The sequence below is a fragment of the Platalea leucorodia genome (assembly GCF_965183815.1).
Source record: "Platalea leucorodia genome assembly, chromosome: 6".
Classification (NCBI taxonomy): domain Eukaryota; kingdom Metazoa; phylum Chordata; class Aves; order Pelecaniformes; family Threskiornithidae; genus Platalea; species Platalea leucorodia.
Window position 1 is genome coordinate 27,976,589 of NC_138828.1, and position 60,948 is coordinate 28,037,536.

The following is a 60,948-nucleotide window of genomic DNA, read 5'->3' on the forward strand; positions in this document are numbered from 1 at the left end:
TAAGATGTCCAGAAAAATTTTACATCTTGCAGTCCGCATCCCTTGTGAGAATTAAGTTTTATCTTCCATGAAACCTCAATAGCTACTCTTTGCCAACACTTGGGCAATAAAATCCACATTTAGTAAACGTGATCTTCTAAAGCTTCACACAGCAGCGTTATAGTCACAATTGTCAAAATCCACACTTGTCTCAAGAAGCACTGAGAAGCAGCTTGTCAGAAAGGGGACTGCTGGTATACAACGCGCCAGACAAAGGCAGCCTCATGTCTAACGCCGCTAACCTCGTGGTGAGGGACAAATACCCTGCAGCGCAGTAGTTTTACAGGTACTATACACAATGCTAATCTCAGCACCATGAAATAACATCACCATTCAAATCAGTAAAAATTCAAATTTCGGATGATGTTTCCAGAGAAGTTGTGCCTGCAGTGTTCGTTCAGCAACTGGTACCACATCTCTGCACTGGGGATCTAATGGCTTCTCTGCCTTATACTGATATATTTCTTTTTAAAGCTTATATTTCTTTGGATCAGATAGGTGTGATAGACTACCTATAATCAAGAAACAAAGAAGAAGATACAAAACAGAAGAAAGCAACCAATACCGTATGTGTCTGAACTAGGTATACAAGGTAGTTGATGTAAATCCACCCCACCTTACCCTGTCAATCTGTTTTATGTTACTTCCACTCATCCCCACCACATCTCAAATTATATGGCAAGATCTCTGCTGTGTAGACTTGGCCCTAAGTCTAAGCAGTATTTATATTGTGCCTCCTCAGAGGAGAAAGGTTGTAGCAGCAGCAGTTTTATATTGTATTCACATTTGCTCTCCTTTATCCCTGGGCTGGTCCCAGGCACAACAGTTCGCACCTAGCTTCATATGGACTCGGAGAGCTGCTCTGGCAGCCAGGAGTTCCTAGTGTGTTGAAACGTTACAGCCTACTCACTTTTGCTCAGGAAAGGGTACTTACACTGAACAGGAAAGCAGAAGCTTTTTCAGGCAGTAGAAGTGCCATCCCAGTGACCTTCTGTCAACAGAGGAGTCTTCCAGTCATGGGTTAAGCCAACATTACAGCTACTTTACACAACCAGGTAGCTAAGCTAGAGACCTGTCTGCCCATCTTTTCTGCAGTCTTGCAAAGTCTCCATCTAGGAAAAAAATAAATAGGCAGCCTTTGACAGGCAGCACAAACAGAGTATGTTTTGTCAGTAACGCCATGTAAATCTAGCAACAGATATAACATGTTGACACAGATATAATAATGTGCAGCAGGAGCACAAGTATGCCTAGCCCTCCCACAGGTATCCAGCGAGCTTTTCATACTCGGATCTGCAGTGACTGGACACATATGGCAGGTGCAGGAGGTTTTCAGATTGCTCCTGCATCCCTGCTGCTGCAAAAAGATTTGCTGGCTTTATTTCAGGCATTTACCAGACTCTGCAAGCCCTTCTAGGCTTGGAATTGATAACTGCTGGATTGCGTGCAAGAAGATGCTCATTAGAGTTGATGTTAAGGGAACTATCGGCACTCCATGTTTTTAAAACTCTGTTCTTTCCTATCTCTGGATTTAGGAATAAAATTTAAGGCACATATTTTTGCACACAGTGGTTATTGTGTCTTCAAAACAAAACATATTATAGCAATAACCACATACTCAGGACACTTGAAATGGGGGATAAAATATTCAAGCCAATAAGAGACATTCAAGTATTACGCAGGCTGAAAAGGTGTTATATTTAATATTCCCCTCCAATGCAACTCAAGTTTGGGTTTTTTTTTTTTATTAGCACTCTACAGAGATCTGCCCCCAGTCCCATCAAATGTGATTGTTATAGTTTCCTCATCAACAGATATTTTAATTAAAATTTTGACTCATGACAACTATACGATAATGAATGAGTGAGTGAATTAAAGAAAAAAGAGCTAGAATATCCTCATCTCTATGTTTCCACCAGACTAATACCTATCAATCTGCTACTAAATATGGCAAATATTATCCACATATGCACCCTGATCTTTAGTGGAGCTTCGTTAATTTTTAATAAAATTCCTCTACATCCAATAAATTGAAAATACAATTTCAACCTATTCTTAAACAAAGATGCAGAATAAGTACACTGAATATTTTCTTCAGGTATTACATTCAGATTTTAGTTCATGTTAACTTTGGAGGTACAAATTCATATTTGAGTTGGACTGACATTCTCAGCTACTCATCCGTCATTATAAAACAAAACGCAGTAGTAGCTTTTTTTGACAGCAATTATACAAATGTTCACTGCAAAATTCGTGTTCCTACCAGGAAAAGCATGAATAACCTTACTTCAACTCCTTTTTTACAAATCTTTCCCTCTAACTCCTCCTCAGTTCAAATTATTTTGCTCAACCACATACAGTATCTTGAAAAATCTGCAGTAGTAAATTTGATTAGTGTCAATTCTAGCATTCCTCAAAACCTCAAGGACTTCAGAGACTTGTGCCTGTTCAGAAATGTTTTCAGCTGTTGATAGAAAAGGTATCATAACATTATGGTTTGCGAAATGATTTCCTGCACTTATTTAGACATGCCTAAATAAGTGAAAAGAAATCATCAGTTTGTATCATTCAGGAAATGAAACAATTCACAGTTAGAATAAAGCAGTCTCCCGAGCACCCCCAGGACAGCTCATCTCTAGTATCGCTATTGCTCATTATTTGAACCTACAGTAGATAAACAACAGACCATGAACTGTAACATCTGCACAATTCAACCCAAATCTTTTTTTGGATCCCCTTGTAAATATGATTCACATTCTGGCTTTTAAGGAGAGTAAGACAGACATAACATTACCACCACCTCCCTGCTTCCATTTTTACTAATTAACATGACTTCATAAAGTTGATAAATGAAGCACATACCTCTGCTATTCAAGATGGGCTCCATGCTTCCTATACTTGAATCTATACGCCTCTCTGAATAGATATTTGTTTGAAGTGACCATCCACATGTACATTCTTCAAAAGGCACTCACGTATCTAACTGCAATCTTGATCTTGCTTCTGTCACCTTTACAAGCCTCTGCCATCATTTTTATTTGACACTTGCTATTCAGGTTTCAGCTTCACCTGATCTGCAGTTTTCCCCAGATAATTCCACCCTCAAAAAAAATGCAGGGGAAAGCAGGTGTGAAACAATTCACCAGCCAAACCGTCAACAGAAAATATCTGTATCTGAAGCCTATTAAACTGGTAAAGTCATCATGGATAAGGAACTCTAAGGATTTGAACACCTTGATCTCCTAGCTCTGCCATAGAAACTTCCAGCACAGCCTTGAGCAAAATAGGCTGTCATTCCCATTATCTGCAAAAATGCAATAATAAAGCTACTCCTACCTCCTAGCCTACAAGAAACTTGGCAGGTCCCGAGGCATTCAGGACCTGCCCACACAAGGCAACGCAACACCATGCTCAGTGGACATTTGAGCCACTTATGAGAGAGCAGCAAAGCTCCGCACACAGCGCGACACCGAGGTCCCCAGCACCACAGCACTGCCTCAGCACGGTGCTGGCCCCACGCTGATTTGGTGCGGTGCCCTGCTGACACAAAGAAGCTGCTCCCAGACTCAGCTCAGTTGGTTCTCGCTCAAGTAGACCGTGCTACTTGGCACAGCACAGGTATGCGCTGAAGCTGCAGCCATCCAAACACACAGCCATGGTGAGACCACAAGCTGGTCCTGCACAGACACTCATTCTTACCTCAAATTAACCTACAAGTATGCTGTCATGCAAGAACGCAAGAAGGTGACCCACATTATTCATTTAAACCACTTTCTGCGGAATGGGTTGAATTGTGGCTTTGCCAGGAGAACTTTAACATCATCTTCAGAAGGACCAAGATTTTAATTGGAGTCTTCACAAATGGGATTTTTCTGATCAGGATGAGAGCATGAGATCCAAGTGATGTTTGACAGAAAGGGATAGAAGGGAAGAACCTTAAGAAAGTGGACAACATTATCTCTCCTGGACCAAGCAAATGATTTTAGAGCAAGATGGTCATGATTTACAGGACAGTTGGGAAGTTTACCTATTTACAAGAACTGAGCAGACACAAACTTCTAAAATGTGCATGTAAAAAAGAAATATGCAACACCTAGCCTTTAAATAAGAGGATGTAATTTTCTGAATTAACAACTTGATACAGTAAGTCTTACAAGATCTGTAACATTTTTATTGATAAAAAGGGAGAAAAGAGATCAGTGAGGGAGTTGTTAGATGATATTTTGTTTATACTCGGTGTAAAGAAGCAGTTACACAACCTATTAAGGTTCACCAGTTTCCTCCCTTCCTTCTACTCATATGCTTACCTCCCACAGACAGGTAGATAACTCCATCAGCTACTGGGTATTTTCTTTGCTCGTAGAAGTGGTGATACAACTAACTCTCCTTATAATTGCTCCCTAATTTGGCAAGTAATTAATCACCAACAAGAATGATGGCAACAGCCATCTCTTCAGTGGATTGTTATCACTACAATACTTTACGCCACTAAATTCACACGTGGTTCAGCTCACACTTCACTTAAATATTCAACTAATGAGAGCTTTCCGTTGGATATTCCTTGCTGTAACAGCAGCCTTTCCAGATCACAAGAAATCTCTGCAACAAATATTTAACTCTGCAGTAGTCTTAACAATGAATTATTGTTCTAGGTTTTTTTTTTCTTAAAACCACCTGTATCATCCCAGCTATTAGCAGTTACTTCCAAAGCAGCAACTGAAAAAAAAAAAATGAAAATAAGGTGAAATATGGACATGCGTTGAGACCCTCGCAGGATAACCTATATTACCTCTCGCCTTGCCGAGCCCACCACCACACACAGACTGAACTAAACTTTGCACAGAAAAGTCAGCTGCATGCAACAGCACTTGTTAGTTAAGTCTGTAGTGAGAGCATCTATCTGAAAATAAATTCCAAACATCCCAGCACAGCCAGCAACATTTGGGCCTACACTTGATGTACAACCTTTGTCACACTCCTTGAGGATGCAGTCCAACTGATTCAATCACATTACTGAACTCACGCTCAGAGGTCTATGGTAATGACATGTTCTCCATTCTCAATCATTTACAGCAAGCAAAGGAGAGCGTTTCAATGTCTTTTCTGCAAAAGACATTGTCCACATTACTGAGGAACCAGATTATCACTCAGGAATAGCAGGCGTAGCACTGCTTGAAGTCAAACTTTGACAAAAAAAATGGTGTGGGATTTTTATTTTTTTTTTTTTTTTACTGCCCTACATGAGAACTTTGGTCACTACAAGACATCCAAGCAACATAAAATTGACCCCTGAAAGCCAGCATGGCATTCTGACAGTGATGCATTGCTGTTCTTTATGTCAAGGGAGCGCACATCTCAACAGCTGGCTGATGCAGGAATTGGACACACATCCTTTTGCTGGAACACAACCTCCTGATGGGCCTTGCCTTCATTCCAGCTTGTCAGGAGAATTTCTTCTACTGCACTCAAACATATTGTAAGTGTTTTTCCTGTCTGGTGAGAGGACAACTCTTCATTTGTTTCCTCCCAGTGTGCAAGATGCAGCTCCAGAGAATCTTCCTTGCACATGAAGCATTCATAGATAAAAAATGTAATTTAAGGCAATTGATTAAATAAGCAAAATAAGCTACAAGACTCCCTGTTAATAGAAGTGGTTTTTAAAAAGATGACCTAACTCTATGGGACACTTTCCACTTCAAATACGTAGAATCAAGATTCCACATTGAATTTTTTTTTCATAAATTTATTTTGAGATGGTTTAAAATACATAGTTCGTGACAACTCTATTATGACAGTGAAAAAAAAGCACTTAGTAAAAGTGTTGTTGAATATTGGAATGTAAATCTCTGAGCTCCTTATCTTATGAAGTAAGTCTTTTTGTGTGCATAAAATACAGTTCAATGTTAAGTATTTTCTAGAAAATGGGGGACAAATCCCAGAGTAATCTTTAGACAAAGTTATTTCAGATGCCTAATGCCTGTAAAATTATAGATGTGCCTGGTCCTAAACTTCAGGATCTTTCAACATTTCCGTTACAAAAGCAGTTTTGCAGGGGCTTATAACTCAGCCATAAAAATTTGATTCAGGATGAATCTTGGTATAAGAATGCTCAGCCTAGAATATACCTACAAATTGTGCCCACAGATATGGGAAAGAGTATTTTCGTCCAGACTCTCTCTCTAAAAGATTCTATTTGCACTTACAAAATTCATATTTGTATCATTCACATACATGGGCTCAGTTTCAAGAGAACAGCAAGCAAGCTGTGTTTCTAGCTACCTGCCCTGTAAGTCCGCACTGGGCAACTGAAGAACAAAAGCCCTCACTTTGTACGGGAAAGTGATGACCATGTGAAAACTCAAACAGTATTTTAACATGTTTAAAAAATATAAAAATAAAAACGGGCACTTTCAGAAAAGAAAAAAACAACTAAAATCTGTTGCCAAAAGAGATTTGCCTAATCTACAATACTATTTTAACATTAAAATAAGAACCACTTAGATACTGTACTAAATTCCCAAAATTACTATTTTTTAAACCTGATATGGAAACAAATAAGAGGGCAGGCCACCCTGATGAGGCCTTCCTGCTGGTCTTGGGCAAAGGAATAAGGTAAATTGAGAAGCCAGATCTGATCCTAAAAAGTCTCTTCAACAACATGAGACTCTGGCAAGAGCAAAGGGGACAGGCTGGCTGGTTATTTTAGCCAAGTGCACGTGTGCTACTGCCTGCAGCTCACAGCTGCTGAATTAGGCAGTGGTAGCAAACAGACACACGGGCAGGCATCTTTAGGCAGAAAAGGATACAAGCAGCAACGTTTGGATTCGTATTTCAAATGCACCAACATCCAGTGGCACTCCAATCCAGCGCTACAGCAGCAGACACAGCTCTGCTTTCACTGTACTCAGCCATGAATTAAAACAAACAACAGAGGAAGCGTTTGCCCGTTCCACAGTGTGGCACCCTAGGAGACTGCCAGCTAGATTAGGATTAGGGCTGCCACTGCTCTGAAAGTCTAAGGGAAAGAGAAGCAGCTGCGGTTGAGGAGCATGTGGGTGCCTGAAACCAGCCATCCTCACTCCTGCTCTCTTCTTGTACATTTTAAGCACAGCAACAAGCTACCTTCCAGAGATTAGCCCCATGGCATAGTGAAGAGACAGCTAATCCTTCCCTCCCTCTTCAGTTTACAACCTAACCAGAGAGACAAAATGCACACAAGCGTGACCAAAAAAAAATCCACAAAGAAAAAAAATAGCAGGGAGAACAATTATAAATACCCACATGTAATCTGTCTATAGGAACAACTCAAGTAACAACCAAATCATATTAAAATCAGCAGGAGACCAGGAGGAGGAGGAGGGAGGGCTCAGCTCAACTATTTCTCAACTGTTTGGTGCCGTTTAACTTTTGCCACTTTCAAGTGCCCTTTACAGACATCCATCTTTCCTTTCCAGCAACAGCCCATTTCTATTATGTTTGTGGGTTCTGCTAAAGAGAAGAGGAGCAGGGCTCTGCCAAGGAGATTGTTAGTCATTGCTGTGTGCCAAACACAAGTCATAAGCCAAATTATGGTTTTCCATTGTTTCTGGGGCTGTGCTCTAGACAGCAACAGTCTTCCCCCCCCCCAACCAGTGCACGCATACTCGACCCTCCCCTCCCCGGCAATCACGTATGACATGAGTCTTCCTCCACTCTGTCTCTGCCAGGAGGCTTCCATGCCCCGGGACGTACTTGGGACATTGCCAGGTGGCTCCTCTCCTACCCTTTTATTTGTAGCTGGCAAAGGTATTTTAGTAAAATATACGGACTCTTTACAGTTCACATTTGGCACTTAGATCTCTACCTTTGTTGAGCTATGTATCAATAGCCAGGCACCTACCCACCAAGGAGCTCCTAGAATTTTCCAGAAGTTGGAATGCCGTCACAGAAGGAAAGGGCGGGGGGAAACAAAAACACACTATTTTAAATGGCAATTCTGAATTTTGCCATTTAGGATGAGATGCAAATCCAAGTCAAAACAGCTGCTGACCCACCTAAAGGCAAGCCAAAAGAAGAAAACCCACACCCAGGATTGGGGTGGAGTAGGGTGAGGGGGTGTTATTTTTAATAATGTAATCAAAATGCCTCCTCTACACTTGAGAACAAGTTAAAACCTAGTGGGCAGTCAAGATTCCATTCATTTCAGCAGATAACTGTCTAAGTTCTGCTTTTCCTCTTCTTCTCCCAGGTCCCTTTCATCATCACACTATTATGCTGTATCAATTAACATAAATAATGCCACAGCAGCTAGGTCCCCAGTAACTTATCATATATCTCACTAATGAAAAAATTAAGATAAGTGGACATATATGTTACTAACACTGAATTCAAGATACCATCTCTGTTATTTTATACACTTAAATTCATATTTTACATGAAAAAGCCTATACCACTGCTGTACAAGTGTATTTTAACAGATCTGTGTGCCTAAAGGATCCGTTGTAATTGTGTACTGTATACGGTCAAGCACGAAGAATAGCTTATGTGCCTGAAAGCTTGCCTATTTTATACTCCCAACCCCAGCTCAGCTGCCTGACTGAGGTACATTTCACTGGGAGAGACAACATACCACCGCTGTAATTTGGAAGCAACGGTGAGTTTACATCCATAAATCAATTGAAAGCTGATAATGAAAAAGATTTGTGTCTTTTGAGACGAGTGTCTTTTGAGCTAATAAGAAAAAAGCACAGCACTACAAAGTACACGCAAACCTATACAGGACACATTCATAATATGGGGAGCACGAGTAGAAATACTCCAGAGTGCACAGAGACCCCAGCTGAGATGTAGGTCCTAACATACTAAGTGATGCACATATAGCAAGACCCATGACCTCAGCAGTCAGGTACATCATTATACAATCTATGGAACAACATTTTGCAACAGAAAGGCATTTTTCCATTCAAGAAAGAACCAACAACATTTGTAGTTCCATATAACAAATTTTGCAAAGAGAACGACAAGTATTTCTCATATTTACATGGAACAAATATAATTAGCCTACTAGAGTCTTTTTGATAATACATTCTGAAAACACATTATTTCCTAGATTTCTGTACATGCTGTGTCTGTGTATTGGAGCAACTAACCACACCAGCCTGAGGTGTGGACTCCTGAGGACGAGTTCCTCACTTAGACCCAGCCCTTGTTCAGAGCACAGACCCCCCACAAGACTCCATGCATGTCCCACATGAGCAGCAGTACAAAATGCTTAACAGCAGCCTGCTGGGAGGGTTAGAGAGAAAAATTTTGGCCCTAATGTTTAAGAGCAGTACAGAGTTATATTTTAGAGCACTATTTCAAAAGAAGTGGGGACAAGGAAGTCCAGAAACAGAAGATGAGGGGGAGATCATTTTTCAAATAGGGCTGCATGTAAAGCTTTCCCCTGCACCAGCTATGACAAGAAGTCCCACCGGCACACACGCAAAACAAGGGCTTCTTGGTAAAAGCCTTCCTGAATCAGACCTGTCAACTTCTGAGCAGAAAGTCAAGAACACAAGCTAACATGAGGAATTAACTCCATGGCACAGTCATCTGGAGAGCTGATTGGTTTTATACAGCTTTTCTCCATGACTCCCATGGGAGTTTCACCCACAGAAGCAAGGTTTATGTCCTGGATGTGCTGCTGTACTGAACTTCGGCTAGGGGAAGGATACAATCAAGTATAACCAGCAGCTCCTTGTTTCTTTATATTTCTCTTCAACAGCTGAATTTTTTTTCAAAGGTGTAAGGTACTTTCTTGAATGGAAAACTGTCTTTCTGTTGCAAAGGCAAACAAACTGTAGGGTCTCTACATTTCTTGAACCATTCTCTACACCTTCCCAATTAACTGACCTCAACTAATCAATACTCAGTTTTACTCCTCCCCACCCCAAGACGAGCATGGATACTATACTTCCCAGGGTCTGCACAGTAGCAGCTGAATAAAACACAGGAGCATACTGAATCTACAGAGTCTTAAATTCTGCAAATCTTCAGTAATACAGGTAGAGTCCTGACAGGCCATGCTCAAAGATGTCAGAACATGACCATGGATGTATCCTTCATGTGATCAAATACAGCTGTATTTATAAAACAGTAGCATCCTGAAAATACAAGGGACTGAGATCAAAGCAAACATGGAAGAAGAACAGAAAGAGAAAAGGAACAGCAAGACACAAAGAAAAGAGCACAGGGTCCAAAGAGAATAAACACCAGCAACAAACTAACCAGGGAAGCCTGGTGCCCTTGGACCTCTCGGAGGAATCGTTGCATCATCTTCATGTTGAAGACTGAACTTGAACACGCACCCTCCAAGGTCAGCCTGTGAAAGGCCTGCTAAAGACAGGCTCTGGCAGGAAATGGGGCAGAGGGGAGCAGGGAGACCAGGTGCTCAGGCTTCACCCCACTTCGAGCAGCAAAATGACTGTTGTTGCTCCAAAACCTCTTTGTGCTTTATTAAAAAAAAAAAAAAGATTACATTCTTCTGTGGTACAGGGCTATGAATCACTTGTCTTCAGGTGTCAAATTATGGAGATCTGAAGGAAGAAATAGCCTTAAAAATCACCATGGACAAAGACTCTTCAGGACAGAGCACATGTGATGGCCTCACTGATCGAGAAGGACCTCAAAGTGTTCTGTGACACAGAGCACAGAAGTACAAATCTCAAGATTATCCAAAGTGTTCAGTTCCATGTTTTGGAAACTACAAAGCAGAAAGCATAAAGTCTTTATTGTAAATACTTATGCATTCTTTCAGTATTTTTCTACTTGAGATGCTGCTACATTCACAACCGATTCCACCATTATGGTTTGGGTGGGTTTTGTTGTTGTTGTTGTTGTTGTTTGTTTGGGGTTTTTTTTTTTGGATAAAGAATGCCAGACATTTTCTGGTTAAAACTGCTCTATCCAAAGCATTCAGAACACTAACAAATCATTTGCCTTTGATGGTACACACAGAGTATGCATTTGTGTGTGTACATATATTTCTATATATTTTTATTTTGTACCTGATAAGAATATTGTACTTGGAAACAAATATTTACATCACAGTACCTACTCAAACTAAAATTGGATAACTGGATTTCGTGTAACATTTAGATAGCGTATAATAAAGCCAAGTGCTCAGTTTCCCGTGCAAGTCCACAAGAAAATTTTAGAGAACTCAAATTTGTTTTAAGGTATCTGTTTACACTCTAAAGAAATATTCACGCTTTAAGTAAATATCATTACCATTGGCAAAATTGGAGTATTCCTGGAAGCCTTCATCTTTATCCAAAATCGGCAGTTTAGTAGAAGAGATTTTTAATACAGTCAGTACAGTACACGTTCCCCTGACATATTAAGGTGCATATGTACAGCTCCGTGGAACACCACCAAAAATAAAACCATTTAGGAGGGAATGCACAGGTAACAAGAGGTTAAACTGCGCTGTTTGGCCCATTTCCATTTTAACTTGCAGTAGATTCTGACTATGAGAACAAATCAAAATTCAAAACCAAAAACATTTTTCAAGTAAAGCCACAGTAAATTTTTTTTAAATACTCCCAGTATTCTTGGCTGCAAAAATCCCTTCTGGCCAAAAGACAGACTGAAAGCAAACCAGAAAAACAAATTATAAATATGCTTGCATGGATACCAGATTAAAGGAACTGCACTCACTTTTGGTGTGAATTACCTAGAGTAGCGTGCATCCCCATTTTATATTCAGCCTGAATGCCTCTACTAGCCTACATTGCAAACTCTTTTTTTTCATTCGGCAATCTTAACACATTTTAAGCAGATGTATCATCAAATGTATTACATGCCAATCTGTTTATCATTAAAATGAAAAATCAATATGTCTGATTCAAGCATAAACAGGAGTTGAATGTTCAAGCTGTCATTGAAGATGACATATAATTATAGAATATGATTTGTACTCAGCAAATCATTATTTCCTGAAAAGGGCAACAGACAGTAGCAAGAAACTTTTCACAGCAAGTCAGTATAGTGCCACTTATAGCCAGGGAATTAATTTTATGAATGCAGAAAGATACCTATGCAGCCAAAAGGAGCAATAAGCAAACAATCACTGTTAAATTTAATCATTATGTATGTTTAGCTGATGAGAGAACATGTAGCTTTATGTTACTGGGCTGAGTCCAGATTTTTATTTAAAACAGGAGTACTGAAAATAAGAACTTCAAAAAATACTACGAGGTTTCTGTTCTGGACCATTAATTTTTCAGTCAAATCAAACTATCATTTAATTGAATCCTGATGCTAGAACTTGGATTCTACATGAAAAACTTGAAACTAAAGCACATAGAATAATTTGTTATGTTGAGCTATTCAGCCCAACATGTCTAGGGAAAAAAATAAGGCAAACTCAAAATAAAGTTAGTCTACTTTTTGTGATGACACAGAACTAATAACTAGAGGAAACAAACCTTTGTCCTGGCCAAGAAACTAAACCATCAACTACCATTTCTTTCTAGCGGATGCTTAATTTAAAAACACACTTGCAAAATGACAGAAAACACTCAGCAGGAATGCAACATCTATAGGTACTACTTGCAAAAAACCAAGGATGATCAAAGGCAACTAGCAATTTTAGGCATCCTCTTTGGGCCAGTACAAAAAAAGCTTGTCTTTCGGGAGGTGCAGATAACAACCTCCAAACAAAGAAAACTACCTCTAAAACTGTGTCAAATCAAATATTTAAACACTATAAGGATGAAGCAAGGGGCCACTTCACTGCTGTACTCATCATTTGATACCTAAAAGAGAAACACTTCAGAAAAGGAAACAGGAGCCCTTCTCCTCCGATTTTGAATTGCAACTTACAGAAGCCTCCAAGCCTGGCATTTTGGGGGTTTCAGTTAACATTTTGCTCCTCCTTCTCATCATGAATCTCATCGTTCTTGTTCTCCCCAACTGCTAAGTCGCTAGTTAGCACCATCTGCATCATGAAAGAGGAAAGTCCTTCCATGTCATTCCAGTAACCAGCTGTGAACTTTTTCAGACAGACAAGAACATGCTGAAAGTATATGGCAGCCTTCAGCCAGGGAGCTGAAAGTATCCTGGTTCTGCTGAACAGTTGACAGCTTCTATTTGCATGTGAACCAAAGCATCTCACTCTTAAAATAGTCTTGGTAGACCAGAAACCATTTGAGATTTCAAACAATGATAAAGAAGCCAATATGCTGCTAAGTCATACATACTAACAGAAATCTGAAAATCCCTATTGAATCTTCCTAATATCAGTCATACAGACTAGGACAAAAGATAGGTGGGTACAGAAAGAGGGGAGGGGGAGAAATCAGTATGCTAATTATGGTCTTGCATTTTGCCTCCAAATCACCTGTGTTCTTCTCCAGTTAGAGAGTTCACAGGTGCAGTCTATCAAAAAAATGATATTTCTGCTTTGCAGATAGAAGACAACGTTGGCCTCTTACTTCAGCACTTTCACATGCAAAGATCAGCTAGGATGACAAAGTATCATTGTTATCCCAATCAGATGATTAGGAAGAGTAAGCTGTATAATTGCGCCACTCCATAGTATCTTTATTTTACTGACACTAATAAGAGTGCTAAGCACTTAGCACATCTACAGATTGTATCAGCAACATCACTGCCAGAAGTTAAGCACCTGAGCACTAATTTTGCCACTTCCAAATGTGTTCTTATTATTTCCCTCTTTCCCCTCAGGTCAGACTGTTTACAGAACTGAAGGGTACACTTTAATATCTGTATTAGAGGTGCGCTTAACAAACACCCATCGGAGATGCAGCAGCTTCCAGATACCCAATTGATATTCAAACCTACACACCAAACAAAACGATTTTCAAACAGTGTGTGTTGAATTAGCACGATCAGTTTCTTTTATTCAGCAAGAAGACACAGACATGCTTTAATCTCGAAAAACATTTGTAAAATACTTGGAACTAAAGCTGTTGTGTAATACCCCTAATAAATATAACAGCTCAATGATTTAGAACTCCAAGTTCGCTAAAGATCTTTTAAATGCTAGCCTGCTAACATAAGCTTAAAATTCCCTAATACACTAAAATTCAGATTTACTTTGCCCAAAAACAGTATCTCCTATGTTACTGCTAAAACTAGGACTGTCTAACCTTTAGGAGGAGAACATTGAAGAGTTTTACATATTTAAGGTAGGGATACAATAAGAAAAGATAAAGCAAATTAATGTTTTCAGTTACTTGCTTTGTTATAAAAATTGAGCACAATTCTCTTGTGTATTCATTTACATATATTCAAAGTATTAACACTATTAAGTCAGAAACGTAGTAATTTGGATGCACTCGGTACCATATCAGAGACCCTAACAATAAAGCTTTGGGGGGGGGGGGGGGGGGGGGGGGAAGACCTCATTTACCTTCCTTTCTTGCACCAGAAAAAAAAATAGTCAAGAAGGAACAAAGGGCTGTTGTACCAAAGAGCAGAAACAAAGACACCCTAAAAAACCCAGGTGCCACCTTCCCTTGAAAACTTTATGCCAACTAGAGAGCTAATGAAACAATAGCACAAAACAGGAAACTCAGTGCCTCAGATACACACAGAAACTGCCAAATCTAGGAGTAAGGGAGGTCGTGAGACTACAGAAAAGCAGACGTTTTATGCATAGTAGAAATATTATTAGCCAAGAACAGTCCATAGGCTTTTACCTACCGCATCAGCCACGGGTAAAATCCTCTTGATTGTAGGCCAGCCTAGTCCACTCCTTAAGCACGTGGGTTCTTCCTAACTCCCATTTTGTCACATTAACCAGTCAGAAAACATAGTTGGTATCCCACCAGCAAGGACAGTCTGGTCTCCTCCAGCTTGTACAACACAGCCATTAGAAGACACAAACCAACTTGACAATCCACACAACAAAGCCACCTGAGAGACAGAGAAATGGGCTAAGACATCAACTCTATGGATTTAAGGTATCCACAGCATACCTTCTTAAACTAAGTTACTTATCTTTAAAGTCCTTTTCTAGATACAAACTCAAAGCCTAATTCTGCTCATTATTAAGACTTATTAAGAAGTATGAGTAACTTTAAACATTACCTCACTGGAAGAGAAAAAACTTCCAGCAAACATCAAATCCATCAAAAGAGCCGGGAGCATCAGATTTTTCTGGTAAATATACACGCCCACACACACCCCCATATGCGTGTACACTCACACTACCCTTAGCGATAGGAAAGAGATGGAAAAAGAAAATAAAACAAATTACTAAAACCAAAACAAACCCTTCCTCCACAATATATTTTAGGATGGAGCAAAGCCTGTCTAAACTCTCAGCGTCCCAAGACAAATAGACCCTCAACCCCAACAAAAAAAGTCCTCTCAGAGCAGGTATTTAAAGTGCCAACACCTGACTGGGGTTAACAGGTGTTCAGAGTTATGGAAATGGTGCTGTTGATTACTCCTGGGTGTGTTTTCCTCTCATACTCACGGTTCACTCACACTGCCTGTTGTAACACCAGCGGTTTTGGTTGCCTGTAACAATGCTAAATTTTAAGCAGGAAGGCAGCACTTTTCTGTGTTGAAGAAGTGTTCTGGGAAAAAAAAGTCAGCCTTTGATAAGCCAGTAACTTATCAGAAGAAGAGAAAAGCAAAATACTTTTCCTCTATTAAGAAATTACATGCTAAAAACCAAAAAATCTCTAAGCTTAGAGAACTTTCAGTGTACCTATGTTTTTTCAGTAATACATAGTATTTGGGAGAAGGTGAGGTTCTGCACCGGGGTGAGTTTTCTTTATCTCTAGGAAAATGTGTAAGGCTAAATTCTAAGCGGCATATAAACTGTGTGTAAACATCCCTAGAATGGGAAGCTGGAGTAAATGTGTGAGACCAAAAGTCTGGAGAGCTGACATAGGAGAAAGAGACCAGAGAAACAAGGAAAGAGTCTCAAAAAGTGAGTCCTCTGGCAGGGCGCTGGAAGAGGAAGATTGTCATCAACTCTGTAGTTCATCCTTCCAAGTCAAGCACAAAAAAACTTAAGGAATGCCTAAATGACCTAAAGATGCCTTCCTTTTGTATTATCGTATCATCTGCAAATACAGGATTACTTACTGTTTCTACGATAGCTCAGCAGGCGTGACAAACAGCGCAAAAGTGGACCGCGTTGTGTTTCATTGTGCTTCAGCAGATTAGGAAAACCCACAGACAGGTTTTCTAAAGAAATAGCCTGTCATTTGATACAGACTGGGCAGCCACCGCCTTCACTTCACGCGAGCTGATGTTGCCTGGCCTTTTCAGGTACCAGGCAGAGCCAGAGTTTGGCAAGCAGTGAGGCTGCTGCCCATCATGCCTGTTTCTGGGCCCACTGCTGCTGTTTCAGCCTGTCCAGGCACTACAGAGCTCCCTACCTGCTTGTTCCCAGGAAAACTTCTGCCATAGCAGCAGCTGTGGCTCCTGCTTTAGTATCTGGAAATCTTTTTCTCTCACCCCCCTGTCTGTGAAGTGCCAAGAAGGAGCCCAGCTGTTCAGCATTTCATTGCTGATTTCTTTGGGAAGGCCTGGAGAAGCCACAAGTGGGCTGCCCTTCTTTTCTGTGAGAGAAGAGGAGCCTTTTTAACTGAAAAAGAGAAAAAAGAAAAGCAACTTGAGACTTTTCCTTGCTCCCTTGCCCTGTGTGAACTGAAGAATCTCAAAATCTTCACATTCACCATATTTTCAGCACCTCCCTGCCCTCTCGCAGGTCTCAGAGCAGCAGAGGGAGTGTCTCTGCCTATTACTCACCGCAGGGCTATACATGAGGCAAAGCCCATATTTCAGGCTTCTCATCTTTTTGCAGAGACAGTGCAGTGTGCTACTGAGCACACTCAGAAGAGATCTTATCGCGCCTTTTAAAAGGATTTTTCTCCCAAACCAAGCAAAGTGGGAGTGGCCAATGTCATCTATATTCATGCCATGTTTTATAGCTCAAACATCAGATCACTCCTGCTGTAACCCAGTTTGTAAAGTGTGTTGGGAGGGAATGAAAGCAAAGCAAAAAAGTTGGGTTTTTTTTCCCACTGCTTGCAGATCAAAAGGCTTACATGCTGTACTTTCACCACAAAGCAAATGTTTGTGCTATGTAAACTCCCAACAATTGAGATTATAATGAAAGCACTAACAGCCATTTTTGTTGACCTACAGCTCACTTATAATCACAGGTATGTTCAGTAGCTTTTAAAATCTGAGAAAACAGAAATAACTTCCTCGCTGTTCTTATTACGCGGTGTTTTCTGAGCCTCCCTGCTTTAACTCAGGCTTTCATTTCATGGCAAGGTGGTTGCCACAAAGTGTTTGTGGCCCCTTGTGTTCCCAGTGCTCTGAGGCAAAAAGGAAAATAAATTAAAGACAAATGGGCTGTGTGAAAATGTTTGGCCTCAGAAATCAGGAGGGAAAACAATAACCAAAATCAGCTATAGCTGCTCAGTAGCAGGCAGAGACAGAGAAATCAGCTGCAGAAAGATCTCCTTCTGTCTCCAGCAACTTTTGTCTGCCAAATTTAAAAGGCCTCTTTCTTTTCTTCCCAAAGGGTACATGGGGAATATATTCATTTAAATAGCGTGATGCTACACAGGGGAAGGCAGCATGGCTCTTATCCCCAGAAATGGTGGCATGAGTAAACCCTGCCCAGGATGGTAAAAGCCTGCAAAATAAGGCCAGTAGACAGCAGATGGGAAAAGTGAGATACAGTGGTGTGGAAAGAGTTCAGTTGTGAGATCGATGGCTGTAGTTACCACGAGCGACTCCATAAACACATATTCCATGATAGCCCATGAAGCATAGCTAGTTAGGGTCAACGGCGCAGGGATGGCCCAGCTGAACAGAGAACTGTTTTAAATGGTACGCTGTCCTCGTGAGATTGTATCAATACCATCAGTGAAAGCGGTTGGAAAGGAGCCTGCTCCTCGCTGCACCAAGCTGTGCCTGTGCTCAGCAGGGTGGTACAACGCTGGCAGGACCAGGGGTCACACTGCTCTCCTGGGAAGCAAGGTTCCCAAAAGGAGAGAAACATGGATGAGAAACCTGCTTGCGGGCTCTCCTTTTTTGTCTACTGGAGTGGTTTGAACATACGGAACACTTTTTTTTCTCATGATTCCCAAAAAGAAGTACTAAGTACATCTTACCTTTCCTCTTCAAATCCGACCTCAAAGTCAGAGTCTTCTCTGCCTAGGGGAAATAAAGACACTCCTAAAGTGTACCTATAAACTTGTCTTTTAGTTTAGGGTTTTGGTTGTGTGTTTTTTTTAACCTGGCGATCTTTCCAACTCTATTCTGCATTTTATTATACCCACATTCTGTTTCCAAACACTTTTTGATAAGCTGTCCAAACATGCCTGAAAGTACGGCTTTATGTGATTGCCACGATGTCATCAAGAGCCATTTTATCTAACCTACCACATTAAGCTAACCATAAATTTGAATAGCAGATCACGTCATAAATTCCATCAGAACAAATATTTTTCTAAAAGCATTCAATATTTTCTCTGATTGGGGATGTCAGAACGGCTTCATATAAAAGTAGTGAAAGGGGAAAAAAAATAATAAAGTAGGGGAGCAGCCCTCAAATGGTGAAGAAAATTTACCATTATGTTTCCAAGTGAAACACTTTTTAAAAGCAGTGTCTAATAAGGAGCCAGCTCTTTGACACGGTGTATTACAGTGAGTAAGAGAGCTTGGCCACACTCCCAGACAAAGAATGACCCGCTGGGCGCTGCCGCCTTTGCCCTTCCTTCAGCAATTTCCCCATATGATGCTTGATACTTTAACCTTTCCGAAGCACTGAGACTTTCCAAAGGCTGGCACACGGCTTGACCAGCCACCCTGACCGCCCGGCAGCCGCTTTTGGGTAGAGGGAGCGTGGCCGAGGGGCTGATGCCGGGGCAGCAAGGCCTTCCCAGCGGGGCAGGGGTGTCGGGGCCGGAGCCTCCCCTCACAGCGACAGAGGTTACTCGGCCGTCCCAATTCAGTAGACGGGCTGCTTTTAAGCTCTGTTTCCCTTGCTTTCAGCCAGCTCCTTGGGCACTGAAACCTGCCTTGATGCTGGCCACGTCCTGTCTCCTCCTGCCACAGAGGAAGGCAGCGGCCGGTGTCCCTTCAGCCCAGGAGCGAGGCCTCCCTAGGCCGGGCGGGATTTTCCCCTTCTTCTCCCCACCCCACTGCTGGCGGGGATGGGGGTGTGTGATACCCCACACTCCTGGACGGGTTCTGTATACGTCCCAGCCATGGGCGAGGAGCCCACAGGCGAGGAGGCACAGCGGTGGCAGTGGGGCTGCCGGGAGGCCGCCCCTGAGGTAGCCATGAGCCGCCCAGGGCCAGCCACTGCCGTTTCCAGCTGCCTCCGAAGGCCAGGTAGTGGGACAGCCCCGCCACGTGCCAAAACCTGACTGTTGCACCCCAAAATCTCACCCCAAAACTTCAAAGCACACACAGCACCCTTTCCCAAACCTTCTTACCAAAAAAACCCGGCAGCCACAGAGTGGGAGATGCGCTCTGGGGGCCTCCATGGCAAAGCGGGGCAAGCGCCCTGAGGGACTGCGGCCGCGGGCGACCCGCAGCGGGGCAGGGACGGCCCAGAGAAAGCAGAAAGAAGAGAAAACAGTTTGCTGTAAGGACTGATGTGAGATTAGACACAGGTGGATACTTACCGTGTGCATCTACCTTTTGAGCAAGCACACCAAAACCCAGGAACAGATCAATTGCAGGTCATGGCACTGACGGCCACAAAACCGTGCGTGAGAGGAGAGCAAAGCCTAAGCAACGCACATGTACCTCATCTTCAGTAAGCTTCTTCACAATTACGTTATGCCCAACAAACAAAATAAAAGTAAGTAGTGCTCTCTTTTGTAACGAAACCACAACATGCAGATGACCGGGGGTCATTCTGGCATCGTTTCTCCCCCTTCTCCTTCAGAAACGTTCAAAGGCCACCGACGGCGACCCCGCGCGAACGCGTGAAGCGGAGCGTTTCGTACGGTGAGGGGTGGGCTGGCAGCGGCAGAGGCAAGTGAGACACAGGAGAAGCAGTCACTTGACGAGTGTGACAGAGGCTCCCTGAAGAGGCTGAGCACAAACACTGCCGGTACTCACAGCATGAGGGAGGGGTCCCTCCGCGCCCGCCGCCACGGGCAGGGGGTGTGGCACCTGCCTGCTTTCCAGGCGAGAGCGGCGGGGAGGCTGTGACGCTCCAACACTGGCAGCACTGTTGTGCTCTACCTGTTTTTTGAAAAATGTGACATCCCCTTCAGCCCACACCTGCAGCACTTACCAGAAGGTCTAATTTTACCAAGTATGGATGAAAACGAATTAAGCAACTACACAGAGACGCTGGGTTTCCGTAAGCTTTGGAAAAGGTCTTCAAAGCAACATAGAAAGCCATGTCAAAAAGTGCTATCCAAGTGGCACCCCTTCTAGGGTTTCTCTGCTAAGCTCCCAAATCCCTCAAATTTGAGTCCAGCTCCTGTAAGATAATAAGGGGTGGTTTCATTCACTCCCTTTGCTACAACATGACACTGCTGCGAAGGAAGTCCAGTGACAGTATTGCAAAGCGTCAGGCACATAGGGAGAAGATAGACATGTTAAGTATACTGTGCCGGACACGGGATATGAGCAAGCTATGGGCTGAAAAGTCCTGTCACAAATGACTGAAGCCATACAATGAGGCTTGAAAACGAGTGCTAGGCCGTCTAATCCTTATTGATAAGTGTTGCCACCCTACAAACCAGACTTGGAGGAGCTGAGGCTCAACAGAGAGTGTAAGACTTGGGTATAACCAGACAGTCCTGTTGGCCGTAACTGAGCAGCCGACCCAGTGGGAATGGGAGAGGGGTGGCACACACAGGCAGCGGGGACGTCGTCAGCCCTGCTCGAGGGGGAGACATGAACTGGTGAGACTGGCATTTGCTCAGAAAGGACAGTGCCCCTTCAAAACTAACAAGGGTACAAAACGCTAAGCAAAAGCCTGCTGAGCATTCACAGCCTGGGTCCGGCCGGTGCTGCGAGGTGGACAGAATCAGAGATGCCGAAATAGGTGCTAATCTCGCCCCTCAGCTTTCTGGCACCAAAATAAAGAGCAACCACACATAAGGAGCGGGTGGGGGGAGTAAAAGAAAAAGAAAGAAAGAAGAGAGAGAAGGGGGGGAGGGAAGATGATGCCCGTAAAGGATGGTTTGCTTTGTCCTGCAGAAGCAGCAGCCAGAGCAGGAAGAAGAAGGAATGTGCATGTGTGTGTGCACCATGTGGGACAAAGGCAGCGTATTTCTCTTCAGCCAAGAGCACTGCTGTCATCTGCCAGCGTTGCACGCCTGTGTACGAGCAACACCAAACACTATTTGCCTTCCAGTGCCTTCGACGATAGGTTTTTCGTGTCGATTTCCTCATCTGAATTTTCCTTTTGGCTCCCCGGCTCCAAGTGTATACATCTAGTTTTGATGACACTCAAACAGCTGGCTGCAGACAAGCCACAGGCTTGCGTGTCTGGTGGAGTGTAACACACGCACGCACACACACACACACACACACACGCACACCTCCTCCTGACCTCTCTCCCCTCTCCTCTGCAATCCGCTGCGTTTGAAATGTTTTCTTTTGCAACTCCCTTCCCAGGCTCACCTCCCCGGCCCCCGGGGGCTGCTCCCCAACCTGCCCTCGGTCCGGCTGAAGGGGAGGGGGGGCCGGGGGGTGCCCTCGGCCTCGGCCGCCGGGCGGGAGCGCGGTTTCACGCCGCCGGCCCCTCCGCAGCGCCCGCGGATGCTCCGCGCCCGCGGGCCGCGGGTGGCTGCGCCGCTGGACCGAGAGCCGCGGGGAGCGGGGCGGGGGGCTCAGCACCGGGCTGCGGCTGCAGCGGTGGGAGCAGGAGGCGAGAAGAGTTTCTGAGTGGTTAAAAAAGTTCGGATAAGCAGACTCTGTTGCTGTCAAAGATTCCCCCCCCTTTTTTTCCCCCCCTACCCCCCCTCCCTTTTTTTATTTTTAAGGCAGTTGATGTGGTAATTAAGAATTTGGTGAGAGCCCGGTCAGGTCACCTCGTTTCTCAGATCAGAGCCCCATCAGAAATTCTTTCAAGTGTCCTTCTGCGTCGCCAAAGATGACAACAGCAAATCAATAAGTGCTTGAAATGAAAGGGGTTGCTAGCTAGCCCCCGAGGCTACAGATTTTCGCACCGCCGGTCTTTTTTTTTTTCTTTTTTTTTTTTTGGTCTTTTTTTTTTTTCCTTCCCCTGAACTTCTCGCATTCCTTTGCACTGCCTCTCCTAGGAAGAGCTACCTTTTTATCCCTAGTCTCATGACGAAGGTAAGTGCCCTGTTAGCATCTCTATGGCAGGACGGGCCCCGCCGGCTCTGGCTGCGCTTCCCCGCTCCCAGCAGCCGCTCGCTGCCGGGAAGGGGCGAACCGAGAGCGGCCCCGGCCGAGGGCAGCCCTCCGCCCGCCCGGGGAGCGGCGGCGGCCGCCTCGCCCCGGCTGCCAGCAGCGCCGGAGCCAACCGGGAGCTACTTGCGCCTCCTCTTCTCCCCCCCCGCCCCCAAACAACAAAAAAAAAAGGAAAAAAAAGAAAAATTAATAGAAGAGGGGTAAGGGATCAAAGGAGAGGAAAATAAATACGGGAGTCACTGCGCGAAGGTTAGGTTACTCTGTGTGAACAGAGGTTGCTCCGCTCCGGCTCGCACCGGCATCCCTACCCCTAATGTGCCCCGCTTTAACAACCTTCCTAGCGACCGACGTCCTCGGGACGTTTTAATTAGGTAATTCATTAGTGAGTCAATACAGACATTTATATATTCTTTTAGATCAAGTGGTTAAGCGCTAATTTCGAAACGATTATAAAGCAGAAGAACACGCGAGGCAGAGTAATTTTAATTTATATGCAAATCAACGGGTCCATTTGAAATGTTTAATTTTTTAACAATTATTGTATTGTAGCATCGGGACGAACCGCCTGAATGTGCAATTTTGAAACCAGATCTGGACAGGAAGAAAATATTCGAGCAGCCCAACAAATCAATAATGTTTGAGTGTGTTAAACATAGCCAGCTATAGGTATTTACATACTCGTTTGCTGTCAGATAAGGAGCTCAGGGAGGTGGGAGGAGAGGCTGGGGGGGAGACGGGAGGGATTGCTTGCGAGGGCTGAGATCATAATCCGGGAATGAAGAAAGTCAATGGCCGCGAATTGCCCCACCGCACACTTTCGAGGATAGCTCCCTTTTCCGCCGGTCCGGCAGCGCTGGCGGCCGGTGCGAGGCACCGAGGGATGCCCGAAACACGGCTCGGGGTTTAATTTAGTCACCGCTAGACACGCTGTGCCTTTTTGTTGCTGTCGTTGTTGTTGGCTATTTTTTTTTTCCTTCCCCCGTCCCCGTGCAAAAGCCTCCCCGGCCGGCAGCGGGGAAGCGGCCCGGGTCCTCCTTCGGCTCGCCCGCGCCGAGACCCGGCATCAGCCGGGGAGGAGCCCCGCGGCTCCCGCCGCCGTCGGGAGCACCGCTGGCTGCTGCGCCAGGTGCCTGCAAACGGATAGTCGCGATAGGCATTTACGAAAACAGCTTTTCCGCCTGTCGGGGGGAGGAATAACCCCGGCGCTCTCTCCAAGGCGCCGGGAGAGCCGGCGTGCCCGCCGGGGCCGGGGCGGAGGGCTGCCAGCCCGGTCCCCACGCCCCGGCCGGGCCGCGGCCGCCGCCGCTCCCCGCTGCCGCCCGCCGCCGAAACGCGCCTTCCCCGCCTCGGGGTTTTTAAAGCTGTTGTCCCCGCGCGGGCGGGAGGGGGGAGCCAGACTATAAATACAGCCGCCGCGGCCTTTGCTCGCCCCGAAATCTATTATTACATTTATTGCTTCGACAGAAGGGGGGGGAAAAAAAATTTAAATCCGCGTATTAAGTCGGCTCCATAGTTTCCAGACACCCTGGAACCCCTCTTCCGCGGCAGCACGTCTAATGTATTCCCTGGTGATTCTGGGCATTAATTAGTTCTTTAATAGGAGTATGACTAAAAATGTAAAAGAAGGATTAGGAGCGTGAAACGTATGTCCAGCTCCTTCCACACACTCGAGGAGGGAATGAAAATCACCCTGTATCTTATGTTTCTCCGGGAGCCATTTGCATTTCCCACCAGCTGCTCACTTCAGCCGCTCCGGCTGCGGGGCGGCCGCGGCGCGCAGCCGTCCAGCGCCGCCGCCCCGCTCCGCCGCCGTGCGCGGAGGCGCGGGCGGCCCCGCTCCGCGGCCGCGCTGCCAACGCGGGCGCCGCAGGCTGCCTTGCCTTCCCCGTCCAAAACGCAGCGGGGCCGGGGGGTGCGGGGAAGATGCGTGGCGGGTTTGCTCCTCCCGGGGAAACGCGAGTGCGAGGTGGGAGCCCGGAGTCCCCCTGGCTCCCGCGCCTTCTTCGGACGCGCGGGGAAGGCGGATTTCACCCGGCAGAGCCCTCCCGAGGAGAGAAGCGCAGGTAGCCAAGGACACGCTTAATTTATTTCTCCCTAGAAAAACTCCCGCACGATTTCATTTCTTGCGGGAGGAAGCAGCCCTCCCGCTTGGCGTGGCGTCGCGTTCAAGGGGCTTTTCCGTGCGCGGCGGTGCCGCCGCGGGCGCTGGGCTTCCCCGGGAGCCGCCGCGCCCCGACCCGCCGGCAACTTGGCCGCTTCCGAAGCTCCGCTTTCCCCCGCCGGCAGTGATTGCCTAGCCCCCTGCCCACGCCTATAAATAACTAAAATTCACTCCAGGCTGAAATAATTTAAAAATAGCCACAAATAGATCAGGTGCAGCCTCCGAGTTAAGAAAGCGCCTGTTTTATTTTCGCCTCGTCCCTCTATAAACAAAGCCGCGGAAATGCTGCGAGAAAAAGCGATCGCTTTAGTTTGGTCTAGATGGAGATATCCGACTTCGTTATTTTCTTAAACACGGAGAACATCGCAAAATCGAAAAAAAATTTCCCCCTGGCGCCAGCTGGATGTCGTTTGGGGAAAAGGGGGAGAGAGCCTGCCGTCGTGTTTTCTCGCTATCGTCCGTAAACGAGGCAGGGCGAGGAACAGAGAAGAGCGGCAGGGTTTCGGCTCCCCCGGCCCTGCGTTAGCGGTGCGGGCAGCAACAGGAACCCTCGGGATGTAAAAAAAAAAAAAAAAAAAAAAAAAAAAGAAAAAGTAAAAAAAAAAATTACAAAAAAAGTGGGTTAAAAAAAGGAAACCGAGACCTCTCACAATGGGCTGGCGATCCCTCTTCACACCTGGTGCAAGGACAGCCGCCGGCCCGGCCCGGGAAACTTCGGCCACAGTTACTTGTCCCGGCCGGGCGGGGCGGGGCGGAGCGGGGCGCGCCCTGCGCGGGCGCGGAGGGGCCGCGGCCGTCCTCGCTCACCTCGGTTCTCCGCTGGCTACCTAGCCCGCCGCCGCCGCCGCCGCCTTTTCTCCTTCCCCCTGCCCCTGCCGCGCCCGGGGCCGCCGCTGCGCCCCTGCCCGCGGAGCGCCGCGCAGCGCCGCGGAGCCGCCCGGCCCGGCCCGGCCTGGCCCGGCCCCGCGGCGGCGGCGGGGCGCGTTCGGCGGAGCTTCTGTGACGTCAGGGCCCGGGGAGGCGGGCGGGGCGGGGCGGGGGCGCGGAGGGCCGGGGAAGGAGGGAGCCAGCGGCGGCGGCGGCGGCTCCGCGGCCCCGCAGCCAGCGCAGGAGCCCGGCGCGGCCCCGCTGCCCCCGGCGGCACCGGCACCAGCGGAGCGAGCAGCGGGGCGGACAGCGCGGCCGGCCCCGGTGAGTGCGGGGGGTCTCGGGGGGCGTCGGCGGGACGGGCGCGGGGCTGCGGACGCGGCCGGTCCCGGTCCCGGCTCCGCACAGCCCGGGCCGGGCGGCGGGGCCGCGGGCCGGCCGGGCCGGGTGCTGCGGGCTGGAGTTGCTGATGTCCGCCCGGGCGGCTGCGGCCGCGGCCCGTCCCGCGGGGCTGGCGGCGAGGGGAGCGGGCGCTGCCCCCGCGCCCTTTCCCCGCCGTCCCGGCCCCGGCCTCCCCCGGCGGGGCGGGCGCGGGGGAACCGGCCCCGCCGCGCCGGGCCCCGCGGAGCGGCCGCGCAAGGCGGCGCCTTCCCGCCGCGGAGCCGCGCAGCCGGGCCGGGGGACGGCAGCGGCGCCGGCCCGGCCTCGGAGCGCTGGAAAATCGGGCAGGCGGGCGGGCGGGTCTGGCGCGCCGGCTGCCGGCTCCGCGGCCGGGACCCCCGGCACCTCCCGCGGGGGAGCGGCGGGGCGCGGCTGCCTCCGCGGGCGCGGCGGAGGGGTAGGCCCGGCGCAGAGCCCCCCTTTCGTTTGAGAGCCACATGCAGCGGCCGCGGGCCTCTGGCGGACACCCTCCCGCCGAAAGCACGGACCTCAGTATTTCGGGCGTTGCTGAGATATTTGCCCGGGGACTCTGTTTTATGGGGGGTTGTGTGGGTTTATTTTTTTCTTCTCGAAAGAATCGCGATAGATACCAATAAGAAAAAAAAAAATCCCGCGTGACACCGCTTTTTTGTCCGCGCCCTGCCGTGGCTGCAGCCGGCGGGCTCGGCGCAGGTTGCCGCCGAGCGGGCCCGGCCAGCCGCGGAGGGAGGGGACGCTGGCAGGGCTGGGGCGACCGCTGGGGCGACCGCTGGGGCGGCGGGGGCGCGGCGGTGCCGAGGGATTTAACGGCGAGCGGAGGAGCGCTCGGAGAAATGGAAATGGAAAAGCAAGTGGCGTTGGTTTCGTTTGAGTCGCCGGGCCGGAGACAATAGGAAAACGCTTCTCGCTCCCCTTGGCCCCGCGCTGCCATGTGGTTTGCAAGAAAAATTAAAAGAGGATACGGAGAGGAGCAAGGGAAGGAGCAGTTCGGGCAACCGAGAGCGAGGAAGGAACGGTAATCCGCCCGGGAAAGGCACTTTTCTCCGAGGAGACCGGCGATTCAGGAGAGAGGAAAAACTTCCCCTCGGCGGCGGTGCGTGTGCGTGGGGGAGCTGCGTGCCTCCACCCGTGAGATAAATCAGCCACCGAGGCCGGCGGCGGGAGAGGGCCGCTGAATTTGTCATGCAGGACTGATCCTGACGGAGACCTATCCCGATTTAAGGACCATCGGCGAAGAATTAAGGTCCCCTTAATCGCCTCCCCGATTAAGTTAGGCGCAGCCCGTGTGCTAGGCCCGGCTGCTGGAGGGAGCGGAGTTGCTCCCAGGCGTCCTTCGGCTGTGAATAGAAACCGCCGTGTCACAACGAGACCCGGAGGACTCCCGAGAACCGCACCTTCCCCTTTCCCCCCTCTTTTTCCCTTTTCTTTTTTTTTTTTTATTTTCTTTTCCCCCCTCCCGTTCCTCCCCGGTCCCCCGGTCCCGTCCTGCCCGCCCGGCGGAGGGCGGCGGGGCCGGGGCCGGCGGGCGCTGCGGCTGCCGCGGCTCGTCCCGAACGTGCCTCGGCTCCGGGCTGCCGCATTTCTAAGCACCAGCTAATAATGCGCCCGGTTCAGACATTAAAAAAGAGGCGAAGAAGAAGAAGAAGAAAGATTACCGAAATGATGGTGACATGCAAATTTCCCCCGAAATTATCATAAGTAAACATTCGAAGCCTGGACTAATAAAATCCCATCTGTGTTACTTCATATCGAGTTAGTAGAGAGCTGTGATAATGAATTTTGTAATATCTCACGAACAGACATCTCAATCAGGCACTAATCCCGTGATTTTACTGCCCAGCCTCTCAGGCCGGGGGAGGCGCCGGCGGCGGCCGGAGAGCGCGGAGGCGCAGGCGGGGCCCGGGGCCCGGGCGGGCGCAGCCGCGGCCGCGCATCCCCCGCCGCGCAGGGGGCCCGGCTGCCGGCACCCGCTGCCCCACGGCACCCCTGGGACCGGGACCGGGGTGCCCCGGGGCAGAGCACGGCCGCCAGGTTCGGGGACCCTCCTCCGCGTCCCCAGATAACGAGGGGTGGAGGGAGGCCGAGCGGCCCGACGGGCTGCGAAACGGCCGCGGGGGTTTGCACCCACCCCGGGGTGTGACTCGGGTGGGACCCCGGGTGGAGGCGGGGAGAGGGGGCTCCGTGCGGACATCGCCGGGGAAAGGCGGGGGTCCCGCCAGCGTCGCTGCGACGCGGCTGCCGGGCGGCGGGGTTTCTTTTTTGCATTTATTTTTTCCTCCCGGAATTATTGTTTTAAAAATCCGGTGCCTTCGTCTTTTGCAGATAACGGGTAATGGAGTCCAACTGCCGAAAACTTGTCTCCGCCTGTGTTCAGCTAGGTAAGAGAAACCATCTCCCGCCGGGCCGCAGGCACAGCGGCCCCGCTGCGGCGCGGAGCGGTGCGCGGGTGCGGAGCCAGGCGGGAAGCGGCGCCGCCCCCGCGGAGGGGCGCGCAGCAGCGGGCGCTGACCGCCTCTCCCCTGTCCCCCCCCGTGTCCCCGTCCCCAGGGGCGCAGCCCGCCGCCGTCGAGTGTCTGTTCCCCAAGGAGGCGGACATCAAAAAGGGGGAGCTCGGCGAGGCGCCGGAGGGCCGCAAGGAGCCCGCCGGCAGCAAGCTCTTCGGGCGGCCGCCCCCCGGCGCCAACGGTAAGCGGCGGCCCCTCCGCGCCCCTCCGCGCCCCTCCGCGGGCCGCGCTGCCGGGGCGGCGGGCGGGGGCTGCGCGCCGGGGCCGCCTGGGCGGCGCCAGGGCGCCCTCTGCTGGCCGACGGCCGCGCGGCCTTGCGCGGCCTTGCGCGGCTTTGCGCCCGGGCGCCGCTTGCGCCCGAAGATGCGCGGCCGCGGGGAAAGGGGAAGGGGCTGCGCGGGCGGCCCCGCGGCTGCAGGCGCGCAGTAACACCCGCCGCCCGCGCGTCCGTCCCCCCTCCAAAAAGCGCCGCTGTCAGCGCGCTTTTCGGGTACTGGCAGCGTCGTGCTCCTGTTTATTTTTATTTCCTATTTTTTTGACACCCCCCCCGCCCGTAAACACGCCGCCAGCCCTCTCCTCCCCCCAGAGGCAGGCCCCCCCCGCAGCGCCCCATCTGCAGGCAGAGCGAGCTCCTGCCTTCCCTTCCCCTGCCCGTTCGGGGGGTCTGGTAGGCGAGCCCGAGGAGTGGTAAAGAAAAACAGCAAGGCAAACACATTACAAAGAAGAAAACAAGCGCTCTGTATTTCGAGAGACTGTTTAATCCAAGATAAACGTAATTTTGTTTAAATAAAATATATTAACCTGAATTAATAATACAGGAAACTAGAGTGAATTAATAATGCACGTATCCCTGGTCTCGTGGTTAAACACTTCCTTGTAAGAATACTGTATTAACCCTGTTTGGCCAAACAGCTCCCTGTTTCTCAAATAACATCCAGCGATTTCAGGAGGAGCCACGTCCCCTTCCCGAGTCCACCCTCCCCCGGAGACTTTAGGCAGGATTTGCTAGCTGGACATCAAAACCCCTAGAAGAAGAAACACTTAGGCTAAGGGAAGGTTAGCCAGCAAAATCCGGGGTAATTCCAAGCGCGAAGGTATTACGAGCCGATAATTTTTAATCCCGGAAACATACATAATATTAAATTGTGCACAAATAGGCTTTACCAGGGTCTGGCACTTTTTCCCTCGGCCAGTAATAAGTGTCAAATAATGTGGAAAGGAAGGGTGACATTGCGTTATATATGGTTTGCAAATAAGAAAGGCCTTTTTACCCTCCCCTGCCTTTTCCTCCCGATGAACAGGTGGTCTTAATCAAAGCCCTTAGCACGATCTAATGGGAAAGTGGGGACCTTTCTGATATAATAAATTTATGAGCCCTTCCACGCCAGCTTTATTCGACTAAGTATTTATAAAAGTAATATCCACATATGCTCCCTGACACGGTAACTTTTACTTCCTCTGCCGAGAAACAAATGGTTATTTTCTTAACCATCAATTATGAACCCGGATTATTGTAGTACACGCAAAATTTCCTGCCTCGTTACCGTATCAGCCCGTCTGGTTTTTACCCGTCGGGCTGCAGGGGAAATTGCTATCTAAACACCTTTTAATGCCATTAATTAAAATATAAGTCTGAGCCGAAGAAGCAACGCGGGGTTGCCTGGGCGTTGAAACCTGCCCGTTTACGGAGAAGGGAAGGGCGGAACGACCGCGGGTGCGGATGGATCCCTGCAGAGGTGCGGGTAGATCCCTGCAGATGTGGGGACAGATCCCTGCAGATGTGGGGGTGGCCCCTGTGTGCAGCCCCAGCCCGTGTCTCTGTGCGACGGATACTGGCAAGTCCTGAGCCGCCCCGAGCGACTCGCTGCAAATGGTTGAAATCACGGGCGTTTTCTCGTGGTTCGGGCGGGTTTTCGTGGGTCTTGGCTTTGATTTGCTTTTACTCGCGCGGCGCTCGTTGATTTTTGTCTTGCCTGACCGTCAGGACTTCGGGCTTTAAGGGATTTAGCTCCTCAAAAGTCTGGTGCTTGGGGAGGGCTGGTTGAGAGGCGGGAAAGCGGAGGGGGGTTTTTTTTGGGACCCCCTCTTTCAGAGTTCAGTTTCGGAAATTACGAGGGCGGTCAGGTAATTTCCCGGGTTAGGCACCACCGGTGGGCACAAGGAGAATAATCGCTAACCAGCAGCATCGGTAATAATAGTAAAAAAATGCGAATGTTTGGTCAAATCGATGCTCCTGTGAAAGGAGGAAACGAAATTCCGTAGGAGCCCCTCCAAAACGCCACGGGCGCGCTGGGTTCCCGCGGGGAGGGCGGGAGGGAGGGATATTCCCGAAGAAACGGGCCCGTGGCCACGCTGGGGAAAGGAAAACGGGAAAATATGAAACCGTTATTGGAGCCCAGAGTGTCAAACGCAGCCCGGCGGGTGTCAGGTTTAGCCGGAGAGACGGGAAAATCGCTGCTGGGTGACCAGTCCCATAAAATTAGGAAAAGTTCAGCGCACGCTTCGACAGCCCCACAGCACGCGTAAATGGCTGCTGGTGGGTTTGCTCGAATAATTTTGATGCAGGGCGGGAGGACGCTTGAACTTTGTGTGTGTGTGTGTAAGTGCGTATATATATAATCTATACAATTTGTTAGCCGTCTGAATTCTACTTAAGGAATCCTTTCCTGTAATCGATAATCTGGGTATTGCCGAAACAGCAGCCTCCGACATAAACTGTTGAAATTACATTCCGCCTTATAGCGTCATTCAGCATCACAAATTGATTGTTTCAACTCTTTAAAAAAAAAAAAAAAATTATTCTGTGGTCTGAATATTCCGTAACTTAACATCTCTTTTTCAAAAGCAAAAAAAAAAACCGCACAAACCCAACGCTGATTCAGCTTTCCGTCCCGATCAGCTGAAGTCCCGGCAGCGTGCAAAGCCGAGGTCCCCGCTGCCTCCGCTGAGCCCCGGGACGAGGCGGGCGCGCAGCCTCCGCCCCCGCGGGCGGCAGCGGGCGCGGGGGGGGCGAGGCGGAGCCGGAGCGGGGCCGGAGCCGGAGCGGGGCCGGCAGAGCCGAGCGGCTCCCTCCCCGCCACATAACGTGGCCAAATTTGTCCCCGGAGCTGTGACCCGAGCGGTGGAGCCGGGGTCTCCCCGGGCCGGGGCGGAGGCGCTCCGCCGGTGCGCTCCCCTGCGCGGGGCTGCGCGCCCCTTCCCGCAGCCCCCGCCAAGCGCAGCTTAAAAGTTATTTATTGCGCTTCGGATATATATTCCCCCCCCGGTCGTCGTCGTCTGAGAGTAATATATGCAGCAGTTGTTAGCCTCACTCCAGGGAAAACTAAATGTATAACGAAAGCTTATTCGTGAGTAGGAATATACTAACGCAACAACCTGATGTCTTCTTAATCCTATGTAAAAAGCTCTGTAGTCTTCCTAATATTGACTGAATGGGTAATTAATGGCTCTTCATCGAGGAGAATACCCGGTAATCCGAGATAGGCGAAAGACAACAAGCCAAAGGTAAAAGACAACAGGACTGGCTGGAGACTCTACATAAGAACCAATTTATCCATTTAGGAGAGTATTACGCCTAGAAACAACGATCCCGTAAGGAGATAAAGGAAAAGTGGGAAAATAAATACCGGCAGTAGGTCTGGCCACCCCCGGCCGAGCGGCCCGGCTGCCGGCCCCGCTGCCGGCCCGCCCGCCTCCCGCACCGGGGCCGACACCGGCGTCCCGGGCCGCCAGCGGGAGCCGGAGGTCGAAAAACACCCTCGGGAAAAACAAACCAAACCAAACCAAACCAAAAAAACCCAAAATTAAAAAGGAAACGCAGCAGGTGGAGCGGGGTGGGGAGCAGCCCCACATCCCCATTTTCGCAGGCGGTGGATGCCCTCCAGCCCACCGGGGCGCGTCCCCGGGCGGCCCTGCAGCGCCGGGCGGGAGGGGAAGGGGGGGATTCCCCCAAATAGGGGTTTTGGGGGGGGGGGGGCAGCCCCGCGCAGCAGGCGCGGACAGTCGGTACGCGGATGAGCCTGCCGGGGCGGCTTGGCGGCCGGGACCCGAACCCGAAAGGGGACGGATGGGAGCTTCCAGCAGAAAAAAAATTAAAAAAAGAAAAAAAAAAAAGAAAAAACACTTTTGACATTTTAATTGAAACCTTTACCGCTAATATATTACTTGGGTGGCTACAATTAGGTTGTTTTTCGATTGGCTGACAGCTTTTAAAATATTATTTCACTCGGGAAATAAAAGCTTCATCTCAGATTATAGGTGGGTATTTTTGGATTTACGTGATTTATGGTCACCATGACAACTAATGCCGCCTGGTAGCTCCCCTCCTGCCCGGTCTGGGGGAGTTTTAATCAAAGGCACGTAAGGAAATGCCGGGACCCCGTCCCTTTGGGCTGCCGGGGCCCGGGCCGGTGCCGTGCGCCGCTTTTGGGGACGCGGGGACGGCCGGAGGGTCTGTCCCGGCCGGGGCTGGGGACGCGGGGCTGGCGCTGGGGAAGGCGTGGGAGGGCGGCGCGGAGGCCGGGCCCTGCTCCTCCTCTCCCCCTGCCCCGGGGGGAGCGGGCCGGGACCCGCCTGCCCCCGCCGAGTGTCCCGGGAGGAGCGGGCCGCGGCGGGGCGGGCCCCGGCGCTGCGGGCCCCGGCGCTGCGGGCCCCGGCGCTGCGCCCTGCGAGAGCCTAAGGCGCGTAAGGAGCGCTCTGCGCCGCGCAGCCGGGAGGGACTTTTCGTTTCGAGTCGCGGCGGAAGAAGCCGGCATGTCCCCAAACTAACTAAAAATAAATAAATGGGGAAAAAAAAAAAAAAAGGAAAGGGAGGGGAAAGGGCTCACCTGCGAGAGGGCTGCATTGCCCCCTTGGAAAAAAATAAAGGAGGCGGGGGAGTAACACCGTATCCCCTCTCCCCGCGGCTCCCCCTCCCCAGGGCTCCGCAGGCTGGTTCCAACCCCGCCGCGGGGCTGGAGAAGGGCAGCGTCCCCTCGCAGGGAGGCCTTGGCGCGGTCCCATCGTGGGGAAAGGCTGGGGCGGGGGGGGGCGGATTTCTGGGTGCAGGACCACGGAGGTAGCGAGAGGTTAAGAAGAAACGGGGATATGATTGGTAAACAAATTGTGCAGAATGGAGCGGGATTCATATTGACTTAGTTATAGGTCATCTGCTGCCGGTGCAAAGGGAGGAAATATTTACTTTACACATATACTTTATGATCTTGGGGGAATTAGAGGAAATTCAATAAGAAAACGGCTAGAATCATTTTAAACCCCCTATTTAAAAGACTTAAGCAAATTAGAGTCTTATCAGATTAAAATCCACTACAAATGTAAGAGCATTGTCTCCGTCGAAACGCTGTGGGGTCTGAGGAAAGAGATTCTTTGCCAAATCTCAGGGATAAAAACACGTCATTTAAACACCAGATAATGAGCAGAATGTAAATTAATTTAACCTTCTTTACTAACAGGCTGCGAAAGTAATATGTATAATTTAGCGATAAGTAAGATTGCGAGGGATGATACGTACCTCGAACGAGCATCAGCGACTAAGACGGACCCTTGCGGGGTGGGGGGGGGGAGTGGGGGAAGCAAGGGGATACAGAGAAGTTTGGGCGCTGGGATGTGGGTGTGGAGGGCCACACCAAGGGGAAGCTTTCGGTAACTTTTCGATGCCCGTGACCGTGCAGAGGACTTGAAGATAGAGGCGCAACCTGCATTTTCCGCGCCTGGGCTCCCCGTCCCTAAGAGGGCCGCAGCGCCCCGGGGGGCAGTGCCGGCGGGGCGGCGACAGGGCTCGGGGACGGGCCCCTCTGCCCCGGGAGACCCCGGCCAACACGGGAGGGCAACCTGCCCCCGCCTCGGACCCGCTGGGAACAGGCCCGCTCCTCCTGCGAGACCCGGCTCCGCAGCAGCCTCGCCCCGCGCTATAAGCGGGCGGGTGAGCGGGGACCGCCGCTGCCCGGGGGCGAGGGGTCAAATCCTGCCCCCCCAAGCCCCGGAGGGGGGGCGGTCGTGTGCGAGCGGCGGCCCGGTGCGGGGCTTGGCCACGCTCTGCGAGCGGCCTCGGCGGGCGCGGGCCCGGGGGCGGCTCCGGGGGCGCGGCGGGGGGCGGGAGGGTCCCCGCGGGTCCCCGCCGCGAGGGGGAAACGGTCCCTGCGGGGAACTGCGGGAACAGGGTGCGAAACCGGGGTGGAGAAGCCTCCCTGGGGGCTCGCTGTTGGCAAGCCGGCTGCCAGGAGGGGACGGGAGCGGCGGTGCCAGCGGGAGGATTTTCCCCCCGTTTTCTCCGCCTTCGGTGCAGGCGGAGGGAGGGCGGCAGCGGCGAGCGCGGGGGTTACGGGCGCTCGGGGCTGGGATGTGCGCGCTCTTCCTCCCTCCGCGGGCTGTGATGCGAAGCCGTCCGTGGCCGTGCCGCAGAGGGGTGCTTATTGTTGTCGTCCGTGCTTAGTTGTCGTTGTGGCAGCTGTCACTGCTGCTGTTGCTGTTACCGGTCACAGATCCGCCGTCCGACCGGCCGCACGCCCCTCCCGTTTGCTTTCTAACCCCTCCATAACGAGGGAGTCGGGCCCGGGGCTTCCTCGCTTTCTCCCTCCCTGCTGCGGCGCCCCCGTCAGTCCCGGGCTTTCCGCTCCTCGCCCCCGCGAGTGCGGAAGGCGGCGCGGCGGGGCGCGGAGCGGAGCGGAGCGGCCGTGCCGGCGGCCGCCCCGACGGGGCGCCCCGTGGGCCGGCCGGCCTGGGCCGCGCTCCCCGGGCGCGGGTCCCAGCCGCGGGGCGAACCGGGCGCAAAAGGCCAGGTTTGGGGGGGGTGGGGGGCTGCGGGCGCGGCCGCTGCCGGGAGGGCTCGGGGGGCGGCCGGGGCCGCGCAGGGCTGCGCGGGCGGGGCGGGGCGCGGGGCGGGGCGGGCGGGCGGCGGAGGGGCGGGGCGGGGCGGGGGCGGGTGACGTGCCGGCGCGGGGAAGGCCGCCGCCGGTTTAAGATGTCAGGCCAAGAGGGAAGCGGCTGAGCTGACGCGGTGCGGGGCCGGCCGCGGCGCGGCGCGGGTCCATGCGCGGGCAGCGGAGAGGAGCGCCCCGCCGAGCGCCGCCGCGCCTCGCCGCCCCCGCCCCGCGGAGTCCCGCGGCGGGCCGGGGGCCGCCGGCCGGGGAGCAGCCGTGTCGCCGTGACGGCTCTTGCAGGACCGGACTCGCCCGCTCGCCCGTCGCCGCCGCGCCCCTCCGGGCGGCGGGGGCTTCTGGGCTCGCCGCGCCGCCCGGGCGCTAGCCGAGCGCCGCCCGCCCCGACGCGGCTCCCCGCCCGGCAGCCCTGACCCCCCCGGAGCCGCCGGGCCGCTCCGCGCCCGCGGCGGGGGCGCCGCGCCGACCCTCCTACACGTACCGACACCTACAGACACACGCACACCTTCTCCTGTCGACCCCCCAGGCGCGCACGTAGACTTTGGCGTCCTTTTGCCGATGAACTGCATGAAGGACCCGTTAAGCCTGGAGCGCCTGGGAGCCGGGAATAAGCTGTGCTCCTCCTCACCTTCCTCCTCCTCCTCTTCATCATCTTGCCACCACCACCAGCCCGCGCTGGCCATGGCGACGGCGCTGGCGCCGGGGCAGGCGCGCTCCTCCCTGGAGTCCGCCAAGCACCGGCTGGAGGTGCACACCATCTCCGACACCTCCAGCCCCGAGGCCGCAGGTAAGAGGGGGCGAGCGGCAGGGACTCCCGGGCGCCCCGCTGCCCGGCCCGGCCCTGCCCCGGCCCGGCCCCGGCCCCGGCCCGGCCCCGCCGGCAGCCCCGCGGCCCGCGCTGCTCCGCCGCCACGGCGCCCCTCTGCCCGGAGCCCCCGCACCCCAGCCGAGCCCCGTTTCGTGTTTTTTCGCGTGCGGTGTCTGTGTGCCGGCGTACAGAAAGATAACGAGATGTGTCAGGGTAGGCGAGTGGCATGTGCGGGGGTGGGCGACTAGCATGTATACCGGTGGGCGAACGGTGTGGATACAGATCGGCGAGTAATACGGGCGTAGACAGACAAATACGGGTGCAGAGAAGCGGGTGATGCGGTCACTGACGGGCGAATAATTCGGATACAGGCAGAGGAACGGCTCGATACAGGCAGGCGAGTAATGGGGGTATAGACAGGCAAATAATACGGATTACGTGGATACAGGCGGGAGAAGAGCGCGGGTACAGACAGGCGAAAAACTTGCATACAGGCAGGCGGAGAGGCGGCTGCGTCCCGCTGCCGGGCCGTGGCTGCTCCCCGGGAGGAGCCCACCCGTGGGCGCCGGCGGGGCCGCGGCGGCGGGAGGCCGGGCGGGTTAATGGTTACCCCGCCGCGCCGCGTTAGCGGCAGCCCGCGGGCTCCGGCAGCGCTGGGGACGAGCCCGGCCCCAGCCGCCGGAGAGGAGGCTTCGGAGGCTGAGGCGCCCTCGTTTTCCGCCTTGTTGTTTTTTGTTTCCCCCCCTTACAGAGAAAGATAAGAGCCAGCAGAGCAAGAACGAGGATGCGGGGCCCGAGGACCCCTCCAAGAAGAAGAGGCAGCGGCGGCAGCGGACTCACTTCACCAGCCAGCAGCTGCAGGAGCTGGAGGCCACCTTCCAGCGGAATCGCTACCCCGACATGTCCACCCGGGAGGAGATCGCCGTCTGGACCAACCTCACCGAGGCCAGGGTTAGGGTAAGTCCCCACACGACACCCCGGCTCCGAGCAGCGGGGGTCGGGGGCGGGGGGGGGGGAAGGGGAGGAGGGCTGAAATGTTTGCAGCTGCTTTCGATTTCGGTTTGTACGCAAACTTCAGAGCCTTTGCACAAAAGCAGGGCAGAGCAGGACATTTCTGTCAAAGCCAGACAGATTGGGATCTCTCTCTCTCTCTGCGGAATACGGTTTGCTGCACGTTTCGCCCTCACCGGGCAATGCGTCCTGCTCCTTTTGATCGAAACGCTAATGAAAACATTAGCCGAGAAAGCAACTTGGAACAGGCTGCAACCTGCGCTGCCGCTAATGAGAAAAAGATGTAAAATACACAAGGGCTTTTACTTCACTCCGAGGCACTCCCGACGTGCCCTTCCTTGCATTTTCTCCTTCTTTTGGTTTCACAATTCGACGAGCGTCTCTCTCCGCCCTGTCCCCCCTCTGAGATTTATGGGACCGTCACGGCGCTGCAGAGATCCCGCGGCCGGATCCTGCTCGCGTGCAGACGCCGCGCGGGGGGGCGGGGAACGCCCGAGAACAGGCCCCAAACGGGCCGAAACCCCAGAGTTTCGGAAATCCCGCGTAAATCCGCTCCCCGCCGTCGCTCGAGGAAAGCGGGACAGTGAGAACCGGGGAGCAGCGGCCCGCGGGGCCGGGGCAGCTCCGCGGCGGGGAGCGGGGCCCGGCCGGGGCCGGTGCGCGACCGGAGCGCGGCGCGGCGGCGGCGGCGCGGCTTTTGCGCGGGGGGGGGAGCTGGTCTGGGGCGGCGCGGTGCCGCCAGCCGGGGCCCGTCCCCGTGGTGCCCGGGCGGCCCCTGCCCGCCGCGGCCCGGGGGGCTGCAATACACACGGCGGGGCCGCTGCCGGCGGCTGCCGGCGGGCCAGACGCCCAGATGTGGATTGGGAAAGGGCACGTCCTCCCCAGTGTCTGCGGAGAGGGTCCCTCGGATCTCTTTTAGCACGTTGTTAAATGGCGATTTTTTTCCCCCCCCCCCCCCCTTTTCTTTTTTTTCTTCCCTTTTTTTTCGCCAACGAGCAGTCGAACAAGTTTGTTTAGAAAGTGGTTTTCGACTGGGGAAGCTTTCGCGCGGGAGGAACTTGTAGCTTTAACAAACTGAAGCAAAGATTTATTAGTTGCTGGCTTCCCCCTCCTTCCCCGTAATAGGAAACATCGCCTTAAAATTCCGCGAGTTTCTAGGCGTTTTGCCCTCGCTTTTGCACTTTTGTATTTCCCCTGGGTGGCTCCAGTGCGGAATAAGCCGAGGAAGGAGAAGGAAAAAAAGGAAAGAGAAACGAGGAGGGGGAAAAAAAAAAAAAGGGGAAGGAAGCGTTGGTCTCTGTGGCGCGAATTAGAGCATCGCAAATGATGCCGGGGGGTGCAGGGGGGCAATGGCGCGGCCACGGATCTGCCCCGCTAAACCCCGGCGGCCCCGGGGCCCGGGGGTGCTCGGCGGCCCCGGCAGCACATCGCTCCCCCGGCCCGGCACCGGGCTCCGTAGAGGAGGAGGCGAACCTATAGACGTATATGTATACGTGTACATACACATTTTTACATGTATATCTATATATATGTGTATACGGACACGCTCGGCTGTTGCCCCGAGAGCTTGCGAAGGGCTGCGGTGGCGGTGGTGGCTCCTGACTAACTGGCGTCTCGCATCTCCCTCCCTCTCCCCCCGTTTCCAAAGGTTTGGTTCAAGAACCGCAGAGCCAAATGGAGAAAGAGAGAAAGGAACCAGCAAGCCGAGCTTTGCAAAAACGGCTTCGGTCCGCAGTTTAACGGCCTCATGCAGCCCTACGATGACATGTACCCCGGCTACTCGTACAACAACTGGGCGGCCAAGGGCCTGACCTCCGCCTCCCTCTCCACCAAAAGCTTTCCTTTCTTCAACTCCATGAATGTCAACCCTCTGTCTTCTCAGAGCATGTTCTCCCCTCCAAACTCCATCTCCTCCATGAGTATGTCTTCAAGCATGGTACCCTCTGCAGTCACCGGGGTCCCCGGCTCCAGCCTCAACAGCCTGAATAACTTGAACAACTTGAGCAATCCCTCCCTGAATTCTGCAGTGCCAACGCCAGCCTGTCCTTATGCTCCTCCGACACCTCCGTACGTTTATAGGGACACATGTAACTCGAGCTTGGCGAGTCTGAGACTTAAAGCCAAGCAGCACTCCAGTTTTGGCTATGCCAGTGTGCAGAACCCCGCTTCCAACCTGAGCGCTTGCCAGTACGCGGTGGACAGACCCGTGTGAGACACCCGAGTAGGAAACACTGCATGGGAATCCCTCCCCGTTTCCCGCAGAGACTGAGAATTACGCTAGAAAGTAATGGGCACTAGAGAGAAAGAGAAAGGAGGAAAAATCAGAGAGAGGGAGAGGAAGAGAGAGAGAGAGGGAGAGGAAAAAAAGAGGAAACCACTGAAATAAGATAGTTCCTTTGTTTTCAAAGGACCTCCTACAGATTCTGAGATCTTTCTTTCACTAAGAGTATTTCAACAGTTACAAGGACATATATATATATATATATGGACAAATGTTTGACTGGATATGATATGACATTTTAATGTTACTATAAGCTTGTTATTTTTTAAGTTTAGCATTGTTAACATAAAAATGACTGAAAGGATGTATATATATCGAAATGTCAAATTAATTTTATAAAAGCAGTTGTTAGTAATATCACAACAGTGTTTTTAAAAGGTTAGGCTTTAAAATAAAGCATGTTACACAGAAGCGATTAGGATTTTTTCGCTTGCGAGCAAGGGAATGTATATACTAAATGCGACACTGTATGTTTCTAACATATAATTATTAAAAAAAAAAATTTGTGTGAATATCAGTTTTAGAATAGTACCTCTGGTGGATGCAATGATGTTTCTGATATTGCAATGTAAAACATGCCCTGTGTATAACATTTCGTACAATATTATTGTTTTACTTTTCAGCAAACATGAAAAAAATGTGTTTTATTTCATGGGAGTAAAATATACAGCATACAGTTTTGTCTGCATTTTTATTTACTGAGCCAAGCTGCGCAGCGGTAACTGGTCTGCAGTGATTGACTGATCGTTGACACTGGATCTCGTTCTCTGGAAACACAGGGCAGTACTTTTTATTGCAATACAAATAAATGCTGGCAGGTTTTTTTTCACGTAAAAAAAAAAAAAAATAACATCCCTGGCGCTAAGGTTGCATGCTAGAGAACCGCGGGGCTCGGACAGGCTGCCTTCCGTGCGGGGATCCCTTCATTCCCCCGCGCAGCCCCGGGAAAATGGGTTATTTGACATCGCTGGCCTCGAGAATTACCAGCCACAAAGTTGCTGTATCTCGAGCATAAATTTCTCCCGCTGTGAAGGAAGCTTTTATGACATTAAAGAAGAGGGGGTGGGGAAAAAAAAAAAAAGGAAAAGAAAAGCCAGTTTGCAAACAAACTCCTCCCGTTCAAAATAATCTGTCCCCTTTGCCGCCCCTTGCGCTCACCTTCTCCCTTCAGCGAGGAGATCCTTCATGTAATATTACATTTCTATTTCCAAATCCCCCTTTCAGACATGAAGAGAAACAAAAAGCAGCCCAAATAACCGCAGCCCCGCGGAGCGCAGGGGGGTGAGAGGTTAGCCCCGAGTTTCCTGCGACTTCGTGCTGCAACACGTCGTTGAAGGGAAAGGTCGTGCTCTCGTGTGTTTTGTTTTAAGTAATATCGACCCATTCATTCTCAACCTGCTTGTTCGTGAAATTATACAGGATTATAACTTTGCCATCGCCGGACAATTGAAACAAATCAAGATAAATTGCCGCTCGGCCCTCCCATCGGCTCACACGCCGGGCGGGCAAGGAGGGGCTGGCGGGGGGCGGCGGGAATATCGATCCGCGGAGGAATTCCGCAGGCGCGCAGGGGACGGCAGGGAGGGAAACTCACGGCGGTGGGAGCGGGCTGGCCCCTTGCGCGGCCTCTGCGCGCTCCTTGCGCGCTTTTGGGAGCCCTCGCCCACCCCCCCGGCTCCCTCGGCGGGCGGGCCCTGCGCTTTCCCACGGGGAAAACTCTTCCCCCACCCGAAAGCGGAGTCCCCCGCGTGCTCCCATTTTTTTCTCCTCCCTCATTGTCTTTTTTCCCCCTTTTTTTCCTCATCCTTTTTTTTCTTTTTTTTAACCCGTTTTTCTGTTTTCTTTTCCTCTGTGGTTGTTGCCAGGGGGGTCGGTGGAACGAAAGCGCCTCCGTGCTTGGGGCGGGGGGAGGCGGGCGGCCTCCCCCCCCCCCCGCTCCCCGGCGTGCCCGGCCTCGCCGCCTCCCCGACCCAACGCCGCTCCCCTCTCGGTTTTTCCGCACCGTGTCAACACCTCACCCGGGTGAGTGCCAGGGGCTTCCAAAAATGTCCCTTTCCTCCTCTTCCTCCTCCTCCTCCTCCTCGCTGGGCTGGGGGTGGAAGGGCTGGGGGCGACGGCGGCGAGGGGCTGGCAGCCGAGGAGCCCCCCGCGGGGGCCGGGGGAGCCGGAGAAACGCGGGCGCTTTTCTGCCCCGACCCTGTCGGCGGGACGGGCTCGGAAACCAGCGAGCGGATCGCTGCGGGTGTCGGCACGGTATTTTACACGCTCTTTTCGGCTCGCGTTTCTTCTCGGTGGCATTGGTTATTTATAGTCCTCTCTCACGTATATCTATCTAAAAAACCCGTGTATATATTTAGAATATGTGTGTGCGTGGAGAAAGAATGTATGTATAATACATCGTATACGCATATACGTTTAGAAGAATAATATATACCGTTTCCGGACCGAGAAAATATTGGATCAGAGTTTTCCACTCTACTGTGTAATGGCTCAAACGATGAAAAATCAACGTGACCGCTCAGAGAGGACATAAATCACTCCGAGTGTAATCTGAATTTCTCTTTCTCCCCCTAGCTGAAGCCTTGAGGGTCATCATTTTTCTGCGCCACTTGACCAAAGATATAATGTTTTGATTAGGTCGTAAATCAAAATCTTGGGTCGTGTTTTTTTCTTTTTCTGGATTGGTTTGTGGCGGTGTTGTTTTTTTTTTTTTTCCCGGGGGCTTTCCTTCCCCTTATCGGCGGTGGCAGCGTGAACCTGGAACAATGGAGGCCGTAGAGAGGGGGGGAAAAAAGCCACAACGAAATGGAGAATTTGCAAAATATCTGTTTGGAGAAGCGGGGGGGGAGAGGGGTTAAACAACGGGCTCGCCCCCCCCCGGCCCCCGGGAAGGCCGCTCCGGGCCGCCTGCTGCGCGGCCCCCCGCGCCGGGCGTGCGAGCGGCCAGCGCCGTCTGCTTCCCAATCCACATCCCAGTCCACATCCCAATCCACAGCCCCGCCGGCAGCCGGGGGCGGCGGGGCCCGGGGCGGCGCGGGCGGCCTCCCCCCGCCGCCCGGCCCCGCCGCCGCCCCGCGCTTTTGTCTCCGGGCGGGGCCTTCCCGCACTTTGAACCCCGCCGGCGTGCGCGGGGCCCGGGCCCTCGGACCGGCGCGCCTGCAAAGGTCAAAATTCAGCGTAAATATCGCTCTGTCTCCCCGGGGGTGCTTTCCCCGCGCTTCCCCCCGGCCTCTCTCTGCATTGTTTCTACGTGCGGGTGCGCTCGCCCGCGTGTGCCTTCCTAAAAGAGCTCGATACCCGGCTGTACATACCTGTGCATTTGTTTATACCTGTAAAATAAAAGAACCTTTTCTGTCTTCCCTCAGGAGATGGATTGGCATTTTTGGAGGGAAACAACTTCCTTGGGAAAATAGTTTGGCATCTGGGGCCGGGGAAGTTGCTCCGAAAAGGCGTTTTGCCGCGGCGTGGGGCGGGCGCGGCGGCGGCCGGCGGGACGCGGGGCAGGTTGGCAGCCGCTGTCCCCCGTGGGCCCGGCCGGGCGGGCGAGTGGGCTGGGGGTCGCACAGCCCCCTTGAAGCCAAGACCGAGGCGTTTTCGGGGCATGGGATTCACCTTGCTAGGCGCCTGCTTCGGTACGCGTGTTACAGATGTGCATGTCTGAATATTAAGCACCCGATAGACCGTAACAGTCAATAATGCAGGAACTAGGTAGGATTTACACCTTCGGAGCTCCGTACAATGCCGGACTAATTGATTGGTAAATCTCGAGTTTTCTAAATGCGAGCCCTTTTTGGAATTAATTTCTCCAGTCGCCTGCATCTTCTCCTCAGCGAAGAAAAGAGAGGAAATAAAAGAAACTCTCACTTGTAAATTTTTAGCCGTCTTTTTGTTTCTTTTTTTTTAAAAAAAAAAAGCCGTGTGAGGCCGCTTTTCGCGAGCTCGGCCCCGCTGGAGCGGGCAGAGCCCAGCCGATGCTCCGCGCCCTGCGCAGGGGCGCAGGGAGCTCCGCGCTGCCCGCCCGCCCGGCCAGGGCTTTGCCGGTGCCGGACGAATTTCCCCGGTCGATCCGTGGTTTCGGGGACGAGGGGGGCTTGTTCGCTGGCCTTCTCCCTTGCGGCTGCGACCACCGCCGCCCGCCCCCAGGGTCGCTCCCGCCGCCGCGGAGCCAGGCGAGGGAGAGCACAGGCTGCCGCCGCCGAAGTGGGGACCGCGCCGGCCCTGCCTTCTCGGAGGGCGGGCTTGTGCCTGCCCGGGGGGGCGCCGGCCCGACCCCGGCCCCGCCACCCGTGCCCGGCGCGGCCCGGCGGCGGCAGCGTGCGGGCGGGGGCTCCCGGGCCGCGGCCCCGCGGGGGGAAGGCGGCCTGACCCCGGTGGGCACAGGCCGCCTCCCGCGGCACCGCCTCGGCCCGGGCGGGGAGCGGGCGGCCGGGCCGCCCGGGCAGGTAAAGCCCTGAGCGGCTGCGGCTCTGCAGAGCGAAGCCCCCGGGGGCTCTGGGCTGAGCCGGGCCCAGCCCCGCGGCCGGAGCCCGCCGTCGGGAGCGGAGGATGGACGCGACTGACCGCCAGCCCGAAACCGGGAGAGAAAAAAACCAAAAAGGAAGGACCCCCCCCCCCCCCCCAAGCCCCCAGCAGCCCACCCGGGAGCAGGACCCCGCGGGTGCCTCGCTCCGGCAGTGAGGAAGAGCCGGGAGCCCTTCGGCCTCAGCCCCGGCCCGGGCGGCGAGGCGCAGCGCTGGGGAAGGAGCCGAGTGAGCCCTGTGCCTGTGCCTGCCTCTGTGTGTGTGTGTGCGTGTGTGCGAGTGTGCGAGTGTGAGAGAGACCCGGCCCCGGCCCGGCGGGGCTCCGCACCCAGCCGGGGTGCGGCGGGGAAGAGGCTCAGCTTTACGCCCGCATATATATACGCAGACATATGTATTACGCATACACATACAGGCACACGCACACGCGGAGTGCTGCGCGGGCTGTGCCGCTGCCCGCAGACGGGAGGGATGCTCCGGCGGCTGCACCACGCACGGCCGCGCAGGGGCTGGCCACGCACGGAGCGCTTCGGTGAATCGGGGTTGGGGCGTGATCGCCTTCCACCCTCTCCTTCCCTTTGACCTTTTTTTCAGGGTTTCCCCCCACCTCCGCCGCCGCCGAGCCGCAGCCGGCGGCCTCCCGGGGGCTGCGGGCCCGCTGGGCGGAGCGGGGCCGGGCGCGGAGCGGGGCCGGCCCCGGCCGCAGCCCCTTCCCCGGCCGCGGGCCTGTGCCCGCCGCCGAGCCCGGCCCGCGTTGAACATTAACCGGCTGCACCGGCCCCGCGGGGGAGCGTGCTACGCATAAAACCGAATCCTCTCCCAGGTGGTAGTAAAACGTCCTGTAAAGTCCACCTATAAATCTCGGTATGCGCTTAGCGCTCTCGGCTCCACGTCTTACCGTTGCTACGGGGTATTTGCCCTCCCCTCCCCTCTCCTCCCTCCCCCGAAATCCGTCTGCGGTCCTAACCCCGCTCCCACATGCCCCGGGCTGGGGTGGGTGCGGGCAGCCCGGGGGCGGGACGCGGCCTCTCCCCGGGGAGGAGAGCGGGGGGACCGGACCCTCGGCTGCCGGCGGCTGCAGCCGTCGGGGGCGCTGGGGCCGCCCCGCTGCTTCCAAACTGCGGGGAGGGAGAAAAACAGGCGGGACAGGCCCGGCCCTCAGCCCTCCGGGGCGGCAGGAGCCCCCTCCCCCCGGGGCCAGCTAAGGTGGGGCGGCTCGCAGATGTCCCTGCCGCTCCCGCCCTCCGAGGGGGACTGTGCCTCTGCGTGTGAGATAAGAAGGGATACTCATATATGGCAGCAAGGTCCTATAAAACTCAGCAAGGCTCCCTCCTGCAAGCTCGTTGCCTATTTTTCTCCGGATTAAAGGGAAAAAAGGAAGAATATTTAATCCGAGGGGAGCGCAGTGCTGCGCAGCCTCGGTGGGTAGGCATGGGCGAGGATCGATGAGCGTGCAGCAATCAATGCAGCCCACAGTTTAAATCCGCGACCGAGGTTTATGCAATTGGAAAGGAACCCGAGGAATAAGTCCCCGGCTTGCTGGGTGTGTATGTGGAGAAATGGCAGCGCTCGGGAAAACTCGAGGGTGGAGCTGGGCGCATCACTTGATGTATATATTTAGTGGGGTGGTAGTTCCACTGGTTCACGGGGGACTACTTCCATGCTTAAAGTTATTCACATGCTTGAGTGATTTGCTGGATTGTGGCCATATGTAAAGCAATAAATATAAGTGGCTACTTCTGTGCAAATAAGAGATCCAGAGGTCTCACAAGTAATTTTCCAGCAGATCCAGACCTCGTACTGTTAAGGTAAAAGTGAAGAGAACTCTTTTCTCTCATTCAATTAAAAAAACAAAACACCAACAATTAAGGTCACCAGGACAATACAAGCGTAAAGGAGCATAAAGACTTTCCTTTATGAAAATCCTTGCTGGGCACTTTCAAGGCTGCGTTATCTGGAGAGGAGCAGGAATCTACAAGCCCTGTGCCTACGCAGTTGTTTTCAACCTCCCCAGCCACAAATCCTTGCACCCGCTTCGGTGAATGCAGGGCTAAGGAATGAAGGGATTTCTTGCGGGGCTGGAGGGCGGCATGTCGGCGTGAGAGTGGGTCCCAGCCCGTTTGGTGCTCCTTTGAAGTCAGCAGAGCCTGAGCTGGCAGCGCTGAGTGCGAGGGAGTTCTCAAGCAAGCAGAAACTCCCCCTATGAGGTTCGGAGCGGTTGAATTCCCATGATTTCTCCGGGGAAGGTCATGCGTGCGTCCTACTCCTCAGCTGGGATGGGAAGAGCAGTGGAGACGGAGGTGGCTCTTCTGCCCTTTTTCCTCTGTCTGTGGAGCCAAAGTCTTTGGCAATTTGCATTTTTTTAGTGCAAAGTAAAACAGAGTTTGATTAAAATAATAATATCCAGCTTTTGGCAATGCTTCCTATAAATTCATGGCTTTAGCCTGGACTGTCTCATGGCCAGACCATAAATTTTCGCGTTCTAACTCCCTGTGACAAATCTCTAGCCCCAGTCATTGTTATTTCCTTCAGCTTTCACATCCTGCTGGCAAAACCCTCCAACTCTGGTATTCTTCCCCCAAAACAGAAATTCCTACCACAAGGGCCATTACCCTGAGAACATTTTTTAATAAACATGTTCGGAAAATAAAAACAAGACACATAAAACATATGAATACGAGTAACATCAAATGAAGGCTTGGAAGCGGTTTCAAGTAGTATTACAAATAGGAAATAGCTTTCCAGAGATAAAAATACTCCATGTGTTTTGTTAACACCAACATGCAGTCGGGCTTTATTCTCATGGTTTATTTGGATGTTAAGGGACACCTTTGTCCTACTTGATGTACTTGTAACTGCTGGCTGAGCCAGGAGGTCAGAGACTTTAGCTTGTAATCAGTGGGTGACCGGCGACATCCCTGACAAATAACGTCGATGTCACACGATCAGGGCGACAGCCATTCTCACATGTCAACAGCTATGGCTCAGCGAGTCCCAGCAACGGACGTGGGGAGCGATGTTTCATAGCACGGGCCATGTTTTTAAGTTCTGGTCCACTCAACCTGAGATGCTGTTCAAAATTTCAGCCCTCGATACAGAGCAGGGAAAATGGCTCCCACTGACAAGGGTAGTTTGGGGTTTTTTTCCGCAACAAAAAGGGATATTAATTACCCTGCGAAGCAGCCTCATTGCTGGCTTAGTGACAGCTGTAGGCTCTCAGCATCTTATAGGGTGTTTCCTTTTAATTGTCTAGGGCACAGGGAATGTTGCATTTTTCTGTCTTCTTAACAAAAAGGCTTCTGAAACCGGAGCGCAGCTCTAACAATTCTCTCTGCGACAATGGAGCACTCAATTTCTTGCGATGGCCAGGCACTGCCATTTGAGACCACTCAAATCCCCTCCAGTAGAACTGGCAATTCTGGGAACATAAATAACACAGCTTGGGGACCCGAGCCATTGTTTACATGGCAATATTATGGGCCTACACCGGCCCGGGTATACTGTCTTCCTCCCCGCGCTGGAAGGAGGAGGAGCTGTGATGCGCTCGGTGACCCAGCGGGGCCTGTATGCATACGCTTAAATCCCATCGGCTTCCAAGGTAAAATTAGCACGTGCTCATCTTGTACTGGAGCAGGAACGGAGCGTGTGCCCGCAGGCCATGCTGAATCAGGACCAGGCTCCACGGCTAGAGAGAAAGGAGTGGGAACAGCTTCCCTTCCTATGGCCTAGACAGGTTCATTTCATCTCGCACGGCTGGGCGAGGAGAATGACCGGGCAGGCTCTACCGTGCCTGGAAAAAAAAATTCCCAACGAGAAAATACTTAATCTCCACCACAGAAATCAATCAGCTGTTTGGGACCAGGGTGTCTGATGTTTAGGGAAGTGGATGAATTAGAATTGGAGGAAACCCTCCAAAGGAGCTCTGTGTCTGTCTCAGGCTACAAAGACCATGCTGACCCTGTCTGGAGGCTGTGGGCATGAGCAGACACCAATGCAGCCTTGTGTTAGAAACACGTTGTATTAGAAATCACAGAGCGGTTCCCTTACTTTTCTCTTCTGGCTGGAGAAATGAAGCCAAATGAGGAGTAAGAAGAAAAGATGAAGCAGCTTGAGAAGAAGAAAAGAGATCTTATTTCTGGTTCCTGGGAGATGGCTTGTGCAGAGACTGTTGCAAGAAGCAGCCTTGACTGCAATGCCACCAAAGCTAACGTGCAGTCATGTTAAGAAAAATCTATGTGCTCTCTAGATCAGCTCAGAGGTGGAATGTTATAGGAGTGATAATTCTGAATCTCATTCTTTGGTGATGAAGAAATTATGTTTTACTGACTTATTTTAATGTCAGACTTTCACTTTCTTAAAAGAAACATAGTTGAAATAAGCTTGCAGAGGGAAAATGGGAGTGCTAAGTAATCTTAACGTAGTTTCTGTAAAGGCGATGACGATTCTCATCATTTATTCTTTGTTATTCTTCATGGCATCTGATTAATTTCACCGCAAAATTTAGTTTACACATATATGCAAGCAGAGCACGTGGAGCATTGTGGGCAGAATGCCCACCCTGACTATCCCAGAGGATTATGAATGCCAGGCTGTTAGGAAGAGAACAGCAGAGCTTAGCACAGGCCTTAAGAAGAAACCCACCGGTCCTGTCCCACCACCGTTTCCATTGGAGGGAACTGTGGGGTGCTTCCCTTTGAGAAGATACCTGCTTGAGGAGTTGTCCTCAGCACAGTGAGGTCTCCCAGCGGGGCAAAGAAAAGCCTCACTCTGTCCATTAGGAGATGCCTGCTTTGAGGCTGCAAACATGGACTTCAGCCAAATGAGTGTAAAGTATAAAATCGCAAAAAGCAGTTACTGATATCCTGGCAAGAAATTCAAGACTGCATCTGACACTCATCCACACATAATGCAATAGTCCAACACCACTTAACTCTTAAGGGCATGACATTAGATATGTAATCCTGGATCTGTGGCCTCTGTGATTAAAACGCTGTCACACAGTCTAGCTTAGTAACTGGTGCTGGATGCGCTTACAGCACCCCAAGGGGCTCTTGATGTTTTAGACTAGCTGAGAGACTCCTGCAAGAGTTGCTGTGGACTGGAGACACTGTAGTAACCCATCTTTCAGCTGCTTCCCACTGTCCTATTTGCCCTGTGAAGTGCTTATGGATGGACCTCTCTTTCCTCTGAAAGTGAACTCTTCTCTCCCAACTCCCTCTGCGAGCAAACAGTAAAACCCCAAGGGAGCTGAGACTGAGTCAGGTTTGGGTCCCTTGCACCAAGAGGATGAGACGGTTGCTGGATGCTATGCATGTGAGCACAGAACGACCCTGTGTCTTTAGCAGAGAGGGTCAGACAGACACACTGTGTCTCCCGGACCCTTCTACGTGTAAAGGCCTTGGCCGTGGTGTTGCTGGCCCATCCTGCAAAATGGCAGCTCCTAAAGCTGAGCCCAGCTAGCTAGGTGTCAAATTGGCTGTGCGTCTGCTGAACTCAGTGAAATGCAGGACACCAGCGCTGGTTCATGTTTCAGACACGTGGATAAGGTCAAGCCACTAAGACTGTGTTTAAACTGATGGATCTAGGATGCTTCCAGACCTTCAGATCCAGGTGCATATCCTGGCCACCTAGTTTGGTATAATGCTTTAAGCAGTCAAAACCATGTTGAACAGTCATATCTATTCAACCACGGGAAGGAAACCAGGCATGCAAGCAAGCTAGGAGGGAACCGCAATGTGCTCTCCTCAGGTCCTTGGTGTGTGCCAGAGGAGACGGGCACCTGGAAAGCCCCGTGTGGTTCATCTGCCATGCAGGCTTGGTTCTGATGTACTTTGTCAGGTACCACTTTCACCTGCTCTTACCTGAGCTAAAGCAACAATTGTTTTCCATGTGGTGTGAAGATAAAAGCGCATTGGTGGTTGTGAAACGCTCAGCTAACTTGATGAAGAAGATCATTTCAGTATATGGACAGCAGACTAAACCCCTAATTTCTGCCTAGCAATGGGCACTTACTGGGCATAATGCACGCATTCATTTTTGTTAATTTTTTTTTTTTTTTTTTGCATACATGAGATTAGCAGTTCCGACTCCAGGCCTTTAATTCAGGTGAGGAGCATAATCTTCATAAAAGTCTCTAGAGACAAAGTGGCTTGTTGGCCTATAAACTGGAAATAGCCTACCTCCACTAAGCGCCACAAAAGGTTTCCATCAAAAAGGCAAGCGTAGCTGCGGGAAAAACTGACTCAGAATGAAGCAGCCACCTCACTGCAACATCATTAAGGAAAGACTTTAATAGGCTGGGACAGATTTATAATTATTAATACAACTTGCTCATTATCTGAGACAAGGCATCTACAGCACATAGCATGTCTCTGCATGAAATTGTAGACTTATTTGCACAAGTGTGGGCTGATTACATTACATGTAAGTAGCGGGGTGAAGCAGGACATTTGGTCCAAATACATGTAAATAGAGTACTTAATAGTTTAGAGAAAGTCATGTCATGGGTGATTTATACCTCCCTACTTTGTCAAATCATGTTGACCAGGTTAGACCTTTTCATTTTGCCTCCCCAGGGAAAAGAGCATAGCATTTTAGGGACTCGTCTCCAGAAAAAAAGTGCCACAGTGGTAGAGATGCCAAATTTTCGTGTTCCCAGTGGGTGGTCTGCTGTGAAATCCCCAAAAGGCGAAGGATCTAGAGCTAGCCAGGGCCTCCCTTAAGCTGAGGCGTTTAAGAGATTTTTATGTGTAATTTAAGATGTTTGCTGAGAAATAGAGACTCTGATTTAACTATTTGCAGCTTATGATTTTTCCATTAGAAAATCTTAAGGAACCATCAGCACATTCCATATTTGACTGACCACAAAATCACAATTTTTTCCCTCAAATCTATTGCCCCACAGCAGCGTCTTTTGTTTTTCTCCTCTCTCGTTTGGCTTGCACTTATTTGGAAATTGTCGGAGAAGACACTCGACTACTGTTATTCACAGCAAGCAATACAAGCCTCTCAAAAAATTGCCACTAGCTTCTTCCGGGGCAATTTGCAAAGCAAGGATTTTATCTGCAAGGCTGACATCCCTGCGTAGTGTTTAATACAACTCCCTCAGACACCCAAAGGTTTCACTCAGCCCTTTCTGTGCAGACCCCTCTCTTTAACACCCTAGGAGCTCCAACTGAAGAGAAGGTGAGCGGCACACGGCGTTTTTCCATGTAAACCTCCCAGTCATCCCAAAGATGTCGGAGCTGCATTGCAATAGGCAAATGCAGCTAGATCTAATTGTCTCCCTTATTTAAGTGTTATATTTTTTGTAGGAAATCTGTAACTTTTGTTTGACAGTGCAACAGGGTGGTCCTCTTTAAGTAGTCCAAAGAACCTGGAGCCAGTTTCCCCTCCCGCTCCCCCCCGAGTAAGCTCTTTTTAAGGAAGTAGATGTGTGAAGGAGCAGCAGACAAGATAGAGACCGGAGCCAGATGTTCCTCCGAGAGCTGCCTCCTGACTGGGATAGAAACCCAGCTGTTAGCTGACTCAGGGGGATTCCAGGCAGAAAGCTCTGGGATTTGCCGTGTGCGCGCGAGAGAAAGGCACAGCCTGCGCTCCCCTACGCTGACTCTTCCCAGCTTGCAGATGGAAGGGGCAGGCGTGTGCTTGGCTGGGAGGAGGATGCTGCGAGCACGGCGAGTGTGTGCTGAACAACCCTTTCAGGAGAAAGCCTCAGCTTCCAAAGTCGTGCCGATGAGGTAGGTAGGCGCATTTCTCCTGGGACCTGTATTAAGAAATCCTGCTCTGTGAAGTGAACTGCTGCCTTAAATAGTTTGGGCATTTGTCTAATTTATAGGAAGAATGCCGAGGAAATAGCTCTGCTATGGATGTGCTGCAGGCTGACAGCTTGCGCCTGGCTTGTAAAATATATTAGATATTTCTGGGCATATTTACAAACATCTCCTAGTTAGGATAACAAGCCACTTGGCCAAAGTCAACATTAGCTGCGGCGCACATTATATCCCTGACCGAAACATACCTTCCATCCAAAAATCATGATTCAGCCTCAGAAACCTCCTCACTCTAACCTGTGTTTAATGCCATTGATGTTGGGGAAAGGCAGAGTTTTCCTGCACCATTGGTCCATAGGTTGCCGCCCCTAACTGAGGCTCTGGCAGGATACAGCTCTACAGGCTGTACAGATTGCTTCCTCGGAGGCGTCTACCGATAATATGCCATAAAGAAGGAAGAAAAGCCCATCCTTAGGGCTGTTTTTATTTCATGCTTTTTCCGACATTCAGGAACAGGTGCCACACATGTAAATGCCCTGCTAAATGGACATTTGAGGCTCTTGCATATAAATTCTGGAGAGGTGCACCCATTACCCAGGACTCCAAAGGTGTGCATGGCAAGCTTCTGTACTCTGTACCTGTTCTCATTCATGGTGTATTTTATCATCAGACCCAGCCAGTGACAGTCGTCTGCACTGGAAAAACTAGGGCAGGCTGTGGCCCTTCGCTGCCGAGCAGGCATGTCATTCAGCTGCATCTAAATTACCTCCTCAAGCACAGGGGTCTCGGCGGGCTGCGAACCACCTGGGTTATCTGTCCTCTGCCACTTCAGGCTGGGTGTGCAGGTTAAAGGGAGAGAGCTTTGCACACAGTAAGGCCTGTGGCTTTGCTCTGGGTGGCTCAGCAAGGCTGTGTTGCCTGTGAACCTGACCCTCCTTGGAGTTGGCCACTGCTGACGGTCCCCGGCCCCTGGGATGACGCGTAGCACCAGCCCAGGGCTGCGAGTACGGATGGCTGAGGTCCAGCACCGCTGGCAGAGGGAAACCTTGGCAGCTCCACAGGCTCACTTTCACTCACGGTCAGGATTAGGAGCACCTCTCGTCCTCCTTGATAAAGCCCAGCATGGGAGCAGATTTGACCTGCTCCTAAGCCAAGTGTGGCTCAGCCGCCACAGCCTGGCCAGCTCTGCTTCGCGCTGCTGCACCCCACATCTTCACGGTTTTGAGGCTTGCCTCCAAAAACCTGACCGTAAAGTGGCAGTGTTGGTGATGCCACATCACAGCTTCAGCTCCTGGATAGGAAGAGCAGCAGAAGTGAAGCACTGGAGAAGGGGCCATTACTGCTCCTCTCACTGCGGCTAAGATCCCCTCTGGAAAAATAGCTTATTAGTATTTCACACCAGTGCTTTTAATTGGTAGCGTTACTTGCTAGCTTTGCAATACAATAATCCCAAGGAAGACGGGTTCACATTCAGTTAAGCACTGCTAGCTAGCACAAGGTGAGAAATTCCCTGCTTAGAAAGGCTGCCATTTAAATAGATAAGGCAAATTGTAGGAGGAGAAACAGAGCTAGAGAAAAGTGAAAAGACTTGCTCAAGGTCACATGGCAGATCAGTGGCAGATCAACAAAACAGTCTGGGTCTCTGAACCGCCAGTCTGCTGTCCTGAGAAATCTTTGGAAAAAAGTCTAATAGCTGTAGCTACCCTCGTGCCCCTAGTGACCCTCTGCAAATAATATATCAGAACTCAAATTCTGGCATCTCAGAAATTAGAATTCCATATTTTATGCACTCGGCATATGATGTCTTAAGGTGGCTAATGTGAAAGCGGAACGGTTTGTTGGATTGGTCATTTATTTTTAAAAATTAACTTTTGGCAAGCATAGTTATCCTGAAGTCTATTTTTTTCTATGGTGAGAGGAACATGCTGGTGACCATAATCTTGGCTAAACTATAGGATAAGGAACTCTTCGTCCTTCCCCCCCATGTGCTGTTTTGAGTTGGCATGTGTTTACAGAGATAACATTTGATGTCATAGTTGCCACATTTGACAGAGAAAAGCCTGAGAGAACCATTAACTATAAGACGAGTCAGCAATCTAAAGCATCTTTGTCCTTTGCTAAATGATTAGCTCAAAGCAATGCTTCTTCTGAAGTTTCCACCCCAAGAAAATCCTGCAAACAAACACTCTAACAGCTATTATAAAATAAAGAATCCTTTATACATAACAGAATTTTACAACTGTGCAAAATCAACTCATCTTTATTGCCCACAAGAAAAAAAAATATTTGTCATTCACTTCTAAATGCATTATAGCAACGCTAACTACAGATTTGAAAGCATCAGCGAATGAAAGAATAGAAACTAGAGACGAATAGGAGTCTGGATGCCAGATTTCTTTTTCTGTTCTACCACTTGGTTGCTTTGTAACCCTGGGTATGGCACTTACCCTCCCCACCTCAATGCATCCAATATGCAAAAGGCAACAATGATTTCTAGTTCACGGAAGGATGCTTCTCCTTCTGCTGTAGACCCAGTTCCTTGATCCTCCCAGGGATCTGCTTGTGAGGATTTTGGGAGAAGCTTTTTTCTCAATGAATCCAGGTAATCCCCAATAAGCTGTGAATCCTACGGGATCATATTATCCAGTAGATCAGACGTTGCTGTCAAAAAGAAGAATTGCATGGAAACTACATTCCTAGGACGCTGCTGGTCACAGCTGCTTTGAAGACCCTTGAGGAGGAGGACGATGCTGGTCCATGACGAAGCCCCAGACCACAGTTTATTCTCTTAGATGCCTCCAAGCAAGCAGAGGAGCCACTGATATTTTTGCCTGCAGCTCAGTCGGTTTCTGGACTCTAAAACTCCCTCGCCATAGCTGCGAGCAGGGGAAGATCGGCACGGGTTAGGGACAGCTTACTTTGGCTCTGTAGGGCAGGGGAAGACAGCACACAGGAGGTCCTTTGGATAACGGGATCTGAGCAGCTGGGGGAAGATCCCTGCTGAAGCATATTTAACTTCACTGCTAATGGGTTAAGAAGAGCGAGATTATTTTTAACACGCTACTTGTGAAACATTTTTCCAGTTCCTTGAAGAAGTACTTTGGCAAAAGGTGTGGCACAGATGCCTGTAATAGTAAACGCTGTTACTGGGAAACATGGCACTACATTGCATCCATAAGAATGTAAAGTTGCCTTTTGTACAAGACTATTTTAGGCACTTAAAGTTTTTCCATACTTTCCTTCATACTAAAAACATCCACGAAGGATGTCTATCTTTGGTTGATGGTTTATTTATCTTTTGGTTAAAGATTCAGCAGAAATGGCTCAGCCAGTATTTCCAGGGATAATGAAATGAATCTGTCGTTTGGCTCATTTTCTAAAGGGAGAAAAACACCGCCATCCCGCTGCAAAGCACTGGTTTGTATGCACTTAGGAGCAGGGATGTGAGTTTGCTGACAGGGTTACTCCGATGTCAGGAACACGCCCTTTGCTTTCCTAAGTAATATCAGCCAAATTTGTGAAATTCTAGTTTGGACATACTCTGGAAAGGCTTGTTAGAGCTGGGCAGCTAAATTCTCTGAAGCTTACCCATGCTGTAGCCCCTGCCAGCTCTCATCAGACTATGGCTGCTGTAGGAAACACGGATCGATGTGTTACAAAGCCAAAACGCTGCAGTACGTCCCAGCCGGTTCCCTGCGACGATGGCGAGGTGGGGGCCGCTGCTTGCTTCGCTTTCTGGAACCACCCAGTCAGCTGTCAAACAGCCCTGCAGGCTGCGCTTCTGAACACCAGCTTTCCAGCCCAGGCTCCACCGGGCTGGGCAGGCTTGTCCTCGGCCAGCTTGGAAGATCTTAAGGAGAGTTTGTGGCCAAGCGGTGGCTGGAATCACCACTTTTTGTAAAGCAGAACTTGCCCAAAGTATTAAATCATCCAGGCCAGACTGAAATGTAGGGGCTGAGTGCTTTCTCTGCAGAGATGATGGAGAGCTAAACATTGCTTGAGGCAGAAGGGCATGCCCAGCTGGAGACCACGAGAGGCAGCACAGACAAGGGCCCTATGGCATGAAGAAGAGCTGCCATGGGTTATATCCCCCCAGAGTTCGTAAGCACGAGCAGAGGGCGATTGGCTTGGATAAGGGAGGTGACAACAGCGGTTGTGGTTAGAGGAGTTCTTCATCGGCATGGTTAAGAGCATGCCGGGGAAAGCAGCTCAGCCCGAGCGGCTGGGCCCTGCTGCCTCCATCACCTCTGCCATTTTGCACAGTCCGCAGGATTTTGCACACAGGAACCCAGTTCTGGCCCATGCCATTTTCTCTCCCCTCCATCTGGCAAAGCAGGCTACCTCTGCCTTTGTCTTCTTATCCCGGGAGAGGAAAATGGTGGTTTGCTACACAGCTGAGAAGCCTCAAGCTGAATCTTTACTCATGCATGGGGACAGGGGGCCAAAGAGCAGTGTGCAGCCTTCGGCTCCTGGGACAGTGCCTACGTGCTCGGGACTGGCAGCACTTTAGGTTTCCACAGCACACGTACGTGTCCCGGCGATGTCCCCAGCCCACGTCAGGTCAGGACCTTGCTGTGCAAAATTCCCCACACGTGGCATGGAGCTGCAATAGTCTCTGGGATGGAGAGCTGAGGGCATGCAGCAGCTCTGCCACAAGTCAACATTGGCAGTTAGCAGCTTATATCTATACATCAGCAGTTTTATACCGATGCATGGAGATTGTGACTTCTTGTTAACAATAGCTAGAGAAGGGAGGTGTCGGGAGTTTGAGGAGGCTTGTAATCGGTGCCACCCAGATCCTCATGTGACCGAGCAGGAGGCTCTCAGAAGTGGTGGCTCTAAGGGAACACTGAACAATACATTTTTCTGCAAAATCCTTTCTTCAAACCCCATTTAGTCCAATGGGAATAATTGCTAGACATGTTACAGGTAAATAATGCCAGTGGGATTTGTACCATGTAATGGTGAGTACCCAAAGAATAAGAATGTCACCTCTGAGGTATCCTAGTTTTGTGGAAACTTCTTGACTTTAGCCTCTCTGTCCTCATTTCACTATGTTAAAAATGAAGAAAATACTTTTCCTTTTTTTCTTCCACAGGAAAATTTTATTTGCCTTTTACTCTCAGGAAAATAGAGACAGGAACAAAAGGAAAAAAAGGAAAAACAAAATAAGCAAACAGAATTAGATTGGTTTTTTTCCTTAAAAATGTTGAACATGTTAAAAACCAAACACTTTTCAAAAAAAGCTCACATCTGTTATTTATAAAATTCCATTTTTATGTGATTTTTTTTTTTTTTACTGGCTCCCATTCAGATACCAACAAAACAGATCAGGCACAAGTATTACATGTTGTACCAGTAAGTGCTAGAGTCCCTGAAAGAATATAGCAGCGATTATTTTTTTCTAAAGATTTGGCAAGGGAGGTGTGTTTGGAGGAGGGATAGAAGGAAGAGAGGTAGCTTGAGAACAAAGAGAAGGGTGATTAATAGCGTACAACCGTCTTTATCTTCTTTGTCTCCAGATACCAAAAATATTCAGGTGAGTAAGGAAAATGGCAAGTAAGCGTTACATGCCTGATGAGAACCTCGGTCAAATGAAACAAGACTTTCAGATAAATGCATTTTCTTCTTCAGATGAATATATTCAAAAAGACAAAAGCTTGTCAGCTTGGGCACTAGACTTATTTTTAAACATTTATCTAGTCAGCATGCCAAGCTCCTAGATATGCTCACAAGCAAAATTCTTAAGCCCAGTGCTTTATAACTGCAGAATGGCGCTGTTGTCTTTCTTGGGAAACGCATTATTTCAGCCGGGTCTGCACACAGAAGCTGTGTCGCTTCGACCACTCGGGCATAAGAGCACCAGCACAACCTTTCCCCTCTCCCCCATGTCGTGGCTGCCATTATACCAATATAAAGACCCCATACCGATATTATTATTCCCCTCCAGGAAAAGGAATGAATTGCAAGCACCTTCCTGCCACTGTAAGTGAATTGATACCAGGAGCTGTAGATGCAGTTAAAAGACCCCCCTCGTGCTTCCCCCCCCGGGTCTCCCACACAACCGACACAGTTACACTTGCACAAAATCTAGCTATAGAGCAGGCTTTCATGGACCAGGAGTCTTTACCCTTTTTTAATCCACTTAGATTAACAGCAGTGCACTGCTAATTCGCATGGCAAAGAGCAAAGGGCTTTCTGCAAAGCACAACTTTTTCTTGTAGCAAAACCAGATGAACCCACTTTCCTCCAAAGAATTGATTACTGGATGCCTTTGTGGGTTTTGTACAGCACTCTGGTCGTGTGAATTAGGCGTAGTTTGGTGAATGCGAAAGCTTAACCCCCCTTCCTCCAACCATATGTGGGGAAGGAAGGAATTTTTGTTTAAGTTTAGGATTGTAAAAAATACAACAGCTGTATATTTTTTTTTACACGTAACATTTTTGGTTTTACATGTAATACCAAGCATTTTAAAGTAACAGAAGTACAGAGCCCTCTGAAGTTTTCCTAAAATGTCTGTCATGCTAAGAATCTCAATCTCCATTAAACTGGCAACACATTTTAATGGGAAACAAATAAAATCATAAATTTGTTATGCTAAGGGCTAACTTTGTTTGGTTAACATCAGTGCTAGTCCAAAGGAGCCTTGGTCCGTAAAGAAGTTTCTTATGAGATGGACAACTAAATATTATGGATTTATTAAATAGTAAAGGATTAAGTGCACTTTACATATATAACTTGTTTAGATTGGTTTTTAGGCCACTCGGGACTTTCACTAATAGAAATTAAGCTATTCAGAATCCAGGCTATTGCTGCTGCCTCAGTTGAGCTAGGCTGCTAAAGCAATTTTTAGATACAACATAGTTTCCTATGTACTACCTACCATTCAGTTGCATCGGTAGTATTTGACCTAATGCGATAAAGATAGGTGCTGCAATAATTCTGAGAGAACAGAAATATACATATATACACATTGGCAGGTGTCACCAGAAATGATCGTAAGCTGGAGGGGAGGCACATGAAGGCAATTTGTACCCAAGTTAATTTAATTTTTTTAAATCTCCTTTAGCATTCAGAATTTTCTTTCTGGAAATTTTCTCAAAGCAGTGGGAGATCCCTCAGCAATTAAATGAAGATGCAAATATTTTAAAATTTCTAACACTGGATATAAGTATATGAACTGGTCAGTGACATCATTCACATAGTTAGGCTTGTGCTTCAGTACTTTGCTGAAAGAACCAAACAGATTTTTCCCTGCTCGCTCAGCAAAGGAGTTAACATTGGTGTTAACAAAAAGACTTTCTGTATGAGCTGGTTATTAGTCACATTCTGTCGGTCTGTCAGATTTCGATCCCTCCTTGCCTGACGCCACATCTACTAAATCTCCATTCACCTGTAGAGTAAGGCAAGTAGAATAAACCAGGAGCTGATTTCTTTGTATGAAGTATTACCAGAAAATCTCAGTCTGGAACCAAAAATAAAAAAAACTGGTGGATTAGTAGAGATTAAAACTACAAAAAGTTATTTTCTCCCACTATTCAATCACATTTGAGGGTAGCCTTAAATCAGCACTCACTTGCGCTTGCCATTCTTTTAAAATCTTCCAGTGAAAATTGAGATTTGATTTTCTTGACAGTAAAATGCCAGCGGCAGCGTAAAAGAGAGGCTGTTCTTCTCGGCTGTGATGAAGATCAAGATTGCACGGCCCTTCTTTTCCCTTCCTTGGGCTCTGTTTCAGTTTCTTACCCTGTGATAAACGGCACATAGATCCAGGTGGATTCTGCTGTACCGCAAGCATGGCTTCCTTAAGGATAACATCGTGCTCTCTGTACCAGCACGCGGCCGGAGCCGGGGGTAGCGCGGAGTGCATACCTCCATCCAGCCTCCTGAAACGCAAGCAAGGATATGGGCGTAAGCTGTCCTCTCTGTATGTCAGATCTGGAAAGTAAAAACTGATTTTTGTTTGTATAAAGCATAGAGCCAACATCGTCACCAAACATAACTGTGATGGTGATAATTTCTGCTAATAACGATAACTTCAGTCTAATACATATCGGGGCGGGGGGGGTAGTGATGTTATCTTGCTTACTAACATGTAGACCCTTTCAGCTCCTGTCCTGCAAATTATATCACACGGTGCTCCACAGAGAGAAGGCTCCTCTTTAGCAGACCAGATGGCAGGTTTAGGGCTTTTAAAGGCTGTGTCCAAAACCTACCAGGGCAAGCAGACTCGGTCATTTTGCATCCAGTGACTCTCTGCTGAGCACATGAAACAAAGAGCTAGCTTCTGCGCTCACATAGATGCACAAAGCCAATCATTTCGACTTTGTGAGGAGGAATTAATTCCCGGTGGCTGTGTCTCACCTGTGGGACAGGGGTGCTCCATATCACTGCACCTCGTGGAGGTCACTCTGGTTTCCTCCGAGCTCACAGACCCCCTTTCCTCCCTCCAGACCGAGCAAAGCAGAGCGATTGCATTCCCACATTTCATCCCGACACAGAGTCAAGACGTAGCTGAGGCAGACAGCAGGACCCAGGAGCTAAGCGGTACTCAGGGTCAGCCTGCATAAACACAGTCAGTATTAAATCTGTATTATTTGCTTTTGCTGCAGTGCCTCGGGTCTCTGAGAACCTTACTGTGCCAGGCACTGTACAAGTCCAGAACAAACTTACCCCGATACAGACTTTGAATAAGGACGGTATTGAACCATGACAGATTTAGAACAAAGCTTTTAAAGATACCATTAAAAATACTTTGAGACCTGGTGTTTTTGACCAACACCTGCCCCCCTCCCCCCCCCCCCCCCCCCTTTTAGAGGGGAGACCTTGTCAGGCACTAAATAAATGTTTACAGAACGATGTTTATGACTCAACATTAAATAATGATTTAAGATGGAAATGTTGACAGAGCCTGAGTGCTAGCAATACTTCTAAGAATCTTGATGCATCTGGGAATTTATTTCCTTTTACAGCCTATGATAAAAAAGAGAATAGCTCTATCCATGTTTTGAAATAAAAGCAAAACTTCACATCAAGGGCCAACCAAAATGATCTGTAATCCCTGAAAACAGGAATCTCTACTGGAAACAGGGGCAAAACCTCTACTGTAGGTGTTTCAGCAGGAAAAACAACACAAAAAAATCATCTCCATATGTCGCATAGATTCCTTTTTCTGTTTACAACTCATTGTTTCAGAAGTTAGTATTTTTAACTAGTGCTGTCTTTTCATTTCTCTATTCCCCTTGTTTGTCTTTTTATCTTAAAGTATGTATTTGCTTCAGAAAAGTCATCTTAATTTTGACCCACTGGTGGCCCG

The 60,948-nt window shown here is 50.5% G+C and overlaps 1 protein-coding gene across 3 annotated transcripts; it reads left to right on the forward strand.

The window, feature by feature from the left end:
• Positions 1 to 24,455: 24,455 nt before the first annotated feature.
• Positions 24,456 to 39,274, forward strand: PITX2 (paired like homeodomain 2; the record flags this gene model as incomplete). Of its 3 annotated transcripts, XM_082315247.1 has the most annotated exons (6): positions 24,456 to 24,479; positions 28,187 to 28,242; positions 28,412 to 28,549; positions 35,770 to 36,030; positions 36,803 to 37,008; positions 38,711 to 39,274. In XM_082315247.1, the coding sequence occupies 5 exons, from the start codon at positions 28,197 to 28,199 to the stop codon at positions 39,272 to 39,274; spliced, it is 1,215 nt and encodes a 404-aa protein (XP_082171373.1). The 3 variants fall into 3 exon arrangements, with proteins under 3 accessions (XP_082171373.1, XP_082171374.1, XP_082171375.1); XM_082315248.1 differs by lacking the exons at positions 24,456 to 24,479; positions 28,412 to 28,549 and having other exon boundaries at positions 28,197 to 28,242; XM_082315249.1 differs by lacking the exons at positions 24,456 to 24,479; positions 28,412 to 28,549; positions 35,770 to 36,030 and having other exon boundaries at positions 28,197 to 28,242.
• Between the last annotated feature and the right edge of the window lie 21,674 nt (positions 39,275 to 60,948).